Below are 72,089 nucleotides of genomic sequence, written 5' to 3' on the forward strand. Positions count from 1 at the left end.
AGTAGTAATAATTAAAAAAAGAAAACCCAAAAATATTTCCCGTTCTTCTTTTGCTTGTTGGGAGCTTTCCCGTGTAAATAGTTTTATTTCTTTTCTTTTCTTTGGGGGTCAGTAGGAGAAGACCATAATTAAATTGTTGAAGTGGCTCTTATATGCATTATTGTTGATTTAACCAAAGAGCCCATATTGCTTTGTCTTCTCCTGTTTATTGAATGCTCGCAGATTCCAGCTTAGTCTAATGCACGTGCACTCTTATTATTATTCACACCGTGCGGTCGTGCAAGTGAAAGGCAATCATGATGATATATGATGGACTGACTGAGATGAGAAAAGCTGGTATGAACTCGACCTCTTTTGTTTTTGTAAATATGATGAGCCCGTCGTTCTTGATTCAGCTTATTATGAATAAACATGTTTGCAATGACAATTAGAGATCATAATTGCTTGTGCCATGCTTGATTAGCTATGAGTTATAATGATTTACCTTGTATGCCAACATGCTATTGAGATGATTATGATGTGGTATGATGGGGTGGTATCCTCTTTTGAATGATTTAAGTGACTTGACTTGGCACATGTTCACGCATGTAGTTGAAACAAAATCAACATAGCCTTCACGATATTTATGTTCATGGTGGATTATATCCTACTCATGCTTGCATCCAATGTTTATTAATTTTAATGCATGTACATGGATGTTGTAGCTCTCTAGTTGGTCGCTTCCCAGTCTTTTGCTAGCCTTCACTTGTACTAAGCGGGAATACTGCTTGTGCATCCACTCCCTTAAACCCCAAAGTTATTCCAGATGAGTCCACCATACCTTCCTATATGCGGTATCTACCTGCCGTTCCAAGTAAATTTGTATGTGCCAAACTCTAAACCTTCAAATAAACATTCTGTTTTGTATGCTCGAATAGCTCATGTATCAACAAAGGCTGTCCTTATCTTCCATGTTAGGCGGGTTATTCTCAAGAGGAGTGGACTCCGCTCCTCACTCACGAGAAAATGGCTGGTCACCGGGATGCCCAGTCCCATACTTTATGCAAACTAAATCAAAATTAATTGCAAACAAAACTCCCCCTGGGACCTAATGTATATTGGAGGCACTCATTGTTTCGAGCAAGCCATGGATTGATGCTTGTTGGTGGGGGGGGGGGTATAAACTTTACCATTCTGTTTGGGAACCGCCTATAATGTGTTTAGCATGGAAGATATCACCATCTCTTAGTTGTTACGTTGACAATGAAAGTATACCGCTCAAAATACAATTTATCTCTATTTCAAAACCGAGCTCTGGCACCTCTACAAATCCCTGCTTCCCTCTGCGAAGGGCCTATCCATTTACTTTTATGTTGAGTCATCACCTTCTTATTAAAAAGCACTAACTGGAGAGCACAACCATCATTTGCATTCATCACTGTTAATTTATATTGGGTATGACTATGATTGGATCTCTTTTATCATGAATTACAATGTCTAGTCAGTCCTTGATCTTTAAAGGTGCTCTGCATTTATGTTTTGCGGTCTCAGAAAGGGCTAGCGAGATACCATCTTGTTATATCATATTATGATTGTTTTGAGAAAGTGTTGTCATTCGAGATTTATTATTATGACTTGCTAGTTGATTATGCTATTGATATGAGTAATTGTGAGACCTGAGAATTATTGCAAATATGGTTAGTTATGATTTATGCTGAAAACTTGAATGCTGGCTTGACATAGTTACAACAACAAGAGCAAACAGAGTTTGCAAAAGTTTTTCTTTCTTTATTTCAGTTTGTCAACTGAATTGCTTGAGGACAAGCAAGGGTTTAAGCTTGGGGGAGTTGATACGTCTCCGTCGTATCTACTTTTACAAACACTTTTGCCCTTGTTTTGGACTCTATATTGTATGATTTGAATGGAACTAACCCGGACTGACGCTGTTTTCGGCAGAATTACCATGATGTTGTTTTATGTGCAGAAAACAAATATTCTTGGAATGACCTGAAACTCCACGGGAGTTCTTAGAAAAAAAATCCTCGCCAAATATGAAGACCAGGGGGCCCACACCCTTTCCACGAGGGTGGGGGCGCGCCCCCTCCTAGGGCGCGCCCCCTACCTCGTGGGCCCCCTGTTGACCCTCCGACGCCAACTCCAACTCTATATATTTGCTTTCGAAGAGAAAAAAATCAGAGAGAATAAATCATCGCGTTTTACGATACAGAGCCACCGCCAAGCCCTAAAAACTCTCGGGAGGGCTGATCTGGAGTCCGTTCGGGGCTCCGAAGAGGGGGATTCGTCGCCGTCGTCATCATCAACCATCCTCCATCACCAATTTCATGATGCTCACCGCCGTGCGTGAGCAATTGCATCGTAGGCTTGCTGGACGGTGATGGGTTGGATGAGATTTATCATGTAATCGAGTTAGTTTTGTTAGGGTTTGATCCCTAGTATCCATTATGTTCTGAGATCAATGTTGCTATGACTTTGCTATGCTTAATGCTTGTCACTAGGGCCCGAGTGCCATGATTTCAGATCTGAACCTATTATGTTTTCATGAATATATGTGAGTTCTTGATCCTATCTTGCAAGTCTATAGTCACCTACTATGTGTTATGATCCGGCAACCCCGAAGTGACAATAATCGGGACCACTCCCGGTGATGACCATAGTTTGAAGAGTTCATGTATTCACTATGTGCTAATGCTTTGTTCCGGTTCTCTATTAAAAGGAGGCCTTAATATCCCTTAGTTTCCAATAGGACCCCGCTGCCACGGGAGGGTAGGACAAAACATGTCATGCAAGTTCTTTTTCATAAGCACGTATGACTATATACAAAATACATGCCTACATTACATTGACGAACTGGAGCTAGTTCTGTGTCACCCTATGTTATGACTGTTACATGATGAACCACATCCGGCATAATTATCCATCACTGATCTGGTGCCTACGAATTTTCCATATACTGGTTTACGCTTATTTACTTTCCCGCTGCTACTGTTACAATCACTACAAAATACCAAAAACATTACTTTTGCTGTCTTTACTTTTGTTGCTGCTACCACCACTATCATATTACTTTGCTACTAAACACTTTGCTGCAGATACTAAGTTTCCAGGTGTGGTTGAATTGACAACTCAGCTGCTAATACTTGAGAATATTCTTTGGCTCCCCTTGTGTCGAATCAATAAATTTGGGTTGAATACTCTACCCTCGAAAGCTGTTGCGATCCCCTATACTTGTGGGTTATCACCCATCACAATCCCTATCTCTCGCATTACATTATTTGCCATTTGCCTCTCGTTTTCCTCTCCCCCACTTCACCCTTGCCGTTTTATTCGCCCTCTCTCTCTATCCTCCCTCTCTATTTGCCTCTTTTGCCCGTTTGCTCGTGTGCTAGTTTGCTAGTTTGTCGTGATGGCTCAAGATACTACCAAATTGTGTGACTTCACCAATACCAATAATAATGATTTCCTTAGCACTCCGATTGCTCCTCTTGCTAATACTGAATCTTGTGAAATCAATACTGCTTTGTTGAATCTTGTTATGAAAGATCAATTCGCCGGCCTTCCTAGTGAAGATGCCGCTACTCATCTGAGTAGCTTCGTTGATTTATGTGATATGCAAAAAAAAAGATGTCGATAATGATGTCATTAAATTGAAGCTATTTCCTTTTTCGCTTAAAGATCGTGCTAAAGCTTGGTTTTCGTCTTTGCCTAAAAATAGTATTGATTCTTGGAACAAGTGCAAAGATGCTTTTATCTCTAAGTATTTCCCTCCCGCTAAGATCATCTCTCTTAGAAACGATATTATGAACTTTAAGAACTTGATCATGAACATGTTGCACAAGCTTGGGAGAGAATGAAATTAATGATACGTAATTGCCCTACTCATGGTTTGAATTTGTGGATGATTATACAAAAATTTTATGCCGGATTGAATTTTGCTTCTAGAAATCTTTTAGATTCGGCCGCGGTAGGCACTTTCATGGAAATCACTTTAGGAGATGCTACTAAACTCCTAGATAATATTATGGTTAATTATTCTCAATGGCATACTGAAAGATCTTCTAATAAAAAAGTGCATGCGATAGAAGAAATCAATGTTTTGAGTGGAAAGATGGATGAACTTATGAAATTATTTGCTACTAAGAGTGTTTCTTCTGATCCTAATGATATGCCTTTGTCTACTTTGATTGAGAATACCAATGAATCTATGGATATGAATTTTGTTGGTAGGAATAATTTTGGTAACAACGCTTATAGAGGGAATTTTAATCCTAGGCCATATCCTAGTAATCCTTCCAATAATCATGGGAATTCCTACAACAACTCTTATGGAAATTATAATAAGATGCCCTCTGAATTTGAGAATAGTGTTAAAGAGTTTATGAATTCACAAAAGAATTTTAATGCTTTGCTTGAAGAGAAATTGCTTAAAGTTGATGATTTGGCTAGGAACGTTGATAGAATTTCTCTTGAGGTTGATTCTTTAAAGCTTAGATCTATTCCTCCTAAGCATGATATCAATGAGTCTCTCAAAGCCATGAGAATTTCCATTGATGAGTGCAAGGAAAGAACCGCTAGGATGCGTGCTTCCAAAGATGCCTTTATTAAAGCGTGTTCTTCCAATTCCTATGAAAATCAAGATGAAGATCTAAAAGTTATTGATGTGTCCCCTATTAACTCTTTGTTTTGCAATATGAATCTTGATGAAACTAAATATGATCTTCCTTTACCTAGAAGGCGTTCTAAAAATCCGGAGTATTTAGATCTTTATGATGAAATTGATGAAAGTGGGATTGAAAGAAATAAAAATCTAGATGTTGCTAAACCCACTATATTGGACTTCAAGGAGTTTAATTATGAAAGTTGCTCTTTAATTGATTGTATTTCCTTGTTGCAATCCGTGCTAAATTCTCCACATGCTTGTAGCCAACATAAAGCCTTCACCGAACATATTGTTGATGCCTTGATGCAATCTTATGAAGAAAAACTTGAGTTGAAAGTTTCTATCCCTAGAAAACTCTATGATGAGTGGGAACCAACTATTAAAATTAAAATTAAAGATCATGAGTTTTATGCTTTGTGTGATTTGGGTGCTAGTGTCTCTACTATTCCCAAGACTTTGTGTGATTTGCTAGACTTCCGTAATTTTGATGATTGCTCTCTAAACTTGCATCTTGCGGATTCTACTATTAAGAAACCTATGGGAAGGATTAATGATGTTCTTATTGCTGCAAATAGGAATTATGTGCCCGTAGATTTCATTGTTCTTGATATAGATTGCAATCCTTCTTGCCCTATTATTCTTGGTAGACCTTTCCTTAGAACGGTTGTTGCGATTATTGATATGAAGGAAGGGAATATTAGATTTCAATTTCCATTAAAAAAGGGCATGTAACACTTTCCTAGAAAGAAAATAAAATTGCCATATGAAACTATCATGAGAGCCACTTATGGATTGCCTACCAAAGATGGCAATACCTAGATCTATCCTCGCTTTTATGCCTAGCTAGGGGCGTTAAACGATAGCGCTTGTTGGGAGGCAACCCAATTTTATTTTTATTCCTTGATTTTTGCCCATGTTTAGTAATAAATAAATTATCTATCCTCTGTTTTGGTTGTGTTTTTTGTGTTTAATTAGTGTTTGTTCCAAGTAGAACCGTTGGGAAGACTTGGGGAAAGTCATGTTGAACTTGCTGTAAAAAACAGAAACTTTAGCACTCACGAGATCTGCTGTCATTTTTATTTTAAGAGTGATATTTAGTTAATTCTTTTTTCATATGATTAATAGATAAATTCCTCACGTCCAGCAATTTATTTTATAATTTTTGGGGTTCCAGATTTTGCGCTAGCTACAGATTACTACAAACTGTTCTGTTTTTGACAGATTCTGTTTTTCGTGTGTTGTTTGCTTATTTTGATGAATCTATGGTTAGTAAAATAGTTTATAATCCATAGAGAAGTTGGAATACAGTAGGTTTAACACCAATATAAATAAATAATGAGTTCATTACAGTACCTTGAAGTGGTCTTTTGTTTTCTTTCGCTAACGGAGCTCACGAGTTTTCTACTTTAAGTTTTGTGTTGCGAAGTTTTCAAGTTTTAGGTGAATTCTTTTGATGGATTATGGAACAAGGAGTGGCAAGAGCCTAAGCTTGGGGATGCCCATGGCACCCCCAAGATAATCCAAGGACACCAAAAAGTCAAAGCTTGGGGATGCCCCGGAAGGCATCCCCTCTTTTGTCCACTTCCATCGGTAATTTATTTGGAGCTATATTTTTATTCACCAACATGATATGTGTTTTGCTTGGAGCGTCTTGTATTATTTTTGTCTTTTTGTTTTAGTATGCCACAATCATCCTTTTTGTACACACCTTTTGAGAGAGCCATACATGAATTAAAATTTGATAGAATACTCTATGTGCTTCACTTATATCTTTTGAGCTATATAGTTTTGCTCTATGTGCTTCACTTATATTTTCTTGAGATAAGTAATTTTGCTCTATGTGCTTCACTTAGATATTTTAGAGCACGGTGGTGGATTTGTTTTAAAGAAACTATTGATCTCTCATGTTTCACTTAAATTATTTTGAGAGTCTTAATAGCATGGTAATTTGCTTAATAATAACACGCTTGGTATTCAAGATTTGTGAAACTTTATTTTGAGTGTGTTGAATACTAAGAAAAGTTGTATGCTTGATAATTGTTTTGAGATATGGAGGTAGTAATATCAAAGTCATGCTAGTAGAGTAATTGTGAATTTGAGAAGTGCTTGAGTTAAAGTTTGCAAGTCCCGTAGCATGCACGTATGGTAAATGTTATGCAACAAATTTGAAACATGAGGTGTTATTTGATTGTCCTCCTTATGAGTGGCGGTCAGGGACGAGCGATGGTCTTTTCCTACCAATCTATCCCCCTAGGAGCATGCGCGTAATACTTTGGTTTTTGATGGCTTGTAGATTTTTGCAATAAGTATATGAGTTCTTTATGACTAATGTTGAGTCCATGGATTATACGCACTCTCACCCTTCCATCATTGCTAGCCTCTACGGTACCGTGCATTGCCCTTTCTCACATCGAGAGTTGGTGCAAACTTCGCCGGTGCATCCAAACCCCGTGATATGATACGCTCTTTCACACATAAACCTCCTTATATCTTCCTCAAAACAGCCACCATACCTACCTATTATGGCATTTCCATAGCCATTCCGAGATATATTGCCATGCAACTTTTCACCATCTAGTTTATCATGACACATCCATCATTGTCATATTGCTTAGCATGATCATGTAGTTGACATAGTATTTGTGGCAAAGCCACCGTTCATAATTTTTCATACTTGTCACTCTTGATTCATTGCATATCCCGGTACACCGCCGGAGGCACCCATATAGAGTCATACTTTGTTTTAGAATCGAGTTGTAATCATTGAGTTATAAATAAATAAAAGTGTGATGATCATCATTCAATAGAGCATTGTCCCAAAAAAGGCCAAAGAAAAAAGAAGGCCCAATAAATAAATAAATAAATAAATAAAAAGGGACAATGCTACTATTCCTTTTTCCACACTTGTGCTTCAAAGTAGCACCATGTTCTTCATATAGAGAGTCTCTTGAGTTATCACTTTCATATACTAGTGTGAATTTTCATTATAGAACTTGGATTGTATATTCCAACAATGGGCCTCCTCAAGTGCCCTAGGTCTTCGTGAGCAAGCAAGTTGGATGCACACCCACTTAGTTTCTTTTGTTGAGCTTTCATACATTTATAGCTCTAGTGCATCCGTTGCATGGCAATCCCTACTCCTTGCATTAACATCAATTGATGGGCATCTCCATAGCCCATTGATTAGCCTCGTTGATGTGAGACTTTCTCCTTTTTTGTCTTCTCCACATAACCCCCACCATTATATTCTATTCCACCCATAGTGCTATATCCATGGCTCACGCTCATGTATTGCGTGAAAGTTTATGAGTTTGAAATTATTAAGGTATGAAACAATTGCTTGGCTTGTCATCGGGGTTGTGCATGATGAGAGCATTCTTGTGTGACGAAAATGGAGTATGACTAAACTATATGATTTTGTAGGGATGAACTTTCTTTGGCCATGTTACTTTAAGAAAACATAATTGCTTTGTTGGTTTGCTTGAAGTATTATTATTCTTTATGTCAATATGAACTTTTGTCTTGAATCTTCCTAATCTGAATATTCATACCACAATTAGGAAGATTTGCATTGAAATTATGCCAAGTAGCACTCCGCATCAAAAATTCTCTTTTTATCATTTACCTACTCGAGGACGAGCAGGAATTAAGCTTGGGGATGCCTGATACGTCTCCAACGTATCTATAATTTTTGATTGCTCCATGCTATATTATCTACTGTTTTGGACTATATTGGGCTTTATTTTCCATTTTTATATTATTTTTGGGACTAACCTATTAACCGGAGGCCCAGCCCAGAATTGCTGTTTTTTTGCCTATTTCAGTGTTTCGGAGAAACAGAATATAAAACGGAGTCCAAACGGAATAAAACCTTCGGGAACGTGATTTTCTCACCGAACGTGATCCAGGAGACTTGGACCCTACTTCAAGGAGTCAAAGAGGTGGTCACGAGGGTGGGGGGCGCCCCCCTAGGGCGCGCCCCCTGCCTCGTGGGCCCCTCGGTGCTCCACCGACGTACTCCTTCCTCCTATATATACCTACGTACCCCCAAACGATCAGAACAGGAGCCAAAAACCTAATTCCACTGCCGCAACTTTCTGTATCCACGAGATCCCATCTTGGGGCCTGTTCCGGAGCTCCGCCGGAGAGGGCCGTCATCACGGAGGGCTTCTACATCATCATAGCCTCTGCGATAAAGTGTGAGTAGTTTACCTCAGACCTTCGGGTCCATAGTTAGTAGCTAGATGGCTTCTTCTCTCTTTTTGGATCTCAATACAAAGTTCCCTCCCTCTCTTGTGGAGATCTATTCGATGTAATCTTGTTTTTGCGGTGTGTTTGTTGAGACCGATGAATTGTGGGTTTATGATCAAGTCTATCTATGAATAATATTTGAATCTTCTCTGAATTCTTTTATGTATGATTGGTTATCTTTGCAAGTCTCTTTGAATTATCCGTTTGGTTTGGCCAACTAGATTGGTAGTTCTTGCCATGAGAGAAGTGCTTAGCTTTGAGTTCGATCTTGCGGTGTCCTTTCCCAGTGACAGAAGGGGCAGCAAGGCACGTATTGTATCGTTGCCATCGAGGATAACAAGATGGGGTTTATTTCATATTGCATGAATTTATCTCTCTACATCATGTCATCTTGCTTAAGGCGTTACTCTGTTTTTAACTTAATACTCTAGATGCATGCTGGATAGCGGTCGATGAGTGGAGTAATAGTAGTAGATGCACAATCGTTTCGGTCTACTTGTCACGGACGTGATGCCTATATACATGATCATGCCTAGATATTCTCATAACTATGCTCAATTATGTCAATTGCTCAACAGTAATTTGTTCACCCACCATAGAATACTTATGCTCTTGAGAGAAGCCACTAGTGAAACCTATGGCCCCCGGGTCTATTCTCATCATATCAATCTCCATCACTTTAATCTTGCTTTGCTTTTTTACTTTGCCTTTACTTTTTACTTTGCATCTTTATACCAAAAATACCAAAAATATTATATCTATCAGATCTCACTCTCGTAAGTGTCCGTGAAGGGATTGACAACCCCTAATCGCGTTGGTTGCGAGTAGCTATCGTTTTGTGCGGGTACGAGGGACTTGAGCGTGGCCTCCTACTGGATTGATACCTTGGTTCTCAAAAATTAAGGGAAATATTTACGCTACTTTGCTGCATCATCCCTTCCTCTTCGGAGAAAACCAACGCAAGCTCAAGAGGTAGCGGGGAGGCAAGGCCGGCGGCGGCGTCGAGGTCGAGGTCGTCGTCTATGGCGGGTGTGGGGCAGGAGCACGCGCGCGGGCGGGAGGGTTTTGGAGAAAATGGGGGAAATGGTGGTGGCTGCCACCGACCGACAGGCCCAGGGGAAGGAGTAGGCGCACGCGTCCGTCTCGTGTCCACGGCGACGTAAATCCGGCTAAAAAATGAACCGAAAATGGGTCGGCATGTGGATGCCAAACGGACGCGCGTCCGTTTGGGTGTTCGGCGCATTGGGCCGCCTTTTGTGTTCGCGGCGACCCAAATGAACGGTGATGGACGAAATGGGTCACCCCATTAAAGTTGCTCCAACAATCGTTTGAAAAGGGCGGTCTAGCAGAGTCGTCATCCTACGCCCGATCACCGTAGCTTTTATGGATGTTGTTTACGTCGCCTGGACAAACTCTCGTATGTGTATTATGAAAGTTGCGAATATGATGACTTTGTTAGAATTGCCCTAATAGATGGATATGGATCATCTAACAAAGTTCCTATCGAGCCGGAATTGCCTAGCCCCCGCCGCCAGCAAACTAGACAAACCTTGTCTATCGTTGGTTCTTTCTCAATTCAGGACGGCGGTGCAGGCGCTAGGATGATCCTGTGTCGGGAGGATGGCTCGGTGATAGTTGTTGCATACCGAGTCGTTTTTAACTATAATGAGGCACTCCAGGCGGAGATACATGCACTGATGCAGGGCATGGCCCTGGCTATTCAACACACTGGTAAACAAATGATGGTTCAATCAGATTTCTTAGAGGCACCCTCGATCCTCTCAAGCGATAATATGTCTTGACCTGCATATGTGCACTTGGTAGCTGAGATCAAGTCATTGATAAAGGATAGGGAGTTTGTTCCATAAAAGATAAATAGAGCACAAAATAAGGTAGCAGATTGTATGGCAAACTATAGGTGTATCCAGCATGTTCTTGGTATGGATGAGCAGATGTCGTTCATGTGGTGATGATATATGACCTCCGCCTTGCATCATGGCAACATCTTCTATTCCGTTTGGATCCGATTAGCTTGACACAAGGGCAGGATGTGTTTCGTTGGATCCTCACTACATCAGGATCCCTCACAATTGACTCTACGTGCCATGCATTCTCACATTTAGAGATTCCCGTGAATAATAATAAACTAATATGGAATTCAAAGATGCCACTAAAAATTAAGATTTTCATGTGGTATCTTCGAAAGGAGTTGTGTTAACAAAAGACAACCTTACTCGACGCAACTAGCAAGGAAGTAAGAAGTGTAGCTTTTGTACTCAAGACGAGACAATTAAACACCTCTTCTTTCAATGCAAATTTGCGCTTCTATATGGCCAATCATCCAAATAGCGTCCAATTTGTATCCGCCCACAAGTGTTGCCAATATATATGATCACTGGCTTGACGGAATACCAAATACTTTTTTATATGCTAATACGGGCGGGAGCATCAGCCTTATTATGGGCACTTTGGTTATGTAGAAATCATTGTATTTTTAATGGCAAAACATCTTCTCCTATGCAGGTCATTTACCGTTGTATGCATTGGCTTCGTATGTGGTCTACGCTACAGCAAACGGAGTATCAATCGTTGTTCAAGGCGGTGTGTATGCGGTTGAAGTAGGTGGTCACGGAGGTTTTTACCCAACATGGGTTGCAACATAATCTCCGGATCGGTCCACCTCCTTGGTCGATATTGGCATAGTTCCGGACTCATATGCTTTATTGTTGCCAACTTGTAGTTTTCATATATAAATACTTCGTTAGACTGTTCGTTTAAGCCTATGTGCATCTTAGCTATACTAGTAAGCTTGCACGTGCAATGCACGTTTTGATAGAAATTCATTAGAAAATAATATTTAAATATATGAAACTTACATTTTTAGTTTACATATAGCAATATCTTACATGAGCAATGGTTTACCATACATCTCACATACTCTATGAATTTAAATCTTGATGTAATATGTACTTAACAGATTTTCCTAAAGCATATTGAAATTAAATCCGCCATCGCAGTTCACCAATCAAGAATAATCTTAATGAACACCCGAAACATTCTTCCTTCTTAACCCAGAAAAATACCTATTACAATCCAGACACCTATATGGGGCCTATCAGATCATCGCAATGAAAAAAAATCGGATAGGTAAGTAAAAATTAATCATAATATATTTCTCAGAATATTACGACAGCTACAGTTCACCATCATATAGCTGCTGAGACCATCGCCGGTGTTGCCCGAAAAAACACCCTCATAGCTCAATGTTCTCCTTGATAACAATCTGCGGGCCTAATCCTCTTTTTCTGCATCTTTTAGCTCATATCGTTCCTTCTCTCCAGGCTACATGTTATTTCTAATCATAATCAGCAATTGTAAAACAAATAATGTAAGCTCACATACATGCTATAGCATACATATTTCAATTGCAGCTTCATACACAAGGAATATAGTAAGCGTGCACAAGCAATGCACGCCTCGACTGATGTTACAACCAGATATGCAAATTCTAAAGATATTATGATTACACTAAAAAATATGACAACCAACCTATAATTTAAATGATTTTCAAGCAACTCTACAATTTAGCATCATATGCATGGAGTGAAGACACCTGATTACCTTAGTATGTCTTAATACACTAACAAATTCTTGTACAACATAAGGGGTGCATGTTGTATGCAGCTTCATTCTCAGTGTAGTTGATTAGATGCACCAAAATTCTTATCTCACAACTATACTTTAGGAGAACCACAGGTCATTATCTTTAGAGTTTTCATGAGGTAGAATAAAAAAATGAAATATTAAATATTCACCCTGCAAATTGGTTGGTTCAATTCTTTCTCGTTCCATGAGTGCACAAACCAAAAAGCAAAATAACCAGATAGACATGCTACGTACATTGGAAACCAATTGAAATCATGCAGTGTTGATTGCATGCTTGTTTGTCTATGGAACATCCGCCTTGAAAGCAATTCAGTGACAATTGTTCTCTGCAAAATCAACAGTTTGCTCGCTCCTTATCTCAAGAGACAAAAATGAAATCAAATATATCTTGAGATAAGTAAATATAGAAATTTCATCTAAAAATATAATATAAAACCGATATCAGCCACATGAGAGTTCCATTTTGATTCCTACGACCTCATTTGAAATCTCAACAAATTAAAGTACATTATGCATATTCATCAATGACAAAATAATTCAAGTCCGTGTATGCTATAAAGGAACGAATCCGATCTATCTAAATAGCATGAATAGAGAATCACAAACTGCACACCCGCAAATATAGTATTTACAACAATAATTCCAAGGGAAAACAAGCTTTAATAAAAAAAAGGCTCCATCATATTTATCCTTCAAGTTCAAACAGAATCACTATATCAACACATGAACAAATAATCACTTCCTTTCAGATTTGCCATTCTGATTCATCACCACAGAACAAGCATATATTTCCAACATACGTGACCAAAACTACACTCATGAAATGAGGCAAAGTAGCATACGAATATTTTGCCAGGGTGTTTTTTGTGAAGGAGTATAAAGTCCTAATGTATAAGATTGTGCAAAACAAGCACCGGCGTGGTGGATATATGAATTCCTCTAAGGTTAGCTGATGGATGCAACTCCAAAAACCAAGCATGCTTTATTTTGAACAAAAGATACATGCCAACTTTATTATAGACAGACATCAAGACAAGTGAATGATATGCAGACATTCATTGGAAAATAACTGCCAGTATGACAAGGCTTTTTGTCACTGGAATTTAGTCTTTCAACTTTATAAAGATTGGCATATAATTGGCTGCTGCTAACAAATGGCCCAGTACAGCTGTATAAATAATAATGTCGTCATCAAGTGTAGGTCCTAGATTGTTTAAAATGGCAGTACTGTTCATGAAACAGGCAACCCGCGGTTCAGTAAATCACCTAATTTACATTAAATCGAAGATCGGATGTGATTGATCTCTCTATATCTTACGGCTGAGCTGATCATAATTACTGAAAACAACATGAAATAATTTTTTAGTCTGGATCGAACACCACCAAATGATCTTCAGCAACGATAGCTAGAATGGATTTTATCTCCAGTAATATTGGAACAATGACTGCAAACAGAGGAGATGGAGCGGGACTTGCATTACCAGAATAATGCCGGTGTTGAGCTGCTGCCCCAGTGAGACGATGCCAATGTCATTCAACACGTCGTGCTGGTGACGGTTGGGATGTTGACGGCAGCTGCCACATCCAGGCCGTTCGTGACGAGATGAGAGGACGTGTGCGGCATCACTGAACACGCAGATTGCTACCACAAAATAGTTCATCAATCTAAATTATCCTGTCTAGAGCTAGCTCTGAATGTCCAGTCAATTGCATCTAAGGCGAGCAGTCTTACACCAACCTGAATATCATGGAAGAGGCGTCCACTACTACATCTCAAACTGCCTTCCGTTGCAGTCTGTTCTCTTCTCCTGCGTGCATCCTTTCCACCATCTCATATCTGGCCTTCTTGTACCCACAGCCAGTCCCTGCCCACAACGCCTTACTTCTCCTCCTCTCCCTGCCAGCACAAGCACTGCAAGGATTTTAATAAAAAAATTGATTGGTTCAGCATAAAAACATTTTTTGTTAATTCATCATAGTCAGAATATCCTCACTACTTCAATCAACCACTGAAACGGTACCATAAACATCACAAATTTGCAAATAAAAATTGGAAGGAAGGATAAGTGGAATACCAGTTGTGTGGCAGTGGAATAATTGAAAGTTATGGACCAAGAATAATCCAAATCGACCTTCTATCGTTCGTCATGTTCATCTCTGAATCCATACACCATCTAGTTTTCCAGACCGGGATCCTGAATAGAAAGACCAAACACACTGAAGCAAATCAACTGAAGGCGCAAAAATAAGTATGAGTCGGCTACTCAGAGTCAGAATTCAGAAAGTAACTTGTCTAGGGAATTTCAACGAATCTATAGACATGCTGTTTGAATTAGCACCTAAATAATTCTCTCAATTAGAAAAAGACTCGCCACCAGGATTTGGGCGTCACACTGACCGGCGGCATCCAAAATTTGCAGAGAACAAGAAGTTCGCAAAATACTGTTTAATGGAAATCAACGTCCATGGAAGCCTGATTAACAAACAACTTCAAAGTATGAATTAGTTCTACTATTTGAAATCAACATACATGGTTTAGAAGGAGGGCTTGCCTCGCTGCCGGCCACAACAGATGTAGCCGCCGTCAATTGTCGAGCTAGATTGGGGCACCGGTTGTAGGTGCGGCTGACAGATAGGAAACAGGAGAAGAATGGAATGATGATGGAGGGAGGCACCTTGTTGCAGTACACCGCCTAATATAAAGCCTCTCATTGCCTTATTATTTGAATATGTGTTTGATTCGCGCAATTGTCTCTTTGCATGCTTGCGCTGCAATTTGTTTTTCTGGTTTTGTACAATCAGTGACTTTCTGCAGTATCAGTTTGTTTGCATGACACAGCTGCATGCTTGCTGCTACTTGGCCTCTCCTCTCCATGTCGTAAGATCAGTAAGCGGCAACATAAGAAAATCAGAAAATACCCTGATAAGTAGTTACAGATTGAACATGACAATTGTTAAGGATGATTACATGGGAAAGCATGTATATGAGTAAGAAGACATAGATATAGATGTAAGGGGGACATAAAATGCACCACGGGAGTAATTCAGAGCATAGAGTAATTTAGGATTGAATAAATGATGTGTACAACTATCTCTAGGCTTAGAAGGGAATTATTATAGATCATTGTTGTGCAAGCAAATGTTCAAGAGCTCATAATACAGAACAATATTAGAACTCAAAAGCTTGGAGAAATGAAATATTAGGACTCAAGCATTAAAATGAAAGAGGCCCAGCTGGCATAAAATTCACAAATCTATGGTTTGAAGGCTGCATATTATAGGGAGAGGAGTTTATACTTCACTAGATCATATAGTTACCTTGATTCACCTCACATGCAGCCTGCTTGGATACATGATACATAAAAGGTCTTCAGAATTAACATGAGAGATGGAAATGGTTAAGTTAGCAAATGGTAATAATAAGGGTAAAACAAGAATCAATGTCCAAAATCATTGTAGATGAACCGCAGCAGCAGTAATCGCTTAGCCAAGTCTGTACCTATCCTGTGAAGAGGACCAGCACTTTTTATCCTCTTTCTCTCCCTACAAGAAAAAATATCACCATGATGTAATCAGAATTTTCAATTTTGTGTCATTTAAAAAAAACTTATTTGGAGTTAAATTATAGCCATAAGCATCAGAAAAATGAAAATAACTAAATATTAGGAAGGCCATCACCCAGGGTGATCTTTGTGGATAACGAGGATAGTTTTGTGTCAGTCGCATCACGGGGAATTAACTCGAGTGAAGTCATGGAGGGGTGGAGCATAATCCATATCAGCCATCTACAAGATGTGGTCTACACATCTGTCTGCGCAAGAACAAACCGACCCATGGCAAGACGACTCAAGGGAAAGGAAACTTGCTGAGCATGCATGAAGCATCAACCCGATGAAGCAGATGTAGCTTGCTGAATTGTTTATGTAGCCATCGTATCAACGATACAAAATTGGCTACCCCAATCCCATAGGTTCAAACGTCCAGGAAGATTTCATAGGTTGTAACTACCCTGATCTGACAGGTTATAAATTCAGCAATATATCAGAGGTTGAAATAGTAGGCCATTCATCAGCAGGATTAAAAAAATCAAGTCTTATCAATCAGAGTTGGATTCAAATTTTATACTCGACATCTGTCTATTAGATAGAAGACCAAATAATTAAGCTACCAACAACCAAAGTCACAAGTTTGTTCACCCAGGGATATTGAATGACACAACCAAACAGAATCTGAAATCTTTGGAATTTCTTAACAAACCCCAGCAAATAAATCGTTAAAGAATGCATCCTACCGAGATATAAGAGGGAGAGGACTTTACCAGCAAATATGTCGCTGAGGTTCAGATTTGTTTTGTTGTGTGTCCTGAACCAGCGATGTAATGGGCTTGGCGAACATTAAGATGCAGGCACGAATCCTCCTCGAAGGCAGCGACGGTGGTAGAGGTGTCAACCGTACAGGCACGACGACTCCGCACATCTTCGAAGAGCGTGGTGGCAGCATCCTCCCTGGCACACGCGTGTCCGATCCTCCCTTAACACACACCTGGTGACGGCTGAACCAGAAGGAAGGGACGATCAGTGGCGATTTTTTCTCCTTCTTACGGAATGAATGGAGCAATCTGGAGTGGGTTCGTGGAGAAAGGGTTGGATGCCTGGATCTTGTATGGGCGGCGGGCGGCGAACGGCGCGACGGCGACCTGCGGCGGCTCCCGCGGGGCGCGACGGGCGGTGAATGGCGGCGGCGAACGGCGCGCCGGCGGGGCGGCGACCTGCGGCGGGCGGCTCCCGCGGCGGGGGCGGGCTCCCGCGGCTGGGGAGGCTCCCGGCGACCCGCGGCGGCTTCCCGTGGCTCCGGCGGCGCGAGGCGGCGGTGACGGGCGCGGCTTCCTGTGGCTCGGCGCGAGGCTGCTGCGAAGGGCGCGGCTGCGGGAGGCGAACGGCGCGGGAGGAGGAGGAGGTCGTGCGGGAGGAGAAGGAGGAGGTCGTGCGGACGGTTTTCTCTTTTTTTCACCGCGAGGCAGATTAGCCATCGATCGATCGTGGCTTAATTGGTAGTGTTACACAGAAGAATTAAGAGCTATTAGATTTTGACGATGGATGGATGTGATTGTTTGGATTTGTCTCTCTTCTTTTTATAATGGTAGTAGATATAGGGTCGGATGTCATTTATCATGTTTTGTATCTACTTGATGCTACATTCTAAGTTAATAAAAGCGTCATTTATCAGAAAAATATTGTGATGATATATTGCATCTCGATCATAACCTGTTATCATGAAATAAAATCCTCATTTGATGCGCCAAAAAAGAGAGAGTGACTTTTTAGTTTGGTCGCAGCCAAACTGTAATGGAGATGCACCGCCACGGTGTTTGGAGACGAGGCAGTGCGTCCGCCTGATCCTCAAACACTTTGGCCGTAGAGAAGTCAGCACAGGATCTGGCCGGCACTCCGATCGGGCACCTGTGATCAATTCGATCGTGCTGCTCCAATAGATTTTCAGCCTGCACATAAAAGCATCTCTAACAGATTCCGTAAAACACATTTGTAGTTTGCGAAAAAAAGGTTTTACAGGCCTGCGCGGACGGTCGCACAGGCAGACCCCGCAGAACGGATCCGTAAAAAAGGATATTCACGGAATATGCTTTTTTATAAGTCGGCTTTGTAGGTCTAATCTGGCGCCGCGCCCCCCGGCACGAAAAACCTAAATTTGCATCTCAATTTGATCCAACATAATGCATTTCTTTGCTTTTTCAACAACATTGGACACATAATCTCTCACCAAATCTTTACTAGAATAGTAAGACCAAATAAAACAAGAATCACAAATATGCATTTTAGAAGATTTTCAACTTTCATACTAGTTGGACCAATATTTTCTCCATGCGTTCATTGTTGATCTGTGGATTCTTAATTTTGCATTCTTCTTTCTTCATTTTTGGTTCAAAAGAAATAGACGTTACTTCACCTCTAATTGCACATGCAACCGCATCATTACCTTCGATTCTACTAAGGAGTGCATGAACGTCTATTAAGTTTCTTTCTATCAATAAATCAATGTATTCGCCTTCATAAAACCAAAATGAACATTCATCTTCCTACACACATGATGATGTTTGAAATGAGCTACCGCAATTGAATCAAAGAATGAGCTATCAAAATGAGCCGAATGAAAACAGCATGTACCCCGTCGTTTTCGCATTTGAAGAACACCCATCCAAGGTGCTTCGGCGTGCCCGAAGTTAGCCGCAACACTATCCGCGTGCAGTCGTCCCACTGTATGAGCGGCATCGGCGAGCCACAGAGCCGTTGCGCGAGCGCCGAGCCCGATGGACGGCCGGCCGAATCCATGCCTGCAAACCGTCGGCAGCAGCGGGGGGACGAACCTGCACATGCATGCGGCGATGCGGCCTTGTCGGGGCTGCGCGAGATGCTCCTCGACCATTCCATCGCTTGCGCAACCACCGGCGGCCGGAAAAGCCAAATCTGTCCGCCCGCGATGAAGGGCCGCAAATCCGCAATTTTTTGGCCCGCCGACGCAGGAGGAGGGGAGGGCAATCTCGTGCATGTGGCGGCCTTTCGGCATGCTCTCGCCGGAATCTTGGGCGGTGGCCCGGCGGCGGGACGAGGGGGAGAGGGGAGGTGGTTGGTGGGGAAAAGCGCGGGCTGAAATGTCCTCCCCATCAACCGCTCCCGCTATATGCAGTGCACCGACGGGCCGGGGGGGGGGGGGCAAACCCGTGTATTCGTGGGTTGGGGTCAAGTTTTTGCTGCACCATTGAAAAAAATTTGCGGGCCGGCCACGTTTGCAGAGTCTGTTCGGGCTGGATTTTCCGCACCGACCCGCATTTTAACGGTTATTTTATGGGTTGAGACTTTTTGCGGGGTCTGCTAGAGATGCTCTAACAGTTGGGCTATGACACCAACATATACGCACATCGACATAGAAGTAGGACATCATACTCTGTGGACTGTCCTACTGTTTCTGCGTTGAAACTACGACTCCATCGCCGAGTCGGCTTTGCATCCACAGCCCGTCATATATTTAAATTTTCAAAAAAAAACTTTGCAAGGGAGTCACTGATATTATATCAGAAAAGCTTTTTGCCGGCCGATCGCGCGCACCCGCCCGCTGGCTCTGTGGCCGTCTGATATATGTTTGATCAAACCGTCGAGAGCACTCCCGTACCCGCTGGAGGTGCATTTGTTTCCTGCAAGTCACCTTTCAGGACAACCATTCCTGCAACTGGATAAAAAAAAAAGGGGGGGGGGGGGGGGGGGGGGGGGAGGGGAGGGTCATCCCGCAGTGGCGTGGGCTCGTGTGCCTGAGAGTGGGAGCGGCTGGATTTGGGAGGGCGACGGCGCAAGGCGTTGGGCGACCGGGGCCTATCCAACGTGGTGGCATGGACGACTGGCTCAGGATCGGCGGAGGCCGGCGACGACTCAAGCAGGTACGGATAAGAGATTCCTTCCCTCACTTTCTGGCCGATGTGGCGATGGTGGTGCCTACTATTTCTCCTCTGCGTCTTCCGGCCGCTACGCCGGCGCCTACGCGGCATTTTTAGCGATGGCGCTCTCCCTTGCGGTGATGATTCGACGACGGCGTACGAGAGAGGAAATTTTGCTTCAGAGAAGTAGTACGAGAGGAGAAGTTGTGTTTTAGAGAGAAGGGTGAGCGGCAGAGTGTGTCGCAGGGTTTCTGAATTTTTTGCACATGGGTAGCAGAGGTCGCGCTGTTTTGATGTGCTGCACTCGATTGTTGTGCTGCAGGAATTTTGGAGTGGGATGTTCCCATAACATTTTTTTGCTAGAATAATTGGACTTATGTGCTGCAGGAATTACTGAAATTAGTCAGTATTTTCAGAATAATTGGAGCTGAATTTTTGCACTGGATCCCTGCAAATCATGCAGTCATTCATGTGTTGCAAAATTATCTTATTTCTGAATTTCTGTAGCTCATAGTTTTTGTAACTGATACTACCTTTGTAGGTCATAGCTTTTGTAGCCCATACTGCCTTTTTTAGTCTATATGCTACAGAATTTTTAAGAGCTACATGAATTTTGTACTGCATTTCTTGTAGCTTATAGCACAGGGAAAGCTTATGCTTCTGAAATTAGCTGGACTTTTGCTTGAAGTAGCTTCATGTTTTTTCTTCTGAATTTTTGGTTTTGTATTTTTTTCCTGTAGCTCATATGGACAGGGTAATGTTTCTGAAACTAGTCAGGCCTGCTTATGTTTTGTCTGAAATTAGTCAGGCTTGCTTGAATTAATTAATGTTTCTGAATCTTGCATATCTCTGCAATAGTTTCAATATTTTTCATTTTACTACATCACTAGATATGCATGCTCATCGCATCCTTTTTTTTTCATTTTTATTTGTTTTTGCAGCATATGCGCCTACCAAACTCGATGGTCGGCAAAGCGGCTACGCAAGATAGCCAATGCCATCAAAGGGAAGAAGAGGGGTGCAATAAGCAAGTCCACTTTCGGTGATTTGCTTCACATATCTCCTCTGGTTCCTCCTCCGGAAGCGCTTCTAGATTTCATAGTTATGAGGATTGACACTAAGAAGCGTCTGCTCAAGTATGTTTTTTTCTTCTGTTTTTTACCTCTTTCTTTGTGTGTGCGTAACATGCTTTTCTTATTTTTATCTTCGCAACATCTACTGATTTTATACGTTTTTGTGCCCCACAGGTTAAATGATCGCAAGAAGATCCCCTTCACAAGACACAAGGTTAAGAAGATATTCAATGTCCCATCTGGTAGCAAATCGCTAGAATTCGGCAAGAGGGGGAAAGCAAATTTCCGCGACGTTCATTTGGATGGTGAAAGGGCTACAATAGCCACCACAGTAGCTGTTATATTAAAAGCGGATGATGACGATGAGGAGACCATTAGTAGGTCATGGGACAGGAAACATGGTGCCTCTAGACTATCTCCACACCTTACGAGACATGAGTGTCGTCCATGAGTTCGACTGGGACGAGCATATTTTGTCTGATGTGATGAGAGAAGTTAAAAAAATATCAGAATAAAAGTAATGACGGTAAAGTGAAATTCCTGATTGGCGGTTGTTTACCAATGCTTCCGGTACAGCCCTTCATTCCCGTAACAACCCCATATTTTTTTCCGGGATAGCAAACCTTTACAGCGGCTTATGTGTCTTTTTTTGTAGGTTATTTACATGGACCACCTCGACATCCCAAGATGATGCATTGTTGATCATCCCATCGACTACTCGTTGCCATGAGCTTGTTTTCTTCAAGACATGGATTTCACTGTTGTTGTTGCAGTCGACATCCTAGACGATGGCTTCGGAAAGCGCCCTGTAAGTATTCTTTTTTCAAATCGGACACACTACCTTTTGTTCTCTTTTGCAACTTTGAATTCTTGTACCCTGTTTTTAATGTGTTTTGTTTTCTGAATGCAGTTCAGCTTCGGTACACCTTACGCAACATCAAAGTTTATGTCATATATGTAGATCAACTTGCCCAAAGATCAATCCAAGGCAATGTCCAGAGGAGCCGCCGAAAATAAATGACCAAGGTGGAGCTGTTGCGGCCGCAACACCCACTCTGGATGTGCCTGAGAGCTCCCACACACAAGCCAATCCACAAGGGGGAGCCAATGTGGGCTCTCGAGAACCATCTAAGGGTGGCATGGAGGGTACCGATGGCATAGCAGAGAATGTGCACGAGGCACCTCCGGATAAGATGGCGGATGGTGATGATGTGTACAGCTCTCTGGAGGAGTGGCTCCATGCATTGCCTACATTTGAGGAGTTAGAGGTGAGAGCCATATAACCAGCTCTTTTTTTTTTTCATATCGTATCATTTGTTTGACTGCCTTGTCAAAACTACTTACCTAACAACTAATGTTTCCTTTTCCCGTTCTCTCTTTTTGTTTCTATGCATTGCAGCTGCCCCCACATCTTCGTGTCATATACAACAAGCACAAAGAGCTGCATGCTGCATAACTCTAAATTGTTTCCGCAGCTGTCTAAGCAACCAGATGGCATTCATGGGACTACAACAACCGCTACAACCAGTGCCAGTGAAGTGTCTCCGCAGTAGCCCAAGCAACCCGATGGCGCAAAGAGTGGGGATGCAGCTGTGGAAGTTGGTCACAATATGATCTACGCTGGATGATCTTGGTTCATGTTCATATGGAGAAAAGCTTCAACACATATTGGTTCTTTCGCAATATGCGAACAGCCTGGGATCTGGCAAGGCCGACCAAGATCAAAACCCTCGAGGAAAGCTTGTTCCACATGCAGTTTAACTACTTGGGTGATTGAGCGAAGGTTACCCAAGGTGGCTCATGGCACTTTAGGGGGAACCCGATGATCATCGCTCTGTATGATGGATACACCAAACCATCGTCCATTGAGCTCTACACTTTTTGAAATTTGAGCAAGAATAATCGATCTCCCAATTGCGTATCATGGAAAGACCAAGGCAGGACCGGGGGCCGCGGCTCCCAGCGGCAGCGCTCCCTCTCCCCGTCGCCCTTCCCCTTTCCCCGCCCCCACGGTTCGCGCCCCGCGGCGATAGGGGCACCGCGCGGGTGCCCGCGACCTCCTCACCACCGACGACGCCGATGAGGGCTCCTTGCATTCGCGGTGACGACGGGCCTTTAACTCTAGAGGCGGTGGCGCCCCTCCGTCTGGTCAAAGATTCCGCCGCCGCGCCGCCGCCCTCCCTATCCCTCCCTCCGGTGATGGCGTCAATGGCCCTAGGAGGCGGTGATGGTCCTTGCGGCGGCAACGCAACCTTCCCCATGCGACCTCACCTCGCACGGATGGTGCCCCCAGCGGTGGTGTGGCTCGCCCTGGGCGCTCCTAGCCACACCTTCCACGACAGCTCCTTCCCTGACGACGGCGGCGAGCCCTTCTTCCTCCGAACAGCGGCGACGACGTCCACTCCCGGCCTGGCGGCAGCAAGTCCTTCCCCATCAGCTGTCCTTTGTCTAGAGATAGGGGTAAAAACACAAATATCAAAATAAAACAAGGGTAAAAACGTATGGGCAAAGTTGTCATTTCGTCCAAAAGTTAACACCGCTAGAGGGACTTCACAGAGCAGGGGTAAAGTCTGCTTTCGTTTTGAAATTGTAGGGGTAAAATCGCAAAGTTGAAAAAAAACGAGGGTAAAATCACCATTTCGCTTCAAAACAGGTGTAGAAACGCTTAAGACCCTTAATCTTAAGCATCCTCCTAACTTTTCAAATTAAAAATCACTTAAATACATTAATTATATTGGTGAGCTATTACCTCCGATGGATGGTCCATATTCATTTGCGAGTACCTTAAAATCTGAGAGAAAACATTACTTAGAAGACTGAAAAGGTCTCAGGTGACCAGACTGAGCCGCTGTAAACAGGAACTAAAGTCCTCCTCAGTCTGTCTCTGTCCTACATGGCTACATCCATCGGATGTCAGCTTGCACAGGAACTGAAATCCTATTCGGATTATCATCTTTTGAACAGGAACTGATGTCATCCTCGATCTCAACCTCGGAATCCATGTCCATGGAGTTCTCTTCTATGCCGGTGGCACTTTGAAGAGGAATTGAACCCCTCGGATTATCATCTGCTTTTGAACAGGTGTTAAGGTCACCCTTGAACTGTCCACCATCCTTGGGATTCTCTTCTACCTCCTCGGTCTCCAACTTCATCGGCTTCCCTCCCCATCTCTCTACAGTTTTCCAGCCGTAGATGTGGGCGTGGTACAACAATGCCCAGAGATGGGTGATGAGCTCGCCACCGTGCGAGAGATGCTGCATATGCACCTCCACGTCGCCATACGGCGCGGCGTAGAGCAACGCCTGGACCCAGAAAACTTCCAGCAGCTTCCAGGGATCCCCAATGTCCCCACAAAAAAGTTGCTTTGCAAGACGCACACCGTCCCAGAAGATGCTGCTAGGGCTGTCGAGATCGATATGGGGTTCGCTTTGCATTGCCTCAAGCTTGTCTTTGGCCCCTTGAAGAACTTTCCTTGCTTCCGACTCAACACCATCATACGTTTCTTTCCTTTTCTGAAGCGTGCCAGGTAGCAACTCTGGCGCTGACACCAGCAAGTGGGCGCAATACTTGGACAGAGCCAGGGCCACGCGCCGACTCTTTTCTTCTGCCCCTGTGTGCTCCTTCTGCTTCGCCTGCTCTGCTAGTTCGCAGTAGCATGTCGCAACATGCCACATCATAACAGAACGTGTGTACAAACAGCAATATGAGAGCTGTTCTGCACCTGCAGGATTGTCGAAATGCCAATGGGGAAGGTGCCATTCATCTACTCCATTAGCAACAAACAAGGACGACCAACTCTCCCCTATTGTATCATTATGAACCCGACCAAGGAACTCGGCAATGGAGCCCTTCACATCGGGGTGCAACCTAACAGCAGGCCCTGTGCTACTGTCGCTGCCCACCAGTTCCCAGACCACCTCTCCAACGTACTGCAATCCAACCATCCGAAGAAAGCGAGCACACTTCACATAAAGACGGCCACTCCGGCTGAATAACAGCTTGCCTTCTTTCCTGCTGCTCGCTTCAATTACTGAATGCTGGCCGAGCTTATCTTGCCACAGGTATTTGTCAAACCAATTAATCCTGGTGACTAGAAACCCTTTCAATCTCATCCACCATAGCGGCTGTCTGGTTCCTTTCTGCATGTTCCTGGCGTGCCCACAGGCAAATGCAACTCTCGCCCAATTTGATGTCCAGCACCGGATTAGTTGCAACAATTGCAGCAGAGCCAGGGACACCAATATGACAAGAGTAACGGTGAGATCTGCTGTCGTGATGGTGCCAGCACCAGGACCAAGAGAAGCACTATGGCGGCTAGTCATCGTCCCAGGGATGGCAGCCGCCACCCCAACAAAACATATTCCGATGAATGAAGCGAATGCCCAGAAACTAGCAGTCTTTGCTTGATAGTAGTGAAGGAATGCATTACCTGTGAAGAAGATATCGTATAGAAAAGCCAGCTCAACCTCAATCACCTTAAAGGCTCGATTGAAGTCTGAAGCAATCTGATATGAAATATCGTTCTTCCTTTCCGAAGTGTCACTCAATCCAATGAAATGCCGTTGCAACAAATGAGACAGAGCGAAGGCAGTGCACACATCATGACAGTCACCGACATTTATCCGTAGCTTAACCATGTCTTCGCAGGTCGAACTGATATTATTCCTCAAAACTCCATCACGCACTAATATTGAATAAAAGCTCTGCTTTGGGTCATCCATGTCTAGGGGGAAATCAACTACCAAGTCTGATACTATTGCATAGTCATAATCATCAAGATCTGATATAGCATTTGTTTCGGCATCAGATTTAAGGTGCCTTATCATTTTTCGCATTCTTCTTGGCAGCACAAGCGCCAACGACCTATGAAAGCCCTTGAAAAAGTTGACAGCAGACAGCACACCGATGGCTATGTTACCAACATCACTGGAGATGGTTGAGATACTCATCAGCAGGACATATCCACAATATAGGCAGAGCTGAAATATCATCTTTGAGAGTGGGCCCTTGTAGTCAAGGCCGTTGTAGGAAGTAACTGGGTCGACGCAGCCGAAGAGGGTGAGCAAGGACACGGCCCATACGGGATACATCTCGCTCTTCACCGAAGAGGATTGCATTAGACCAATACTGTATGTCCCAAGGGATATAGATAACACGTTTGCAGCCAAGAAGCCTTTTTGGATGATCCAGCGCTTAGACCAACGGCGGCAGGCTCCCAATGCAACAAGCAAGAAAGAGAAGGCAATAGCCGCCAGTGCCAAAGCCTCTACACGAAGTACCGTCCCCCTTGGGCTCTTCCACAGACCTCTCAGCTGATGCAGGAAGGATGCTGTTGATGTTGCATTCCGCGAGTAGTGCTGCTCCATAATTCCCATGCGGCGGTAATCCACCTTTAAACATGATGACCAGTTGTGAGCATGGATGCAAACTCAAACACAATTATACTTCACTAATAGTAGATGTAGGGATCGCCACTCTGCTGTTTGTTATGTTACTTTACATTGCAATGTTTGTCATATTATAATTATATTTCCCAGTGTGAAAGACATGTCCATTAATAGCAAATTTTGGATCTGCTAAATCAGGCTCTTGTTGAATAGGAATCAGGCGCCATAATCAGATTCCAAACTCATTTCTATTGCCAAATGCTGTCTAGAGCTGCAGATTGAAAATGAATCTCAAATCTTGATGTGAATGTTCAGTCAATCGAATCACTCCAAAATTTTAAAAAGGATGCATTGCTTATTTGAATGGATCGCTAAAACACAGACAAAAGTTCATGAGGTCCTGGAAGGTGGTCTACAAGCACTGTCTTAAAAGCAAAATTAACATGAAAGCTGAGCGTCATCCGTGATTTCTCTGGATACAAATCAGGTAATCCACTTAAATAGTCCATCGCAGATCAGCAGACCGAGAGATTCTGCGCCTACAACAGAAAATAAGTTTTAGTGATAGCAGCGTACCATGTTTCTGCTCCACAGTTGCTGGTCGAGCTGAGGCTGAGCCGAGCTTCCCTGTTGCAGCAGCTGCAAATTCAGAAGACTCGATTACAAAATGTGGGCGATTTGGCTTGGAAAGAAATACTCCTGGATACTGAGGAGGAGTTGGATGGACGCGCACTCAGGCGAGGATCACCTGCTTCGCCGGTCGCTGCACTGCAGCGGGATCGACGTGCAAGACTTGTCTTGGGGATCTCTCCAGCTGGAGCACCAGATGCGGGTGACGGCGGAGCTTCGGAAGCTACATCAACCAACGCCGAGCGCCGGTGATGGCGGCAAGGAGGAGAAGCAGTGAGGCCGCAGCAGGAGCAGGAGCACTCCCTCCCAGAGGCCAGCAGCTGTCTCCAATCAGAGGTGGGGAGCTAGCATTGGGAAGGACCGCGGGCAGCAGCTCCTTCCTCTAATGCGATGCGGCCGGGGATGGCCTGGACGGCCGCAGCATCGCCGTGGTTACCCGGGCGTCGCCTCGGGGGAGTTGAAGGTGAACAGCAAGGCAGGAAGGCGTCGTCCGGCGACTGAGGCCGACGAATGGTCACACACACACACACTCTCGAGTCTCAGATGCGACGGCGGAGAAGGAACTCAGCCGACACGGCGACACCACGGCGACTTTGCTCTTTTTTTTTTTGAGGATCCCACGGCGACTTTGCTCGGGCAGGGACGAACGTGAACCGTCCGATTGGATCGACCGGCCGGGCCGACCTCGCGCCGCTCAATGCGCTGGCGCCGTTGCGGGCCTCGCGCAATTTTCCGGCCCAGTTTGTGTGTGCTGCGCTAAAGCCTGTTATGGCCGCATGCGGCCTGTTCGTAGGAGTTTCTGATTAGTGATTTCGTCAAGAAAGGGAACTCTCGTCTCTGCTCACCCACGGTCCTTGTCTCCTGACACAGAAGCACTGAATAAGTAAGCTTGTTACAGTAATACTATAATTTATTTACTAGTGCGTTATTTTGAGTAATAAAAAATACTCCCTCCGTCCCATAATATAAGACGTTTTTTGACACTACACTAGAGTCAAAAAGTGTCTTACATTATGAGACGGAGGGAGTAGAAAGCAATCAACTTAGATTCAGTCACATGTCACTCTGACAGCACGAGTGTACTGCTAAGCTTGACAACAGATACACTATTGTGTTGCTGGCAAATGGACCCCTATGCACATGAGACTGGTTGTGGACCCGGCTTGTATTGGATGACAGCCCCACGGGAGGGAAGTTGGCAAAAACGACAAAAATTGGCATGAGGACGAAAAGAAATTATAAATATACTAAACCTGGCCAGGTTTAGTTTACTAGGTTTTTCTGAATTTTTCTTATCATAGAAAATCAGACCAATGGGTGGGCAACACGTGCTTTAGTGGGGGATGCAAACAGGTAGCCTTCTGGGTGCGCCTACCGATTGCTGGTGCAAACTTAAAAAAATGGGGATCCAGCCATCCATTGGTTGCATGCTCTCGCTTCCTCTCAGCCGACCCCGAGTTGGCTACGCCTTCCGTTCTTTATCTTTGTCTGATTCTGCATGGCTGTTGGCTTCTTCCTTCGAGCTGCTTCTTCCTGTTCGTCACGTCGGTTGTGTTTGAGTCGGCTGCCGCCCGCTTTTTCTGGAATCTCTACTTTGTCGGCTGCCGCTCTCGCACAAGCTTCTGGTCGTCTCTGCACCGTGTGCAGTGGCCGTTTTCGATTTGTGCTCTCTCGCTTGGCTGCCTGCTATAAATACGGGTTGTCCGCTGTGGTCGTTCTCCATTCTAGCTGCGCCCGTTCTCGCTCTTCCTCTTCCAACTGCTGCTGCCATTTCTTCACTCGGCGATGGTTCCCCCTGCTCCTGATCGGTCTGGACGGCGTCGTCGGGGTCGCCCTCCTGGGATTCGGGCGGCCGTTATTGCCCGTGTGCGCCGTGCCGGTATGCGTCTTCCTCCTGCGGATCCGGGCTGAATGGCGGCAGCGGCGGCCGGCAGCGCGGGCGTGATCGCAAGACAACGCAGGTCCACCATGGAGCCACGCTATACTGCTCCTCTGTCCAACCTAGCGTCGCTGCTCCCATGCAATGGAGGTGTCGAGCAGTGTCGCCTGCGGCGTCCATGTGATCGTGGCCGCGAGCAGCTGAGTATCACTGCTCACGGAGAGGACGCTGAGAATCACGTGTGGGAGGAAGATCGTACAGCAGAGGCCGTGCCTGAGCCCTGAGGCGACCCAGGAGAAGAGCGACACGCAGCTCCAAACTGGGCAACAGGGCTCGACCCGTCCTCAGTTTGGGGCCGTCGCACTCCTACTCCACGCGCGCCTCCTTCCCGCGATGCGTCCAAGCGGATTAACATCGGCCGCCGAGACCCGAGAGCTCGGAAGCGGCCCCTCGAGGTTCGACGCGTCGGCGTGTCGACCTCTTGCACGCTAGGACGCCGGCGCCCCGTCGAAGATGACGCGAGGAGGCGATCCTGAACCGCAGGACGGCGCTCGCGCGGCGGCTGTCGCGTGCTTGCGCCCGCTCCCGCTGCGTGGCGTGCGTTGCGGCTCGCGTGCTGCCCCTGCATCGTCTATGATGCGTAGGTGCTAGGTTTGGATGTGCGCAGTGTGCAGTGCGTTGGGTGTGTGTGCGTGCGCGTCGCGTGGTAGGCGCGTGTGCTGTCGGTGCTGGCTGGTGTGCCTTCTTTCGCCAGCCGCTCCAGAGTCATTGCCGCACCCCTGCCTGGTAGCTGCGGCGTCGCCATCAAGTTTGCTTGCCGTTGTAACCCCAACTACCTGATGCTGAAACCTGAAGTTCTCTGCAAGACTGCAAGAAGTTCAGTTTAGAAGCGTACATGGAAATGTCTGCAAGAAGTTCAGTTCGGAAACGTACATGGAAATGTTAAAAATTCAGAATGTTCAGAACAAAGCAAAACAGAGAAGCAAGAGAAGGAGTACAAGATTTGTGCTAGCGCTCAGTCATATGGTCCACAATCTTGCTTACTAAATAATGTTCAGATCATTGTAACTCTTGCATCAAAAAGGCCTTTACTATATTAACCATGTATAATTTTCATATATCAACAGTTAAGTTCTTAAAACTCTATGAAACAAACCCCTATACAACACAGAATTACAACTGTTAAGACTTTCAAGGTGATCTTACTACGCTACACCGAGCTTTCAAGGTGATCTTACTACGCTACACCTAGCTGATTTAGCGCTACTTTTTGCATGCCATTCTTTGATGATTATTCATTTGTTGGCCAATGGTATTCTGTGAAAATTTGTTGCTGCCGAGTTTCTGTTCTGGGGATTTTTCGAAAAAATTACCTTCCACTAGACTAAACTATGATTGACATTTCTTTCAAAAAAAAAAAACTATGATTGACATGTGTATTACTGCGGGATTTGGCTGGGGACACCTTTTGGGTAAAATCGCTACCTCTCGGAGTTTCTCGACCCTGCTTCATCCGATTCTTCTCGAACAACTGTGTTTTCGTAAATACTGGGTCCCGTGTGGTTTGTTCTCGGCACCGGCCGGGATGGTGGGTGGGCCGAGCGTGAGTGGTGTCCGGCAGCGGAATTGACGCGCTGCCGCGGCCGTGTCACACTTGTGTCCAGATTTGAAGCGCAGTCCCGGATGTGCGACGTCGTGGAGGCTCTTGAGCAGCTGCTGGCGCTCGACGACGACGTGCCCACTTTCAGATTACTTAATTTATTTAGTCATATTTAGCTCTCTTTGTTTGCTGCACATTCCCAATTGCTTTGCTCATTCACTTCTATAGTAGGATAGGTGAAGGCATGCCTTAAGAAGCAAAAGAGAGACTTAACGAAGTTGGCGCAGACGTGGCTTCCGCTTGAAAACCAGCTAGATGTTACTCATTGAATCGCAAATCCCATAAAATTTGCCTCTATCGTATGTGAATATTTTTTGTTTTGTATGATTTAAATTCAAATTGGCTTCCTCACTTACAAATGCAAATACAGTCTGGTGTTTTTTTAGGGATACAGCCTGGTGTTAGAAGCATGTGAGTTGTCTGTTTGAACCAAGTTGGACGTAGAAACAATGTGCGAGAAAAAAAATTAGAGCATCTCCAATAGCTATCTTATTTTTGTCCCTCGAAAAAAAGACCTCATATTTGTCGTGCGGTGTGGGGAGCATTTGCTTTTCGTTTTGTCACCCGTGCAAGCATGCGATGGTCATCTGTGATTTTCGTTGATGATTGGTTTCACCAACGTCAGGTCTATTTTCTCCTCTTCTTGTGATATTATTTGGATTCCTTGAAAATTTTGTGGAACTGCCATTTGTAATTCTGGATATGCATGTGCATGCAGCTAGCATTGTGCGGCATGATTTTTTTTTTGTCAAATTGCATTCGGGCGGAAGGAAATTGGTTGCTTCCTTTTCCGTCGCTGCTGAGTTGCATGCGGTGGTCGACTGTAGATTTCGGGCTGATGTGACTACGTGCATTAGGTTAATTGTGATGTGACTTTGCGCGTGGGAACCGGAGATTTTTTTCTCTTTCCTGCAAAGAAAAACGATTTTTTTCAAGATTTTTTTTTGACCAATGTAGGCGGTTTGCTTTTTTGGTTGCATCTAAGCAGCTGCTGGGCCTGGTAGAGAAGTGAGCTTTGTGACTTTTAGTAGGGTTGTCTGTTGTTGCAGGTGCTGGCGCACACTCTGCGGTAGGTTTTTTTTCTCAGCCGTTTTTCTTCCTTCCCTCTGTTTACATTTATGAGCATTAGTGGTATTGACACATATGCATTGTTCTTGACTTGAATCTCTCAACAAATTATCCAAGTGATCTAAAACTTTATCATGTTAGTAAAATATGTATTATTCGATTTTTTTTAAAATCAAATGTTTCTATAAACTTTGAAGTTCCTGTCAATTAAAAGTTTGAAAACATAAATCTCTCAAACCAATGGTCCAACCAAACTGAAACTTTCCCACATCAGTCATATATGTATTCTACAATTTATGAATTTCTTTTCAAATATTTCTAAAAAAATTGGAATTTCTATACAAGTTTCACCACAACACATTCAAAAGGACGCATGGGCATGGCTACTGAAAATTTGGACACTGTGATTACAATGATGAAGGTGAGAGATACAATTACTATGATGTAAGCCAGAAATAAATGTACCGTGTTTAGTCTTGTTAGAAAAGTGTCAACGTGTACTTCCTGTCATCTCTAAAATGCATCATACATGGTGACAATAAACGTGCCTTTTTCAGTTTGCTTCTATGCATTACCTCCCTTTCTTTGAACACAACATTATCCACATATTCTGTTACTTTGAAATTCATTGCATACAACGAAAACATCACCTATAAACATCACGTATCAATGGACGCAGAATTGCACAACTACTATGCCCTTGAAGTCACAAAGGAAAGATTATTTATGGCAAAAGAGAAAGCACAAATCAAACAATGGCAGTTCAGCATGGCCCGTCAGCAGGTTAGCTACAATTGAAAACGAGTTCACAAGGCAAACAATAATTCTAGCAAAAGTATGCAACAACTTCTTTGATGTATTACCACTCCACATGTATCCTCAGCGCCCACACAGTGAGGATCCTATTATCACATACACATGCGCGCACCCTCCTGTCGGACATGTCCAAGCATTTGCAAAATCACTGTACCACTTTCTCACAGGCACCAATCCTGCAGGAGGATATACTACTATACCAGGATGATCTAATGCATCAGCAACTGCTTCTCGCTTATTTATGTAGTGTGTTTGTGTTTCTATAAACAGTTTTTCTAGCTCATTTATGTAGTGTGTTTGTGTTTCTATAAACAGTTCTCTGCCTACAGTGAACTGTATGTATTTTGAATAACTATAGTGTGCCACTTTTAATTTGTATCTTTGTATACCTACATTTACAAAATACCAATAGCTTCATATGTTCGGTTTCTTCAATACCTCTCTATATTATTCTGAGATTAAATATGCATGCACCAATCCAAAATTTGAATCAATAGATTGCACATTTGCGAGTGATCACCGAGCGCAGCGTGCCGCCGCGCGGGTTAGGCTAGTCACAAACTAAACTGTTTGAATTTTTTTTACTCAACTGGCCCTTTTGTGCAACGCCCGACAGTCAGGCGCTGCACTTCACTGTGCAGCGCCTATCTACCAGGCGCTGCACACTTGGTCAGCGTGGCACAGCTGGGCCCCGTACCGAGCAGTGCTGCGCCTTGGTTCTAGGCGCTGCACTGTGACTTTGAAACCGCCGCGCGCTGGACGTCCCCCCACCCCACCTCATTCATTCTAGTTTACAGAACAGAGCGCGGAGGCGGCTTCCTCCTCTCCCTCTCTCAATCCTCTATCCCGCCACCACCTTCCTTGAGTTGTCTGAGGCATCGCTTATGTGTCCTCTGGTGATGGTGATGTGTTGGAAAAAGGAAGGAGCTCTTTAGCGGCTGTTGTAATTTTGCTAGTAGGCCTTTGGCCCAAAGCCCAACTAAAATTCTGAAATTCTCTTGGTCCATTCATGCACACATGTGAGTAGGCTAAAGTTTAGTCCCACCCTGGAAGTTGAGAGAGAGTTGCACCTCTTTATAAGGTGAGCTCTTCTACCACTTGTATGAGCATGAGAAGAGAAGACCTACACGCGCGCTCCTCCTCCTCGCTCGCCTCGCCATGCCACACCACGCCACGCCACGCCTCTATGTGACCGGAGATCCCGTGAAGTAGAAGTGGGAGACAAGCTGTTGGTCAGCTGGGAGGAGAGTATCCCTATATTACCTATCCTACTCCATGAAGATGCAATACTCTCTTGATCTGCATGGCAGGTTGATACTTATCTTAATGTGTTCCAAGTGGCTTATTCGGGTAAGCAGAGATGTTGTCCTGCAGAACATCTTCTGAGGAACACACCTATATGAATTTGACTGTTAACGTCGCAGTCTGTGAGAATTGGGTGTTCTCTAATAAATTCATGAAAAGGCCCTGGAGTACGACGTATACGCTCCACCCGCGGGGAAGCTTTGCGGAAGCCCAGTATCGGTCAAGAATTTGTGTGAAACTAGTCTCGCAGAAAACTTGTAGTTCAAGGCATAGTCCACTATTCAAGTTGTGATCTAGTGTAGCATAAATCTCTAAGTGGAAGTTCAACTTCACAGTCTCCACTAAGCACCGGTATATAAACAATGTTTTGGAACTAAATGATGAGATGTGCCAATGAGACTTTGTGGGGGATTATTGGAATTTTGCTAGTAGGCCTTTGGCCCAAAGCCCAACTAAAATTCTGAAATTCTCTTGGCCATTCATGCACACATGTGAGTGGAGTGAGTGAGGCTAAAGTTTAGTCCCACCCCGGAAGTTGAGAGAGAGTTGCACCTCTTTATAAGGTGAGCTCTTCTACCACTTGTATGAGCATGAGAAGAGGAGACCTACACGCGCGCTCCTCCTCCTCGCTCACCTCGCCACGCCACGCCACGCCACGCCACGACATGCCGCGGGTTGCGGGATTGAGCCGAGCCAAGGACAGAGCTATGCACGTTGTCTATATTTTTGCTGCTCGGAAAAAATTGACGCGTTAATTACTGAACCGTTCCTGATTCTTTTGGATCGTGATGACTTAGACGTGGGGTTTACTCCCACGACCTACCCGACCCGCACTATATAGTCAGGCAGACGTCTAACCTAGCCGCCGCCGCTTCGTATGGTTTCTCACCACCATTCCAGATCATTGCGCCGCCAAGCAAGTCTTCTCCATCCCTCCTTTCGGCGTGCACCGGGAGAAGGGACAGCAAGCCTCCGGAACCCCGCCTCTCGTGATCCTGCACGGGAGAGGGGCGATCAGGTTTTTGGGGAGCGCACTCGCGCGACTGCTGGCAGCGACGACTTTGCGAACGACGACTTCTTCCCCGACCTCGGCAACCTCATCCTCGACGACATGGGCGACAATGTCAACGCCGGCGGTGCTGCACTCGCTGCATCGTATGTTATTCTATCCTTCTTATTCGAGATCATGGTAGAATTCATGTTTCTAGTATGTGCCCTAGATGTGATCTGTTCATCTACTATGCTAGTTCGCATGATTAGTTTAATCTCTGCTATTGCTGTCATGATCTACTTCCTATTTATTCGGATTAAATCTCGTAGTAACTTGCTCATATTTCCAAAAATCCAAAAACCTGATTATAGGCAATTAACTCCGAGTGGTTTTGCTGCGCATCTGAAGCTGCCTGCCTTTAAGGGGGCGCAATATAAGAGGTGGCGCACGAGAGTAGTCTATTGGTTTCAGACCATGGGCTGCTATGACGCCACCAAGGGCAAGCCTGAGGGCGATCTTAATCTAGCACAACTGGAAGCTTTCGAGAAGATCGATACCCTCTTTAAAGGCGCTCTTCTGAGTGTTCTTGATGACTCCATTGTGGATTCGTATATGTCGTTTGACAACAGCAAGGACATGTGGGCTGCGCTCGAGGCCAAGTTTGGTGCCTCGGACGCCGGCAGCGAGTTGTACGTCATGGAGCAATTCTATGACTACAAGATGACTGATGAGCGCCCTGTTGTACAACAGGCTCATGAGATACAGTCGCTCGCAAAAGAACTTGAGTACTTCAAGTGTGTGTTGCCGGACAAATTTGTTGTCGGAGGCATCATTGCCAAGCTTCCACCTTCGTGGAACAATTTTGCTACTTCCCTGAAACACAAGAGATAGGAGTTTTCCGTTGCGGATCTCATTGGTACTCTTGATGTTGAAGAGAAGGCGAGAGCAAAGGACACATGTGCTCGAGTTGCCGAGGGAGGTTCTAGTGCCCACATGGTACAGAAGAAGAACTCCCAGCCCAACAAGTTCAAAAACAATAAGAACAAAACTCAGGGCAAAGGCAAGTTTGATACAAAGAACAAGCCATCACATTCTACCAACTTCAAGAAGAATTCTCATAAGAAGGGGAAGGGACTTTGTCATGTCTGCGGTGATCCTAATCACTAGGCTCCAAAGTGTCCTAACCTCTTTGAGGAGCGCGAACATGAGAAGAGCGGCAAGTCCGCTAATGTTGTCATCGGTGATATTGATATGAAGGAATCAGGGTACGGTATTTTTCCTACCATCCTTTCAGTATTTCAATCCCCTGATTGGTTAATTGAAACCGGTGCCAATGTACATGTTTGTGCTGACACCTCCATGTTTTCTTCTTACCAGGCAACAGGGACTTCACCCGTGCTGATGGGGAACGGGTCACATGCCATCGTTCCAGGTGTTGGTACGGTCGATCTGAAGTTTACTTCGGGGAAGACTGTGCGTCTGAAGAACGTTCATCATGTGCTGTCCATAAATAAAAATATCGTTAGCGGTTCCCGTTTATGTTGAGATGGTTTTAAGTTGGTTTTCGAATCCAATAAAGTTGTAATTTCTAAGTATGGACAATTTGTTGGAAAAGGCTATAAGAGCGGAGGCTTGTTCCGCTTGTCTTTGTTAGATATTTGCACTAAAGTTATTAATAATGTTTGCCACAACAATGAGTCTGATATTTGGCATTCACGACTTTGTCACATTAACTTTGGTTGCATGACGCGGCTAGCCAATATGAATTTAATTCCAAAAATCTCTACTGTCAAAGGCTCTAAGTGCCAAGTATGTGTGCAAGCTAAGCACCTCGCAAGTCCCATAAGACTGCAGAGGCAAGAGACTTGGCGCCACTAGAGCTTATACATTCTGATCTTTGTGAGATGAATGGCGTGTTGACAAAAGGTGGAAAGAGATACTTCATGACGTTGATTGATGACTCCACTAGATATTGTTATGTGTATCTTTTGAAATCAAAAGATGAGGCTTTGACTTTCTTCAAAAACTATAAAGCTGAGGCAGAGAACCAACTTGATCGGAAAATTAAACGGCTTAGGTCCGATCGTGGTGGAGAGTATTTTTCCAATGAATTTGATCTGTTTTGTGCGAAACATGGTATAATCCATGAGAGGACGCCTCCCTACTCACCCCAGTCAAATGGGGTAGCCGAAAGAAAGAACCGAACTCTAACTGATATGGTTAACACCATGTTAGACACTTCGGGTCTATCCAAGGAATGGTGGGGGGAGGCGCTAATGACTGCGTGTCATGTCCTAAACCGAGTTCCCACAAAGCATAAGACCATGACTCCATTTGAGGAATGGGAAAGGAAAAGGTTGAAACTCTCTTACCTATGTACTTGGGGTTGTTTGGTGAAAGTCAATATACCAATTCCCAAGAAGCGCAAGCTTGGACCAAAAACCGTGGATTGTGTTCTTCTGGGCTATGCTTTTCATAGCATCGGCTATAGATTTTTGATAATAAAATCTGAGGTATCCGACATGCATGTTGGTACGATTATGGAGTCGAATGATGCAACTTTGTTTGAGGACATATTTCCTATCAAGGATATGTCGAGTTCATCAAATCAGGAGATACCTACTCCATCTAGTGAGGAATTCACTGTAATTCCTGAACCCACCATTGCGATGGAACACGTTGAGAATCCTGTTGAGGGTGACAATGGAACTCCCGTGAGGAGTAAGAGACAGAGGACTGCAAAGTCCTTTTGTGATGATTTCATTGTGTACCTCGTGGATGACACACCTAGGACGATTTCAGAAGCCTATGCATCTCCTGATGCTGACTACTGGAAGGAAGTTGTACGTAGCAAGATGGATTCCATCTTAGCTAACGGTACCTGGGAGATCACTGACCGTCCTTATGGGTGCAAACCTGTAGGATGTAAGTGGGTGTTCAAGAAGAAGCTTAGACCTGATGGTACGATTGAAAAGTACAAGGCACGGCTTCTGGCCATGGGTTATACCCAGAAAGAAGGTGAAGACTTCTTTGATACTTACTCACCCGTGGCTACACTGACCACAATTCGGGTGCTACTATCACTGGATGCCTCACATGGTCTTCTCGTTCATCAAATGGATGTTAAGACAACTTTCCTCAATGGAGAGTTGAAGGAGGAAATTTACATGGATCAGCCAGATGGTTTTGTAGTACCTGGTCAGGAAGGAAAGGTGTGCAAGTTATTAAAGTCTTTATATGGCCTTAAACAAGCTCCTAAATAGTGGCACAAGAAGTTCGAAAGAACATTAATTGCTGCCGGCTTTGTAGTAAACGAGGGTGACAAGTGTGTGTACTATCACTATGGTGGGGGCGAAGGAGTTATTCTTTGTCTGTATGTCAACGACATACTGATCTTTGGAACCAAACTTGATTTAATCAAGGAGGTTAAGGATTTCTTATCTTGCTGTTTTGAGATGAAGGATCTAGGAGTAGCTGATGTTATCTTAAACATCAAGCTGTTGAGAGATGAGAATGGTGGGATCACACTGCTTCAGTCTCACTATGTGGAAAAGGTCTTGAGTTGTTTTGGGTATAGCGATTGCACGCCTTCTCCAACTCCATATGATGCTAGTGTGTTGCTTCGGAAGAACCGACGGATTGCTAGAGATCAACTGAGGTATTCTCAGATTATTGGCTCGTTTATGTATTTGGCGAGTGCCACGAGGCCTGACATCCCTTTTGCTGTGAGCAAGATGAGTCAGTTTGTGTCAAAACCAGGAGATGATCATTGGCATGCGCTTGAGAGAGTTATGCGCTATTTGAAAGGCACCGCGAGCTATGGGATTCACTACACCGGGTATCCAAGGGTATTGGAGGGTTATAGTGACTCAAACTGGATATCTGATGCTGATGAGATTAAGGCCACAAGTGGTTATGTTTTTACACTTGGTGGTGGCGCTGTTTCCTGGAAGTCTTGCAAGCAGACCATCTTAACAAGGTCAACTATGGAAGCAGAACTCAGAGCATTAGACATAGCCACTGTTGAAGCAGAGTGGCTTCATGAACTCTTGATGGACTTACCTATGGTTGAAAAACCAATACCCCCTATCCTGATGAACTGTGATAATCAAACTGTGATCGTCAAGATAAACAGTTCTAAGGACAATATGAAGTCCTCAAGGCATGTGAAGAGGAGACTGAAATCTGTCAAAAAATTGACGAACTCCGGAGTTATTACGTTGGATTATATCCAAACGTTGAAAAATTTGGCCGATCCCTTCACAAAGGGTGTATCACGTAATGTGATAGATAATGCATCGATGGAGATGGGTCTGAGACCCACCGCATGAGTTGTCCATAGTGGTAACCCACTCTATGTGATCGGAGATCCCGTGAAGTAGAAGTGGGAGACAAGCTGTTGGTCAGCTGGGAGGAGAGTATCCCTATATTACCTATCCCACTCCATGAAGATGCAATACTCTCCTGATCTGCATGGCAGGTTGATACTTATCTTAATGTGTTCCAAGTGGCTTATTTGGGTAAGCAGAGATGTTGTCCTGCAGAACATCTTCTTAGGAACACACCTATATGAATTTGACTATTAATGTCGCAGTCTATGAGAATTGGGTGTTCTCTAATAAATTCATGAAAAGGCCCTGGAGTATGACGTATACGCTCCACCTGCGGGGAAGCTTTGCGGCAGCCCAGTATCGGTCAAGAATTTGTGTGAAACTAGTCTCGCAGAAAACTTGTAGTTTAAGGCATAGTCCACTATTCAAGTTGTGATCTAGTGTAGCATAAATCTCTAAGTGGAAGTTCAACTTCACAGTCTCCAGTAAGCACCGGTATATAAACAATGTTTTGGAACTAAATGATGAGATGTGCCAATGAGACTTTGTGGGGGATTGTTGGAATTTTTCTAGTAGGCCATTGGCCCAAAGGCCAACTAAAATTCTGAAATTCTCTTGGCCCATTCATGCACACATGTGAGTGGAGTGAGTGAAGCTAAAGTTTAGTCCCACCCCAAAAGTTGAGAGAGAGTTGCACCTCTTTATAAGGTGAGCTCTTCTACCACTTGTATGAGCATGAGAAGAGGAGACCTACACGCGCGCTCCTCCTCCTCGCTCGCCTTGCCACGCCACGCCACGCCTCGTCATGACGCGCCGCGGGTTGCGGGATTGAGCCGAGGACAGAGCTATGCACGTTGTCTATATTTTTGCTCCTTGGGAAAAATTAATGAGTCATTAATTAATAATTAATGGACATGTTAATTACTGAACCGTTCCCAATTCTTTTGGATCGTGATGACTCGGACGTGGGGTTTACTCCCACGACCTACCCGACCCGCACTATATAGTCAGGCAGACGTCTACCCTAGCCGCCGCCGCTTCGTATGGTTTCTCACCACCGTTCCAGATCATTGCGCCGCCAAGCAAGTCTTCTCCATCGCTCCTTTCGGCGTGCACCGGGAGAAGGGACAGCAGGCCTCCGGAACCCCGCCTCTCGTGATCCTGTATGGGAGAGGGGCGATCAGGTTTTTGGGGAGCGCACTCGCGCGACTGCTGGCAGCGACGACTTCGCGAACGACGACTTCTTCCCCGACCTTGGTAACCTCATCCTCAATGACATGGGCGACAACGTCAATGCCGGCGGTGCTGCACCCGCTGCACCGTATGTTATTCTATCGTTCTTGTTCGAGATCGTGGTAGAATTCATGTTTCTAGTATGTGCCCTAGATGTGATCTGTTCATCTACTATGCTAGTTCGCATGATTAGTTTAATCTCTGCTATTGCTGTCATGATCTACTTCCTATTTATTCGGATTAAATCTCGTAGTAACTTGCTCATATTTCCAACAATCCAAAAACCTGATTATAGGCAATTTACTCCGAGTGGTTTTGCTGCGCATCTGAAGCCGCCTGCCTTTAAGGGGGCGCAATATAAGAGGTGGCGCATGAGAGCAGTCTACTGGTTTCAGACCATGGGCTGCTATGACGCCACCAAGGGCAAGCCTGAGGGTGATCTTAATCCTGCACAGCTGGAAGCTTTTGAGAAAATCGATACCCTCTTTAAAGGCGCTCTTCTGAGTGTTCTTGATGACTCCATTGTGGATTCGTATATTTCATTTGACAACGGCAAGGACATGTGGGCTGCGCTCGAGGCCAAGTTTGGTGCCTCGGACGCCGGCAGCGAGTTGTACGTCATGGAGCGATTCTATGACTACAAGATGACTGATGAGCGCCCTGTTGTACAACAGGCTCATGAGATACAGTCGCTCGCAAAAGAACTTGAGTACTTCAAGTGTGTGTTGCCGGAAAAATTTGTTGCCGGAGGCATCATTGCCAAGCTTCCACCTTCGTGGAACAATTTTGCTACTTCCCTGAAACACAAGAGACAGGAGTTTTCCGTTGTGGATCTCATTGGTACTCTTGATGTTGAAGAGAAGGCGAGAGCAAAGGACACACGTGCTCGAGTTGCCGAGGGAGGTTCTAGTGCCCACAAGGTACATAAGAAGAACTCCCAGCCCAACAAGTTCAAAAACAATAAGAACAAAACTCAGGGCAAAGGCAAGTTTGATACAAAGAACAAGCCATCACATTCTACCAACTTCAAGAAGAATTCTCATAAGAAGGGGAAGGGACTTTGCCATGTCTGCAGTGATCCTAATCACTGGGCTCCAAAGTGTCCTAACCGCTCTAAGGAGCGCGAACATGATAAGAGCGGCAAGTCCGCTGATGTTGTCATCGGTGATATTGATATGAAGGAATCAGGGTACGGTATTTTTCCTACCATCCTTTTAGTATTTCAATCCCCTGATTGGTTAATTGACACCGGTGCCAATGTACATGTTTGTGCTGACGCCTCCATGTTTTCTTCTTACCAGGCAACAGGAACTTCACCCGTGCTAATGGGGAACGGGTCACATGCCATCGTTCCAGGTGTTGGTACGGTCGATTTGAAGTTTACTTCGGGGAAGACTGTGCGTCTGAAGAACGTTTATCATGTGCCGTCCATAAATAAAAATCTCGTTAGCGGTTCCCGTTTATGTCGAGATGGTTTTAAGTTGGTTTTCGAATCCAATAAAGTTGTAATTTCTAATTATGGACAATTTGTTGGAAAAGGCTATGAGAGAGGAGGCTTGTTCCGCCTGTCTTTGTCAGATATTTGCACTAAAGTTATTAATAATGTTTGCCACAACAATGAGTCTGATATTTGGCATTCACGACTTTGTCACATTAACTTTGGTTGCATGACGCGGCTAGCCAATATGAATTTAATTCCGAAAATCTCTACTGTCAAAGGCTCTAAGTGCCAAGTATGTGTGCAAGCTAAGCAACCTCGCAAGTCCCATAAGACTGCAGAGGCAAGAGACTTGGCACCACTAGAGCTTATACATTCTGATCTTTGTGAGATGAATGGCGTGTTGACAAAAGGTGGAAAGAGATACTTCATGACGTTGATTGATGACTCCACTAGATATTGTTATGTGTATCTTCTGAAATCAAAAGATGAGGCTTTGACTTTCTTCAAAAACTATAAAGCTGAGGCAGAGAACCAACTTGATCGGAAAATTAAACGGCTTAGGTCCGGTCGTGGTGGAGAGTATTTTTCCAATGAATTTGATCTGTTTTGTGCAAAACATGGTATAATCCATGAGAGGACGCCTCCCTACTCACCCCAGTCAAATGGGGTAGCCGAAAGAAAGAACCGAACTCTAAATGATATGGTTAACACCATGTTAGACACTTCGGGTCTATCCAAGTAATGGTGGGGGGAGGCGCTAATGACTGCGTGTCATGTCCTAAACCGAGTTCCCACAAAGCATAAGACCATGACTCCATTTGAGGAATGGGAAAGGAAAATCTTGAAACTCTCTTACCTACGTACTTGGGGTTGTTTGGCGAAAGTCAATATACCAATTCCCAAGAAGCGCAAGCTTGGACCAAAAACCGTGGATTGTGTTCTTCTGGGCTATGCTTTTCATAGCATCAGCTATAGATTTTTGATAATAAAATCTGAGGTATCCGACATGCATGTTGGTACGATTATGGATTCGAATGATGCAACTTTGTTTGAGGACATATTTCCTATGAAGGATATGTCGAGTTCATCAAATCAGGAGATACCTACTCCATCTAGTGAGGAATTCACTGTAATTCCTGAACCCACCATTGCGATGGAACACGTTGAGAATCCTATTGAGGGTGACAATGGAACTCCCGTGAGGAGTAAGAGACAGAGGACTGCAAAGTCCTTTTGTGATGATTTCATTGTGTACCTCGTGGATGAGACACCTAGGACGATTTCAGAAGCCTATGCATCTCCTGATGCTGACTACTGGAAGGAAGTTGTACGTAGCGAGATGGATTCCATCTTAGCTAACGGTACCTGGGAGATCACTAACCGTCCTTATGGGTGCAAACCTGTAGGATGTAAGTGGGTGTTCAAGAAGAAGCTTAGACCTGATGGTACGATTGAAAAGTACAAGGCACGGCTTCTGGCCATGGGTTATACCCAGAAAGAAGGTGAAGACTTCTTTGATACTTACTCACCCGTGGCTACACTGACCACAATTCGGGTGCTACTATCACTGGATGCCTCACATGGTCTTCTCGTTCATCAAATGGATGTTAAGACAACTTTCCTCAATGGAGAGTTGAAGGAGGAAATTTACATGGATCAGCCAGATGGTTTTGTAGTACCTGGTCAGGAAGGAAAGGTGTGCAAGTTATTAAAGTCTTTATATGGCCTTAAACAAGCTCCTAAATAGTGGCACAAGAAGTTCGAAAGAACATTAATTGCTGCCGGCTTTGTAGTAAACGAGGGTGACAAGTGTGTGTACTATCACTATGGTGGGGGCGAAGGAGTTATTCTTTGTCTGTATGTCAACGACATACTGATCTTTGGAACCAAACTTGATTTAATCAAGGAGGTTAAGGATTTCTTATCTTGCTGTTTTGAGATGAAGGATCTAGGAGTAGCTGATGTTATCTTAAACATCAAGCTGTTGAGAGATGAGAATGGTGGGATCACACTGCTTCAGTCTCACTATGTGGAAAAGGTCTTGAGTTGTTTTGGGTATAGCGATTGCACGCCTTCTCCAACTCCATATGATGCTAGTGTGTTGCTTCGGAAGAACCGACGGATTGCTAGAGATCAACTGAGGTATTCTCAGATTATTGGCTCGCTTATGTATTTGGCGAGTGCCACGAGGCCTGACATCTCTTTTGCTGTGAGCAAGCTGAGTCGGTTTGTGTCAAAACCGGGAGATGATCATTGGCATGCGCTTGAGAGAGTTATGTGCTATTTGAAAGGCACCGCGAGCTATGTGATTCACTACACCGGGTATCCAAGGGTACTGGAGGGTTATAGTGACTCAAACTGGATATCTGATGCTGATGAGATTAAGGCCACAAGTGGTTATGTTTTTACACTTGGTGGTGGCACTGTTTCCTGGAAGTCTTGCAAGCAGACCATCTTAACGAGGTCAACTATGGAAGCAGAACTCACAGCATTAGACACAGCCACTGTTGAAGCAGAGTGGCTTCGTGAACTCTTGATGGACTTACCTATGGTTGAAAAACCAATAACCCCTATCCCGATGAACTGTGATAATCAAACTGTGATCGTCAAGATAAACAGTTCTAAGGACAATATGAAGTCCTCAAGGCATGTGAAGAGGAGACTGAAATCTGTCAGAAAATTGAGGAACTCCGGAGTTATTACGTTGGATTATATCCAAACGTCGAAAAATTTGGCAGATCCCTTCACAAAGGGTCTATCACGTAATGTGATAGATAATGCATCGATGGAGATGGGTCTGAGACCCACCACATGAGTTGTCCATAGTGGTAACCCACTCTATGTGATCGGAGATCCCGTGAAGTAGAAGTGGGGGACAAGCTGTTGGTCAGCTGGAGGAGAGTATCCCTATATTACCTATCCCACTCCATGAAGATGCAATACTCTCCTGATCTGCATGGCAGGTTGATACTTATCTTAATGTGTTCCAAGTGGCTTATTCGGGTAAGCAGAGATGTTGTCCTGCAAAACATCTTCTGAGGAACACACCTATATGAATTTGACTATTAACGTCGTAGTCTGTGAGAATTGGGTGTTCTCTAATAAATTCATGAAAAGGCCCTGGAGTATGACATATACGCTCCACCCGCAGGGAAGCTTTGCGGCAGCCCAGTATCGGTCAAGAATTTGTGTGAAACTAGTCTCGCAGAAAACTTGTAGTTCAAGGCATAGTCCACTATTCAAGTTGTGATCTAGTGTAGCATAAATCTCTAAGTGGAAGTTCAACTTCATAGTCTCCAGTAAGCACCGGTATATAAACAATGTTTTGGAACTAAATGATGAGATGTGCCAATGAGACTTTGTGGGGGATTGTTGGAATTTTGCTAGTAGGCCTTTGGCCCAAATCCCAACTAAAATTCTGAAATTCTCTTGGCCCATTCATGCACACATGTGAGTGGAGTGAGTGAGGCTAAAGTTTAGTCCCACCCCGGAAGTTGAGAGAGAGTTGCACCTCTTTATAAGGTGAGCTCTTCTACCACTTGTATGAGCATGAGAAGAGGAGACCTACATGCGCTCGCCTCGCTTCGCCACGCCACGCCACGCCTCGTCACGACGCGCCGCGGGTTGCGGGATTGAGCCGAGCCGAGGACAGAGCTATGCACGTTGTCTATATTTTTGCTGCTCAGGAAAAATTAATGAGTCATTAATTAATAATTAATGGACACGTTAATTACTGAACCATTCCCGATTCTTTTGGATCGTGATGACTCGGACGTGGGGTTTACTCCCACGACCTACCCGACCCGCACTATATAGTCAGGTAGACGTCTACCCTAGCCGCCGCCGCTTCGTATGGTTTCTCACCACCGTTTCAGGTCATTGCACCGCCAACCAAGTCTTCTCCATCCCTCCTTTCGGCGTGCACCGGGAGAAGGGACAGCAGGCCTCCGGAACCCCGCCTATTGTGATCCTGTACGGGAGAGGGGCGATCAGGTTTTTGGGGAGCGCACTCGCGCGACTGCTGGCAGCGACGACTTCTTCCCCGACCTCGGCAACCTCATCCTCGACGACATGGGCGACAACGTCAACGCCGGCGGTGCTGCACCCGCTGCACCATATGTTATTCTATCCTTTTTGTTCGAGATCGTGGTAGAATTCATGTTTCTAGTATGTCCCCTATATGTGATCTGTTCATCTATAAGCTAGCTCGCATGATTAGTTTAATCTCTGCTATTGCTGTCATGATCTACTTCCTATTTTTTCGGATTAAATCTCGTAGTAACTTGCTCATATTTCCAACAACGACGGCTGTGGTGAGGGTTTCCCCGTGTCATAGGAGGCGGCACGGGGACATGAGTGTTCAGTTCGCATGAGGTGTCATGATTATAATTTTCTCGACAGTGAAGTTCAGTCTACATGTGCACCCCATTCATTTTCCCCGTGTCGCGGGAGACGACACGGGGACACGGGTGTTCGGTTCATAGGAGGTGTCGCAATTATACTTTTCTAGACAGTGAAGCTCAGCGACTACAGGTGCACCTGAAAGTGCAACTATCCCTGGGTGGTTTTGGTAATTCCTAACAACATATAGCTCATTGAGCTAACATTATTCCAAGATTAATATTTCAGGAAAAGCTCAATGAATGGCATGGCATGGATGAGGAAAGTGGATCCCTCAAAATTCTAAGGACAAAAAGTTTGGCTCAAGCTTGAAGCTCAAGACTCTACATTTTATATTTTAGTGATCCAAGATCACATTGAGTCTATAGGAAAAGCCAATACTATCAAGGAGGGATGAGGTGTTGCTTAATGGCTTGCTTGCTCAAAATGCTTAGTGATATGCTCCAAAACCCTCAACTACCTTCCCACACCCACATATGACCTAAACCAAAGTCAAACTCGGCCCCACCAATTCTTTCTATCCGGCGCCACCGAGTTTCAAATGTCATAGCCACTGCCACAAACCCTAGGCAAATCGGTCTCATCGATAGGGATCTCGATCTCATCGAGATGGGATTGTAATCTCTCTGTTTCCCTTCGTAACATTTCGGTCTTACCGAGATGAGCGATCGGTCCCATCGAGATTGCAATGTAAACGCTCTGTTTCCCTTTTGTAACATTTCGGTCTCACCGAGATGAGCGAATCGGTCCCACCGAGTTTACCTGACCAACTCTCTGGTTAGCTTATTACCAAAATCGGTCCCACCGAGTTTGTGTAATCGGTCACACCGAGATTACATTATGCCCTAACCCTAACCATATCGGTCCTACCGAGTTGCATCTCAGTCCCACCGAAAATCCTAACGGTCACTAGGTTTGCTGAATCGGTCCGACCGAGTTTAATCATTCGGTCCCACCGAGTTTGGCAAATTGTGTGTAACGGTTAGATTTTGTGTGGAGGCTATATATACCCCTCCACCCACTCTTCATTCGTGGAGAGAGCCATCAGAACATACCTACACTTCCAATACACATTTTCTGAGAGAGAACCACCTACACTTGTGTTGAGGTCAAGATATTCCATTCCAACCATATGAATCTTGATCTCTAGCCTTCCCCAAGTTGCTTTCCACTCAAATCTTCTTTCCACCAAATCCAAATCCTGTGAGAGAGAGTTGAGTGTTGGGGAGACTATCATTTGAAGCACAAGAGCAAGGAGTTCATCATCAACACACCATTTGTTACTTCTTGGAGAGTGGTGTCTCCTAGATTGGCTAGGTGTCACTTGGGAGCCTCCGACAAGATTGTGGAGTTGAACCAAGGAGTTTGTAAGGGCAAGGAGATCACCTACTTCATGAAGATCTACCGCTAGTGAGACAAGTCCTTCGTGGGCGACGGCCGTGATGGAATAGACAAGGTTGCTTCTTTGTGGACCCTTCGTGGGTGGAGCCCTCCGTGGACTCGCGCAACCGTTACCCTCCGTGGGTTGAAGTCTCCATCAACGTGGATGTACGATAGCACCACCTATCGGAACCATGACAAAAACATCCGTGTCTCCAATTGCGTTTGAATCCTCCAAACCCTTCCCTTTACATTCTTGCAAGTTGCATGCTTTACTTTCCGCTGCTCATATACTCTTTTGCATGCTTTCTTGAATTGTGTGGAGATTGCTTGACTTGTCCTAAGATAGCTAAAATCTGCCAAGAACTAAAATTGGGAAAAGGCTAGATTTTTATTTGGTCAAGTAGTCTAATCACCCCCCCTCTAGACATACTTTCAATCCTACAAGTGGTATCAGAGCTTTGGTCTCCATTTGCTTTGATTTCCATAGCTTTTGGTGGTCATAGCCTTGGTTTCACAACCTAGGAGAGTATGGCATCTAGCGAGGGAAATTATCACCATAGAGGTCCTTACTTTGATGGCACTAATTTTGCTAGTTGGAAGCATAAGATGAAAATGCATATTCTTGGACATAACCCCGCCGTTTGGGCTATTGTGTGTATTGGCTTGCAAGGTGAATTCTTTGACGGGAAAGAACCGAACCGTGAAGCCACCGCGGAAGAGTTGAAAATGCTGCAATACAACGCTCAAGCTTGTGATATCCTCTTCAACGGATTGTGCCCCGAAGAATTCAACAAAATCAGCCGTCTTGAGAATGCAAATGAAATTTGGGATACTTTGATTGATATGCACGAAGGTACCGACTCCGTCAAACAATCCAAATTGGATGAGCTTCGAAGTCAACTTGACAAGTTCAAAAATGAAGGATGGTGAAGGTGTCGCTGAAATGTACTCTAGGCTTGCTCTTATCACAAATGAGATTGCCGGCTTAGGGAGTGAAGAGATGACCGATAGATTCATCATGAAGAAGATCCTAAGAGCCTTGGATGGAAAATATGGTACCGTGTGCACATTGATCCAAATGATGCCAAATTACAAAGATCTCAAGCCAACGGAAGTCATCGGAAGAATTGTTGCTCATGAGATGTCACTCAAGGATAAAGAGGAACTTCACAACAAATCAAGTGGTGCTTACAAAGCCTCATGTGAAGCCCCCACATCATCGAGTGAGAAACAAACCTTCAATGAAGAATTGAGATTAATGGTGAAGAATTTCAACAAATTCTATAAGAGTAGAAGCAAAGAGAGAAGCTCCAAGTCAAGGTCCTACAATGACAAAAGATCTTCTAGTCGAGAGCGAAACTGCTACAATTGTGGAAGGCTCGGACACCATTCAAATGAGTGTACGCCCCCCTACAAGAGAAGAGAAGATTCTCCCAAGAGAAGAAGTAGAAGAGAAGAATCACCATCTAGAGAAAGAAGGAGTAGAGATGATCGTTATGAATGAAGACCCTCATGGAGAAGCAAGGATTCAGAAAGAAAGGACAGGTCATCAAGGAGCTACATAGAACGAAGACATCAAGCTCATGTTGGTGAATGGGTATCCGGCTCCGACTCCGACAACCACTCCGAGAGAAGCTATCACTCCGACTCCGAATATACTCAAGATGAAGGTGTTGCCGGTCTAGCACTTGTGACAACCAACTCCTACGACATATTTGACTCACCAAATGAAGGAGTTGGAACATGCTTCATGGCTAAAGGCCCAAAGGTATCACACCCCGAGTATGTTGATTTCAATAGTGATGAAGATGACTTGTTAGGTGATGATGATTTACTTGTTCACAACTCTAGTGATGAATACTATGATGAAACGTCAATTAATCATGCTAATCAAGATAAAACGAATGACAATGATAAGGAGAAGATTGAGTCTCTAACTAAAGAACTAAACACTCTTAAGTTAGCTCATGAAACTATCTTAGGAGATCATCGAGAACTTTTAATGACTCATGAGAAATTACGCTTTGAAAAGCTCAACCTTGAGCAAGAGCATGAGTTCTTAAAAGCAATCAATGATAATCTTCGCAAGAAAAGTTCTTCTTACATTGCCAAGCGTTTACTCTTATCCACTTACATGCCTCAAGTCAAGTCTAGTAACAAGAACAAGAAAGATTCTTCCTCTAGTAGTAACAATAATCATGCTAAATCCAATATTGTTGCTTCTAGTAGTTCTCTTGATTCCACTAATGATTCTCTTAGCCAAGTTACACTTGAGCAAGAAAATAGCTTATTGAAGGGAATTATAGAGAAAGGTGTTTACAAGAGCCTTGCCGGAAGTAAGCAATTCGAGGAAATTGTACGCAAGCAAGGAAGGCACCGGAAGAATCAAGGTGTTGGTTTTGAACGAAAGTTCAATGCCAATGGAGTTGAGTGGGAAGAAGATCAATACCCCAAGACGAAGTTTGTTCCTCAACAAGAGAAGTATGATCCTACTTCTCTCAAAGGGACACAAGCTCAAGATGATCTTCCACCACAAGACCATAAGCAAAAAGGCAAGGACAAGCTTCAAGAGGAAATTGATGCATTTGAAGAAGCTCCTAAGGCCTTGGTCGAGTGGGTTCCCAAGACTACTTCAAGTTCCACTTCATCAAGTACAACTACAACACCGAGGATTCCCATCAAGATGGTGTGGATCCCGAAGAAGAAGAACTAGAGAGTTCTTTGAGGGTGACTCCGCCAACATACTTCACTCTTATCATCTTGGCAAGAACAAGTGCGATCAACTTCCACATCTTGCACTAGTTCAAGGAGTCACAAACCCTCTTGTTGGTAAGACAAGGGACAAGGTAACCTAAAAGCTTTCATAGACATCATCTTGTGTGTGCATCACTTTATGTCTATGGATATCCTTGTTTGTTCCTTGTGGGACTAACCCATGTAGGTATTGAAAGTGCAACTCACTCCAATGGATAGCTCCAAATGATCTACATCAACATTGAGCATCCACATCTTCAACATCTACATGAAGTCATCATCGACAAAACCCAAGGTTAGTTCATCCCTCTTAGGGGGGATCTCACATCTAGGGGGAGCTTTACTCTAAGAATTGAGCTAAAGAAACTCTAATGGTGTGAACACAACAAATGCTTTATGTAAAAGTGGTAACCCCACTTGTGCTTAAACGATGAGTATGACCTATGATCAAATGTTCTCATTTGACTCCTAAGTCAATATACTCATATATAGATGACCTAGTCATCGCCAATTGTTTGATAGATGCTAGAATGGGTTGTGCGTGCTTTGCCACATATTTCAATTGCCATTTTATTGTGTGAGCATGTTGATTGCATATTTCACTCATTCGAGGACATCCACTTGTTGTTTTGATTGATTGTTTTTCTTTTCTTTTGCCAAGTGGATGGACAAGAATGCCTAAGAACCCTCTCTAGCTATCTATGCTTTTCTCGTCTCAAACTCTATTCATGCTACATCACAAAATTTGATCAAGTCAGATTCGAACCACTCTATGTGAGGAGCACTCGGAGTCCCCGATTCGTCATAGACTTAAACTTCCAAAACTTCTTTGTGCGTTTCGGTCTGACCGATTCATCCATTTCGGTCATACCGAGATCACTAAGTCGATCTAGGTTTTCAATCTCAGTGCAACCGATTTGAACCTTTCGGTCACACCGAGTTTCAGTAACTGCTTACAGTTATGAATCTCGGTGCCACCGAGTTGTTCCACTCGGTCACACCGACAGGGTCGGGCTATATATACTCACGGGCAAAATTTTGGAAATTTCTTCGAAACCCCTTTGCCCGCGCATAGCTCGCTCTGCCTCCTGGGTCTCCGGATCGTCCTCCTCGTCGCCAGTTGCCTCCTGCCGCTGGTCTCTGCCGCCGTCAACGGAATTCTTCCCCGCCGTTGCCGCCGTAGCGAGTTCATCGCCGAACTAGGGTATGGACTCGACCACAGTGCTATCCCCGTCCGATTCCTAGCACATTGTGTTCATTATGATTCTTACCACGATTGAAATGATCTTATCCAGTCAAAACACTTCGTAGATTAGAGTTGAATTGAAAATTTAGGGTTAGGTTTCCGCCGAAACCATCTCGGACCCACCGAGTTGTGGAACTCGGTACCACCGATTCGGCTTAGGCCATTGCACATGTAATTTTCGGTCTGACCGAGAATTGCAAATCGGTGTGACCGAGTTCAGGACTTTGTGAAACCCTAGCAGTCTCGGTGCCACCGAACTATGACTCGGTCTGACCGAGTTCACTAGTTTAGGTTCCAATAGCTGCTTCGGTATCACCGAGTTTACAAATCGGTTGATCCGAAATGCTTTCTGTGGAAAACTTAAACTAAGTTTTTGACTCATTCTCTTGCAAAAACCTCTGCATTTTGTGATGCTCATCCACTCTATCTCATCTATATCTATTCACAGGGTCTACTGTCAGTGTTTGCAATATGTCTGATCAGAGTGATAGACAGAACAGGTCAGAGGAGCAGGTTCACCTGAGTGAGGGCACTAGTCCCTCTAGCAGTTCAGATGATGGTAGCAGGAGCACTCCCAGCAACTTGCCCAAAGCTGCCACCAGAACAAGGAAGAAGAAAACTTCAGAATCTGAGGATGAAGACTATGTGGCAGTTGAGGATGAGGCCACTTCCAAGAAGAAAGTGGTTAAGAAGGAATATAGCACTGCTGCTGCCACCAAGCCAGGCATGAAGCAAAAGGTTCCTGCAAAGAGAATTCCAATGTCTAAGGCCAGAGCATCTACTCAAGTCCCTTTGGGATCTGAACCCAAAGAGGCTGCTGCAGAAGGGAAGAAGAGGAAGGAGAGGATCAAAAAGACCACTGCTAGAGTGCTTGGGAGATCCTCAATCATGAGAGATTCTGAAGAGGAAGAGGAAGAAGAGGTTGCTGCACCAGCACCCAAGGCACAAAAGCTGATGGGTGATGCTATAAAGTCAGGGGCTGCAACATCAAAGCCCAAAGAAGCACCCAAAGCAGCCTCCAAGCCCAAGAGTGCACCTAAGAGGAATACCAGGAGTATACCAGCTGCTGAGAAGAACAAGGCCCCAGTGCTTGAAGTTGCTGCTGATGAAGATGATGAAGGACAAGTCCTGAGAAAGCTCAAACCCAAGATTCCATACCACAATGATGCTCATCCTGTGGCTGAGAACATGAAGATCAGGAGAGACTCAGGACTAAGGAAATGGAGAGAGACAGACCCATATGCTACAAGAAGAAGGACTGCTGTTGATTACAGGTTCCACACAAAGGAACAACAGGACTTCTATGAGACAGAGTTGTTGGACAAGAAGCCTATAGTGTGTGAAATGAGGTGGGTCGACTGGAAGTATATCAAGGAAAATGAGGAACACTATCCTGGTGTGTTTGACAGCTTCAGTGCTTGTGGAGTTGTAGACTTTGCTGGGCAGAAGCTCACAAAGTGGAATGAGGAGCTCATAATGCAATTCTACTCCACAGCACACTTCTATCCAGATGGCAGGATAGTATGGATGTCTGAAGGTACAAGGTACCACTCAACTATTGAGGAATGGGCAAATCTGATCAATGCTCCTAAGGAAGAAGAAGATGACTTGGATGTCTATGCCAAGAAGAAGATGGATCACAACTCCATGGCAAACATGTACAAGGAGATTCCTGAAGATGATCTTGAGACTCACCAGTTTGGGTCAGTAAAACACTTGCTGTCAGGGCTGCCTACAATCAATTGGATCCTTAGGCACACTCTCTTGCCCAAGTCTGGTGATCATAGAATGATCATAGGCCATGCAATTAACTTGCTACATATATTTTATGTGCCACAGAAGTTCAAGGTCATGAGCCTTATAGTTGAGACTATCAAGAGGACTACAGCTGACCAGAAAAGAAGTTGTGGATATGCCCCATAGATCCAGGAGTTGATAAACTCAAAGATGGGCACATGCACATACTTGTTGGATAAGGAACACTTGCCTATCTATCCTGACTTTGAGGACAATCAAGTTGTGATGAATGAGAATGAACCATCATCAGTACAAGCTCAAGAGAAGAAGGAGAAAGCAAAGAAAGAGAAGGCTGCCAAGATGCCAACTCAAGAGGAGGCATCTGAGTACTTTTTGAAAAGCAAGCAAGATCAGCTTGGCTACCTGATTGCATCCACTCTGAGGATTGAGAAGGGACTGACCACCCTAACTCAAAACCAGGAGAGCTTGGAAAGAATCGTGGAGCAAAAATTCTATGACTTGGATGTGAAGGTAACTGAGATTCAGTCTGTTGTGGAGCAACTTCAAGATGATATGCAGGAGAGGAAGGGCAAGACAACCACTGATGCATTTGCCAGAGTGCCTAGAGCTCAGAGGTCTGCTGCAGTGCCTGTTCCAGACACTAGAGTCACTTCATCTGCACCAGCTACAGCTCCAGCGCAACCAGCTCCAGCACCAACTCCTTCAGCTCCATCCACATCAACTGAAGCCTTCGTCCTTGGCATTCTCCGGACACCACCACCTGAAGACCAAGCCAGAGAGACGTTTTAGTGCTATGCATTTTCTATGAACGTTTTGGTAACTTGTTGCCAAAGGGGGAGAAAAATGTATAGATCATAGGCTTCGAGAGAGAGAGAGTTTGCTTTTGTTCTCTCTTGTCTTCTTGGTTGAACTTTGGTTGCTTTTGATTGCTTGAGATACTATGCTATTATCTGTGAGACATTGATGATCATGTGGTTGATCATAAGCTACAGTTATGCTTGTTGGATGATATTATCTTACTTATCCTTATATGATCATTCACTTTGCTTGGTGATGAGTGCATCTATTTAATTCTTATCATTTTGAGCGCTCCACCAAGATGTATGTGACATGGAAGAGTAACCCATGATCCTAACTCATTGTGCATTTGCAGTCCAAAGCAAATCTTAAGATATGCACAAATTTAGGGGGAGCTCTTGCTTTTCACATACTTCTCAAAGCAACAATATCTTTCACTCTTATTATCATTTGTCGAAGCTTTGATCTATATGTTGTCATCAATTACCAAAAAGGGGGAGATTGAAAGTGCAACTATCCCTGGGTGTTTTGGTAATTCCTAACAACATATAGCTCATTGAGCTAACATTATTCTAAGATTAATATTTCAGGAAAAGCTCAATGAATGGCATGGCATGGATGAGGAAAGTGGATCCCTCAAAATTCTAAGGACAAAAAGTTTGGCTCAAGATTGAAGCTCAAGACTCCACATTTTATATTTTAGTGATCCAAGATCACATTGAGTCTATAGGAAAAGCCAATACTATCAAGGAGGGATGAGGTGTTGCTTAATGGCTTGCTTGCTCAAAATGCTTAGTGATATGCTCCAAAACCCTCAACTACCTTCCCACACCCACATATGACCTAAACCAAAAGTCAAACTCGGCCCCACCGATTCTTTCTATCCGGCGCCACCGAGTTTCAAATGTCATAGCCTCTGCCACAAACCCTAGGCAAATCGGTCTCACCGATAGGGATCTCGGTCTCACCGAGATGGGATTGTAATATCTCTGTTTCCCTTTGTAACGTTTCGGTCTTACCGAGATGAGCGATCGGTCCCACCGAGATTGCAATGTAAACTCTCTGTTTCCCTTTTGTAACATTTCGGTCTCACCGAGATGAGCGAATCGGTCCCATCGAATTTACCTGACCAACTCTTTGGTTAGCTTATTACCAAAATCGGTCCCACCGAGTTTGTGTAATCGGTCACACCGAGATTACGTTATGCCCTAACCCTAACCATATCGGTCCTACCGAGTTGCATCTCAGTCCCACCGAAAATCCTAATGGTCACTAGGTTTGCTGAATCGGTCTGACCGAGTTTAACCATTCGGTCCCACCGAGTTTGGCAATTTGTGTGTAATGGTTAGATTTTGTGTGGAGGCTATATATACCCCTCCACCCACTCTTCATTCGTGGAGAGAGCCATCAGAACATACCTACACTTCCAATACACATTTTCTGAGAGAGAACCACCTACACTTGTGTTGAGGTCAAGATATTCCATTCCAACCATATGAATCTTGATCTCTAGCCTTCCCCAAGTTGCTTTCCACTCAAATCTTCTTTCCACCAAATCCAAATCCTGTGAGAGAGAGTTGAGTGTTGGGGAGACTATCATTTGAAGCACAAGAGCAAGGAGTTCATCATCAACACACCATTTGTTACTTCTTGGAGAGTGGTGTCTCCTAGATTGGCTAGGTGTCACTTGGGAGCCTCCGACAAGATTGTGGAGTTGAACCAAGGAGTTTGTAAGGGCAAGGAGATCGCCTACTTCGTGAAGATCTACCGCTAGTGAGGCAAGTCCTTCGTGGGCGACGGCCGTGATGGAATAGACAAGGTTGCTTCTTCGTGGACCCTTCATGGGTGGAGCCCTCCGTGGACTCGCGCAACCGTTACCCTCCGTGGGTTGAAGTCTCCATCAATGTGGATGTACGATAGCACCACCTATCGGAACCACGACAAAAACATCCGTGTCTCCAATTGCGTTTGAATCCTCCAAACCCTTCCCTTTACATTCTTGCAAGTTGCATGCTTTACTTTCCGCCGCTCATATATTCTTTTGCATGCTTGCTTGAATTGTGTGGAGATTGCTTGACTTGTGCTAAGATAGCTAAAATCTGCCAAGAACTAAAATTGGGAAAAGGCTAGATTTTTATTTGGTCAAGTAGTCTAATCACCCCCTCTAGGACTTTCGATCCTACAACACCCCATTCACTTCCGTGGTGTCATAGGAGACGACACGGGGACACGGGTGTTTGTTTCGCAGAAAGTGTCACAATTATACTTTTCTACACAGTGAAGTTCTGTGACTACAGGTGCACCCATTCACTTTCTTCTTGTCTATTCGGATGGAATTTTGAAACAACTGAGGTATCTTGAGAATGGTCTTGGTGATCTCGCCCAAAATACTTTTTTTGAAATAAAAGGAAGTCCCGCGCGCCACATAAAACTATTTTCTCATGTCTTCCTTCTTGTGACATTTCAGATGAGAAAAAAGACATACTAATAATCTATCTGTTCTACTTCTCGTGCATTCTAAGACAAGATAATGCAGAGTTGCAGATAAGTATTTTCTTCAGTTAAAAACCAAGGTTATCAATATAGTAGGAGAATCACATAGAACCTCATTAGCAGCACCTACACACACAAAAACAAATACTTGCACCCAATGTGATCAAGATGTTGTCAGTCCCCTTGTTGGTCATTTGCAAGGATCAAATCTCGTAGTGGTAGATATATGAAATAAAATACTAAACAAAAATAAAAGAAATAAAAATACAACGATGTATTTTTGGATTTTTATATATGATAAAAGTAGACCGGGGGCCATAGTTATCACTAGAGAGTTCTCTCTCGAACACATAGCATACGGTGGGTAAACAAATTACTGTTGGGCAAAAGATAGAAAAGTGCATAGTTATGAAGATATTCGAGGCAATGATCATGTATATGGCATCACGTTCGAGACAAATATACCGAATCCTGCCTGCATCTACTACTATTACTCAATCCATCGACCGCTATCTACCATGCATGTAGGCTATTAAGTTAATAAAAATAAAGTAACGCCTTAAGCAAGATGACATGATGTAAACAAAGTAAATCCAAGAAATATGAATAAACCTCATCGTTTTATCCTTAATGGAAACAATGCAAATAAGTGTCATTTCCCTTTCGGTCACTAGGATGGAGCACTGCAAGATCGAACCCATTACAAAGTACCTCTCTCATTACAAAATAAATCAATCAAGTTGGCCAAAGTAAAAACATATAGAGAGAAATACAAAAGTATAATAATCATGCATAAATAAGTTCGGAGAAGACTCAAATATTTCTCATGAATATTCAGATCATGAACCCACAATTCATCGGATCCCAACAAACACACCACAAAAGAGAATTACATCAGATAGAACTCCAAGAAGATCAAGGAGAACATGATGAAGATCAACAAGAGAGAAGAATCCATATAGCTACTAGCTATGAACCCGTAGGTCTGTGGTAGACTACCCACGCATCATCGGAAGGGCAGTAAGGTTGATGTAGAAGCCCTCCGTGATCGACTTCTCACCCGACAGAGTACCAAAAAAGGACTGCAGATGGGATCACGAAAGAAGAGAGACCTGCGGCGGCGAAGAAAGTGTTTCGGGTGGCTCTCTAGTATATTGGGAATATTTAAGAATTTATAGAGGTGAAATTTGGTTAAGAGGTGCCACGAGGGGCTCACAAGCCTGGGGGAGCCCCCCTGGGGCGCGCTTAGCGAGCTTGTCGCTCCCTCATTGTAACACCCCGGTGTAATGATGCTACAGTAATCCCAGAGATCAAGTTAATCATTTTGCTATAACAATGCTTAGCCACTTTAATCAATATCACATTTCAAATTCCAGTTTAATTCAATCTCAAATTGTGTGTGAATTTCAAAAAAAATACTCAAACATGAAAACTAAAATGTTCATCATGTGTAAAATATTCTCCTGGTAATATTGGTGGTGAACCAACATTTTTGCAAAATGCCTATGTGGCCTAAAATAGCTAAAACAGAAAAGCTTAAAAAGAAAAAGAAAAGGAGAAAAGGGAGAGGAAGGAGAAAGGCCTCCTCCTCCATTAATTCCCCTGGGCCTCGGCCCACCCCTCCACCCGAGCCAGCCCACCTAACCCCCCACGGCCCAACTCCCTGCACCGGTTGCCTCCCCCTCCTTCCGGTTCCTCGGATTCGGCCGCTACAGGGCGCTCCCACCCACGGTCGGCGCTGCATCACCTTGTCAACGACGCGGGAGAGGACAAGGCCGCCCCGATGCCTCGGCCTCCACCCATCTCTCCCACTTGCTCCCTCTCTCTGCCTCTCCCTCTCCCCACCAGCTCCCCTCTCCTCTCGCTCGCTCGCTCCTCTCCCCCTCTGCCCGAGCGCGCCCGCCGCCGTGCCTCGCCCATCCTCGCGGTCACCGAGCCCCGTTTGCCTTGCCGTCGTGCCCATCATCTCCGCTGTCGTCGTCTACCCCATCCACGTCCATGAGCGCTAGCCGGGAGCCACTGCAGCGAGCCCGGCAACCTCTTCTTCCCCTACGGCTGTCTTCGCCTTCGTCGCCTCGATCTTCCCCGAGCCCACCTGAGCACACCTACAGGGCCAACGTGAGCACGCGCCTCTTTCGCCTCTCTTCCCCGCGCGTTTCCGGCGCCGTAGCTCCTCCTCCCCGTCGTGCCCGAATGCGGCTCCGCGTGAGCTCATCGCCGGCGTAGCCACGACGACCATAGGGACCCGTCTGTGCCACCATCACGCTCACCGCACAGCGTAGGCCTCGTCTAGCCGCTTGGGTTGCCCGCAAACGCACCCCAGCCCCGTTCCCGACGACGACCGAAGTCTGGCGTACGCCTCGCCGCTCGCCCTCGACGTTCCCGACCACCGCAGCCTCTGCCACCACCCCAGATCGCCTCGCCGTCGTCTTCTCGTTCGAACGAGCCCGACCGCGCTAAAAACGGTGTCCCATAGCACCATCCTCGTCATCGCCCGAGCGCGACCGCCGCCCTCGTTGCTCGTCGGCGCCGCTCCGGCCAACTCCGGCGACGCCACTGCCTGCAGTCGACGCGTCGTCGTGCGTGTGTTCGAACGGTGCCAACCGCACGCGAAACGGCCGCCCCTAGCACGTTTCCGACGAGGCCTGGGTGCCCCCGCCGTGTTCTGACATCGCCGGCGGTGAAACGCCGACCGCCGCCTACATGGTTGGCCTGGGGCCACCCCAGTGCCACTGCTAGTGACCCAGTCAACTACTGACCAGGCAGCCAGTGCCACTGACATGCTGGCCCCACCGCCTATTTTAATTAATTAAAATGTTTTAATTATCTAAAACCTAATTAGTTACTAATTAGAGATTGACATGTGGGGCCCAGTAGCTATTTAACCTTAGTTTAGTTTAATATAAACTCTGTTAATTACAGTGGCTGATATGTGGGCACCACCTGTCTGGTTTGACTGGTCAGCCGACCTGTTGACCTGCTGATGTCAGCATTGCATCATGCTGATGTCATATTTCCCTTTCTGTTAATTTAAATAATTCCAGGATATTGTTTAAATCTTTAGAAATTCGTAGAAATTAAACCGTAGCTCGGATGAAAATGTTTTCTATATGAAAGTTGCTCAGAAAAATCCAACGAATCCAAATGCGCGGTCCATTCACCTGTCACATGCCCCTAGCATGCTGAACATGGAACCATCCCCTCTCTTTCATCTGTCCGGAATCCGCCTAACGCCGGGAATTCATCCTCGGATGTTTATCCCCTCCGTCTGCAACGTGTAGTACTACGTTAGGGCAACCCTAGCTCTGCCCGTCATCATGTTATGCCTTGTGATGCATTGTTTGCTCTATATTTACTGTTTCTTCCCCCTCTTCTCTCCGGTAGACCCCGAGACCGATGATGCCGCTGTGATCGGCTACGTCACCGACGACCGCTCCTTCTTGTCTGAGCAACCAGGCAAGCAAACTCCCCTTGAGCATTCCGATATCGCCTATTTCTTTCCCTCTCATGCTTGCATTAGAACTGCTACTGCTTTCTGTATGATCCTACTCTGATGCATAGCCTGTTGTTGTTGCCTGCTTATCCTAAACTGTTTAGTATAGGTTGATTAGTGATCCATCAGTGACCCCCACCTTGTCCCAGTTGCCCCGCTTTATGTCCGATGACTCGATCAAAGTGATCGACGTCCAGGCCCCGACACCGCAGATCACCCCCCTAGTTGTACGACTCTGCAGAGTTACCATCGAGTGCCGAGGGTGGAACCTCATACATCACTCCTGATGAGACCTCTGTAGTGTAGCTAATCGGTCGTGGTCATCGAGGGTGAATTCCTCCTTAACCACTTACGATACGTCTCTGTTGTGCAACCCCTCAAGTGTGAACCTCGAGGGTGGATCCTCTTACGTTCACCTTGATGATTACATCGAGTGGAATTTACCGGGGGTGATTCCTCGGGTTTTCCCCTTGATGTTTGCACACATGGATACTTGGACTTTACAGTTGTTACTTGGATAGGCGGGTCGACCCTGAGGGGTACCCGTGAGTGATGTGGAGTCGGGTTGACCTGGAAGGTGCCCGTGAGATACTTACGAGGCGTGGCCGGGCATTATTAGCCCTTTCCGCAAGTACTCGAGACGGGGCAACGGGGTCACATCGATCGTGAGTCTATGCTCGTTACCGCGCGCTCCTAATCCACTACGATTTGGATATTTGATCCGAGGGGCCTCTGGCCTAATAGCACTAACCATCACGTGGGCATAGTATGGGCGTTCTGCGTCGTATACATCAGCCGAAGCTTAATAGACGTCGGCGACTGAGCGGCGCGCGCCGGGTTGGACTGCGTAAGCTCCTGCCTTGTTGAAGGAGGTAGCTAGGTCTGCTCACCGGTCGCGTACGCAACGTGCAGGAGTTCCCAGGGAGATGGCCCATGACCCCTGGGGGCATAGGTTTAGTCCAGCGTGCTGACCTCTCTATTAAGCCTAGGTTGGGTTGTGGCGTATTGTTTGGCCGAGGCCGGGCATGACCCAGGAAAGTGTGTCCGGCCGGAGTTAATCGAGCATGGTGGGTAAGTTGGTGCACCCCTGTAGGGAAGAAAACATCTATCGATAGCCTGTCCTACGGTAACGGAAACTTGGAGTTGTATCCTGATCGATACAACTAGAACTGGATACTTGAGATGAGACATGGAGATGAGACTTGGATATGAGACGATAACTGGATAGTATGGCTCTGGGATTGCTTTCTCGCAGGGAGTCGAGAAAGGATCTCTGGCCGAGGTTGATAACACTACTACTTTACATTATGTTGATCTGTACTCTTCTATATGCTGCAAGTTGCTTGAAGACGCTAGTCTTCGATAGGCTAGGCTTTCCCCTTCTCTTCTGGCATTCTGCAGTTTAGTCCATAGATACAACCCATTTCCTTTGATACAGATGCATACTTAGTTTAGATCTGATGTAAGTCTTGCGAGTACTTTGGATGAGTACTCACGGTTGCTTTGCTACTTCTTTTTCCCCCATACCCGATTGTTGCGACCAAATGACGGATCCCAGGAGCCAGACGACGCCACTGATGACTACTACTACGTGAAGACCGCAGACGACTAGGAGTAGTTAGGAGGCTCCCAGGCAGGAGGCCTTGCCTTTTCGATCGTTGTTGCTTTTGTGCTAGCCTTCTTAAGGCAAACTTGTCTAAATTATGTCTGTGCTCAGATATTGTTGCTTCCGCTGACTCTTGTGTATTCGAGCTTATGTATTCGATCCCTCGAGGCCCCTGGCTTGTAATATAAAGCTTGTATTATTTTAATTTGTGTCTAGAGTTGTGTTGTGATATCTTCCCATGAGTCCTTGATCTTGATCGTACACATTTGCGTGTATGATTAGTGTACGGTCAAATCGGGGGCGTCACAAGTTGGTATCAGAGCCGACTGCCTGTAGGTAGCCCCCTTTCCAACTCCTTGGCCGAAGTTGAGTCTAGTCACTGAAAAGCTTTTACTAACATTGGCTGTGTGTCTTATGGGCCCACATCGCCATATGGGTGGTATTAGGATCTTTTAGTCCTCGATCTTTACTCTGGGACTCTGATCTCTCTTCTATTTGGGTTAAAATGGTTTTACTAACTCTAACATTAGGATCCCATGACCACATTCACCCCAAAGCTGGATAAGCCATAGTTTTTCTTTAAAATAGTATTCTGGATAGTACACACACTGTCGTGATAACAACGAAGTGGTATCCATCGTACCTCTTTCATTATGCATGTTTCATCATGAATGATCCTTGTTTTTACAAATGCTCAATGCTGGACTACCCCCTGTTACATGTTAGCACGATGGTTAGACCCGCTGGTCGTGGCCGTGGTGCCAACGATCCACCACCGCCCGAATTCTTTGCTAGAATGATGCAACAATTTGAGCTGAACCGCCAGTTCATGGAAGGAATGATGGCTCAGTTTCCTCGTCCGAACATGAATCAACAGCCAACCCCAGTAACTCTGCAAGACTTCATGCGTCTCAACCCAACTATTTACCGCAGCTCAACTCAACCCCTTGATGCTGATGACTGGCTCTGCGACATCACATATGAAATGGAGTCTGCTAGTGTGGCCCCTGCTAGCTATGTCACCTTTGCATCTTTCTTTCCGAAGGGTCCCACTGCTCAATGGTGGGAGAGCCACATGCGTACCCTGCCTGTTGGAACGGTCATCACCTGGTCGGATTTCCAAGCTGCTTTCCGTGCCCGCTTCATTCCTCAAGGAATCATGGACAGGAAGTGTTGGAAATATGCCCTAGAGGCAATAATAAATTAGTTATTATTATATTATATTTCATTGTTCATGATAATCGTTTATTATCCATGCTAGAATTGTATTGATAGGAGATGATCACGGGATGATGTGTTACAGAACGAGTAAAGAGACTTGCCGGTAACGAGATTGAACAAGGTATCGGGGTACCGACGATCGAATCTCGGGCAAGTATCGTACCGATGGACAAAGGGAATTGTATATGGGATTGATTGAATCCTTGACATCGTGGTTCATCCGATGAGATCATCGTGGAGCATGTGGGAGCCAACATGGGTATCCAGATCCCGCTGTTGGTTATTGACCGGAGAGTTGTCTCGGCCATGTCTGCATGACTCCCAAGCCCGTAGGGTCTACACACTTAAGGTTCGATGATGCTAGGGTTATAGGGAATAGATGTACGTGGTTACCGAATGTTGTTCGGAGTCCCGGATGAGACCCCGGACGTCACGAGGAGTTCCGGAATGGTCCGGAGGTAAAGATTTATATATGGGAAGTCATCATACGGTCACCAGAATAATTCGGGGGTTGCCGGTATTGTACCGGGACCACCGGAGGGGTTCCGGGGGTCCACCGGGAGGGTCCACCTGCCTCGGAGGGCCCTATGGGCTGTATGTGGAGAGGGACCAGCCCCTTAGTGGGCTGGGCACCTCCCCTCGAGGGCCCATGCGCCTAGGGTTTGGGGGAACCCTAAAGGGGGAGCGCCCCCCTTGCCTTGGGGGGCAAGGCAACCCCCCTTGGCCGCCGCCCCCTCCTCAGATTGGATCTGAGGGGGCCGGCCCCCCTCTCCCTTGCCCCTATATATATGTGGGGGTTGGGAGGGCAGCCGCACCCAAGTTCTGGCGCAGCCCTCCCCCTCTCCCAAGTCCTCCTCTTCTCCTACGGTGCTTGGCGAAGCCCTGCAGGATTACCACACTCCTCCTTCACCACCATGCCGTCGTGCTGCTGCTGGATGGAGTCTTCCCCAACCTCTCCTTCTCCCCTTGCTGGATCAAGGCGTAGGAGACGTCACCGGGCTGTACGTGTGTTGAACACGGAGGTGCCGTCCGTTCGGCACTAGGATCATCGGTGATTTGGATCACGACGAGTACGACTCCATCAACCCCGTTCACTTGAATGCTTCCGCTTAGCGATCTACAAGGGTATGTAGATGCACTCCCCTTCCCCTTGTTGCTAGATTACTCCATAGATTGATCTTGGTGATGCGTAGAAAATTTTAAATTTCCGCTACGTTCCCCAACAGTGGTATCAGAGCTAGGTCTATGCGTAGTTTCTATGCACGAGTAGAACACAAAACAGTTGTGGGCATTGATCTTGTCAATTTACTTGCCGTTACTAGTCTTATCTTGATTCGGCGGCATCGTGGGATGAAGCGGCTCGGACCGACCTTACACGTACTCTTACGCGAGACTGGTTCCACCGACTGACATGCACTAGTTGCATAAGATGGCTAGCGGGTGTCTGTCTCTCCCACTTTAGTCGGATCGGATTCGATGAAAAGGGTCCTTATGAAGGGTAAATAGAAATTGGCATATCACGTTGTGGTTTTGGCGTAGGTAAGAAATGTTCTTGCTAGAAACCTATAGCAGCCATGTAAAAACTTGCAACAACAATTAGAGGACGTCTAACTTGTTTTTGCAGCATATGCCTTGTGATGTGATATGGCCAAAAGGATGTGATGAATGATATATGTGATGTATGAGATTGATCATGTTCTTGTAATAGGAATCACGACTTGCATGTTGATGAGTATGACAACCGGCAGGAGCCATAGGAGTTGTCTTAATTTATTTATGACCTGCGTGTCAACATAAACGTCATGTAATTACTTTACTTTATTGCTAAAGCGTTAGCCATAGTAGTAGAAGTAATAGATGACGAGACAACTACAAGAAGACACGATGATCGAGATCATGATGATGGAGATCATGGTGTCATGCCGGTGACAACGATGATCATGGAGCCCCGAAGATGGAGATCAAAAGGAGCAAAATGATACTGGCCATATCATGTCACTATTTGATTGCATGTGATTTTTATCATGTTTTACATCTTATTTGCTTAGAACGACGGTAGCTTAAATAAGATGATCCCTCACTAAAATTTCAAGAAAGTGTTCCCCCTAACTATGCACCGTTGCGAAGGTTCGTCGTTTCGAAGCACCACATGATGATCGGGTGTGATAGATTCTAACGTTCGAATACAACGGGTGTAAGCCAGATTTACACACGCAATACACTTAGGTTGACTTGACGAGCCTAGCATGTACAGACATGGCCTCGGAACACGGAAGACCGAAAGGTCGAACATGAGTCGTATAGAAGATACGATCAACATGAGATGTTCACCGTTGATGACTAGTCCGTCCCACGTGATGATCGGACACGGCCTAGTCGATTCGGATCATGTTTCACTTAGATGACTAGAGGGATGTCTATCTGAGTGGGAGTTCATTAAATAATTTGATTAGATTAACTCAATTATCATGAACATAGTCTAAATTGTCTTTGCAAATATGTTGTAGATAAATAGCTCACGTTGTAGCTCCCTGTTTCAATACGTTCCTAGAGAAAGATTAAGTTGAAAGATATTGTAAGCAATGATGCGGACTAGGTCCGTAATCCGAGGAGTGTCCTCACTGCTACACAGAAGGCTTATGTCTTTGATGCACCACTCGATGTGCAAACCCCTACAACGTCGTCTGTGGATGTTGTGAACACCTGACAGACACATCTTGATGACTACTTGATAGTTTAGTGCACCATACTTTACGGCTTAGAATCAGGATTCCAATGACGTTTTGAACGCCATAAGACATATGAGATGTTCTAAGAGCTGAAATTGGGATTTCAGGCTCATGCCCGTGTTGAGAGGTGTGAGACCTCTGACAAGTTCTTTAGCCAACAAGATGGAGGAGAATAGCTTAGCTAGTGAGCATGTGCTCAGAATGTCTGGGTGCTACAATCACTTAAATCAAGTGGGAGTTAAACTTCCAGATAAGATAGTGATTGATAGAGTTCTCTAGCCACTATCACTAAGCTACTAGATCTTCGTGATGAACTATGGCATGCAAGGGATGGAGTTGATCCCGAAGCTGTTCGCGGTGCTTAAGACCGTAAAAGGTAGAAATCAAGAAGGAGCATCAAGTGTTGATGGTTTAACAAGACCACTGGTTTCAAGAAGGGCAAGGGCTAGAAGGGAAACTTCATGGATGGCAAACCAGTTGCCGCTCCAGTAAAGGAACCCAAGGTTGAACCCAAACCCGAGACTAAGTGCTTCTATTGTAAGGGGGACGGTCACTGGTAGCGGAATTACCCCAAATGCATGGTAGATAAGAAGGCTGACAACTTCAACAAAGTATATACGTGTTATTAATGTGTACCTCGCTAGTACTCCTGGTAGCACCTGGGTATTGGATACCGGTTCAGTTGCTATTACTGGTGACTTGAAGCAAAAGCTACAGACTAAACGGAGACTGGCTAAGGGCGAGGTGACGATGTGTTTTGGAAGTGTTTCCAAAGTTGATGAGATCACCATCGCACGCTCCATCTGCCTTCGGGATTAGTATCGAACCTAGATAAATGTTATCAGGTGTCTACATTGAGCATGAATATGATTAGATCATGTTCATTACAATACGGTCATTCATTTAAGTTAGAGAATAATGGTTATTCTATTTACATGAATGATACCTTTCATGGTCATGCACCCTATGTGAATGGTTCATTGAATCTCGGTCGTGGTAATACACATGTTCACGCCAAAAGATGTAGAGTTAATAATGATAGTACCACTTTCTCGTGGCACTGCCGCTTAAGTCATATTGGCGTAAGATGCATGAAGAAACTCCATGTCGATGGATGTTTGGAGTCACTTGATTTTGAATCGCTTGACACATGCGAGCCATGCCTCATGGGCAGGATGACTAAGACCCCGTTTTCAGGTACAATGAAACGGGCAAGTGACTTGTTGGAGATCATGCATGCTGATGCGTGTGATCCAATGAGAATTGAAGCATGCAGTGGATATCGCTATTTTCTCATCTTCACTGACGATTTGAGTAGATATAGGTATATCTACTTAATGAAGCACAAGTCTGAAACGTTTGAAAAGTTCAAGCGATTTCAGAGTGAAGTTAAGAATCATCATAACAATAAGATCATGTTCCTACGATCTGATCAAAAGGGGATTTTCTGAGTTATGAGTTTGGCAATCACTTAAGACATTGTGGAATTGTTTCACAGTTGAAGCCACCTGGAACACCACAAGGTAATGGTGTATCCGAACGTCGTAATCGAACACTATAAGATATGGTGCGATCTATGATGTCTCTTACCAATCTACCGTTTTCATTTTGAGGTTATGCGTTAGAGACAGCTGCATTCACTTTAAGTCCGTTGAGACGACGTCGTATGAACATTGGTTTGGCAAGAAACCAAAGTTGTCGTTTCTTAATGTTTGGGGCTGCGATGCTTAAGGCTTCAGCCGGAGAAGCTCGAACCCAAAGCGGACAAACACATCTTCATAAGATACCCAAAGGTGACAGTAGGGTATACCTTCTATCTCAGATCCGAGGGCAAATTGTTTGTCACTAAGAATGGGTCCTTTCTCGAGAAGGAGTTTCTCTCGAAAGAATTGAGTGGGAGGAAGATAGAACTTGATGAGGTTGTCGAACCTTTACTTCAACCAGAGAGTGATGCAACACAGAAAGATGTTTTCTGTGGCGCCTACGTCTGTTGAATAGGAAGTTAATGATAGTGATCATGAAGCTTCGGATCAAGTTGCTATCGAACCTCATAGGTCGACAAGGATATGTACTACTCCTGAGTGGTACGGTAATCCTGTCTTAGATATCATGTTGTTAGACAACAATGAACCTTCGAGCTATGGAGAAGCGATGGTGGGCCTGTATTCCGACAAATGGTTAGAAGCCATGAAATCCGAGATAGGATCCATGTATCAGAACAAAGTATGGACTTTGGTGGACTTGGCCGATGATCGGCAAGACATTGAGAATAAATGGATCTTTAAGAAGAAGACGGACATGGACGGTAATGTTACCGTCTATGAAGCTCGAGTTGTGGGAAAGAGTCTTTTCACAAGTTCAAGGAGTTGACTACGATGAGAATTTCTCACCCGTAGCGATGCTTAAGTCCGTCGGAATCATGATAGCATTAGCTGTATTTTTCGATTATGAAATCTTACAGATGGATGTCAAAACAAGTTTTCTTACCAGTTTTCGTAAGAAAAGTTGTATGTGATACAATAAAAGGTTTTGTCGATCCTAAGGATGCTAAAAGGTATGCTGGCTCCAGCAATCCTTCTATGGACTAGAGCAAGCATCTCGGAATCAGAATATATGTTTTGATGGAGTGATCAAAGCTTTTAGGTTTATACAATGTTTGCTAGAAACTTGTATTTACAAGAAAGTGAGTGGGAGCACTACAACATTTCTGATAAGTATATGTGGATAACATATTGTTGATCTGAAATAATGTAGAATTTCTGGAAAGCATAAACGGTTGTTTGAAGAGTGTTTTTCAAAGGAAGACCTGGATAAAGCTGCTTACATATTGGGCATCAAGATCTATAAAGATGTATCAAGACGCCTGATGGTACTTTCAAAGAACGCACACCTTGACATGTTTTTGAAGGAGTTCAAAATAGATCAGTCAAAGAAGGGGTTCTTACCTGAGTTGTAAGGTGTGAAGTTGAGTAAGACTCAAGGCTTGACCACGGCATAAGAAAGAGAAAGGACGAAGGTCGTCCCCTATGCTTTTGTCATAGGCTCTATATGGTATGCCATGCTGAAGTACCGCACCTGATGTGTGCCTTGCCACATGTCTGGCAGGAGGGTACAAAGGTGATCTAGGAGTAGATCACCAGATAGCGGTCAAAATTATCCTTAGAGGAATAAGGAAGTGTTTCTCGGTTATGGAGGTGATAAGGAGTTCGACGTAAAGAGTTACGTCGATGCAAGCTTAACACCTATCCGGATAGCTCTAAGTAGAGATATCGGATACATAATGGAGCAACAATTTGGAATAGCTCCAAGTGGAATGTGGCAGCAGCATCTACGATATAAAGTTTTGCGAAATACATAGGGATCTGAATATGGCAAGACCCGTTGACTACAACCTCTCTCACAAATATAACATGATCAAACCCAGAACTCTTTGAGTGTTTATCACATAGTGATGTGAACTAGATCATTGAGTCTAGTAGACTCTTGGATGTTGGTCACATGGCGATGTGACCTGTGAGTGTTAATCACATGGCGATGTGAACTAGATTATTGACTCTAGTGCAAGTGGGAGACTATTGGAAATATGCCCTAGAGGCAATAATAAATTAGTTATTATTATATTATATTTCATTGTTCATGATAATTGTTTATTATCCATGCTAGAATTGTATTGATAGGAAACTCAGATACATATGTGGATACATAGACAACACCATGTCCCTAGTAAGCCTCTAGTTGACTAGCTCATTGATCAATAGATGGTTACGGTTTCCTGACCATGGACATTGGATGTCGTTGATAACGGGATCACATCATTAGGAGAATGATGTGATGGACAAGACCCAATCCTAAGCCTAGCACAAAGATCGTGTAGTTCGTATGCTAAAGCTTTTCTAATGTCAAGTATCATTTCCTTAGACCATGAGATCGTGCAACTCCCGGATACCGTAGGAATGCTTTAGGTGTACCGAACGTCACAACGTAAGTGGGTGGCTATAAAGGTTCACTACAGGTATCTCCGAAAGTGTCTGTTGGGTTGGCACGAATCGAGACTGGGATTTGTCACTCCGTGTAAACGGAGAGGTATCTCTGGGCCCACTCGGTAGGACATCATCATAATGTGCACAATGTGATCAAGGAGTTGATCACGGGATGATGTGTTACGGAACGAGTAAAGAGACTTGCCGGTAACGAGATTGAACAAGGTATCGGGGTACCGACGATCGAATCTCGGGCAAGTATCGTACCGATGGACAAAGGGAATTGTATACGGGATTGATTGAATCCTTGACATCGTGGTTCATCCGATGAGATCATCGTGGAGCATGTGGGAGCCAACATGGGTATCCAGATCCCGCTGTTGGTTATTGACCGGAGAGTTGTCTCGGCCATGTCTGCATGACTCCCGAGCCCGTAGGGTCTACACACTTAAGGTTCGATGACGCTAGGGTTATAGGGAATAGATGTACGTGGTTACCGAATGTTGTTCAGAGTCCCGGATGAGATCCCGGACGTCACGAGGAGTTCCGGAGGTAAAGATTTATATATGGGAAGTCATCATACGGTCACCAGAATAATTCGGGGGTTACCGGTATTGTACCGGGACCACCGGAGGGGTTCCGGGGGTCCATCGGGAGGGTCCACCTGCCCCGGAGGGCCCTATGGGCTGTATGTGGAGAGGGACCAGCCCCTTAGTGGGCTGGGCACCTCCCCCCCCCCGAGGGCCCATGCGCCTAGGGTTTGGGGGAACCCTAAAGGGGGAGCGCCCCCCTTGCCTTGGGGGGCAAGGCAACCCCCCTTGGCCGCCGCCCCCTCCTCAGATTGGATCTGAGGGGGCCGGCCCCCCTCTCCCTTGCCCCTATATATATGTGGGGGTTGGGAGGGCAGCCGCACCCAAGTTCTGGCGCAGCCCTCCCCCTCTCCCAAGTCCTCCTCTTCTCCTACGGTGCTTGGCGAAGCCCTGCAGGATTACCACGCTCCTCCTTCACCACCATGCCGTCGTGCTGCTGCTGGATGGAGTCTTCCCCAACCTCTCCTTCTCCCCTTGCTGGATCAAGGCGTAGGAGACGTCACCGGGCTGTATGTGTGTTGAATGCGGAGGTGCCGTCCGTTCGGCACTAGGATCATCGGTGATTTGATCACGACGAGTATGGCTCCATCAATCCCGTTCACTTGAACGCTTCCTCTTAGCGATCTACAAGGGTATGTAGATGCACCCCTTCCCCTCGTTGCTATATTACTCCATAGATTGATCTTGGTGATGCGTAGAAAATTTTAAATTTCTACTACGTTCCCCAACAGGAAGAAGCGAGATTTCCGCAACCTCACCCAAGGCAACAATACTATAGATGCTTATCAGCGGGAATTTCTGGACTTGTCTCGTTATGCTGAAGAAGACATCGCAACTGATGCTCGTAGGCAAGAAAAGTTCCGTGATGCACTTCACCCTGATATTAAGCTGGCACTGCTCGCTCATGACTTTGCCGACTTCGCCACCTTGGTGAACAAGGCTATTCAGGTTGAGACTGGTCTTCAGGAACACCAGGGATCACTTAGGCGCAGCCGTGACGCTGGCTCGTCTTCGGGCCCGTCAACGCAGAAGCATCGGATATGGATTCCCCACAGGATGTATCGTCCAGCTGCACCTGCACCAAGATAGTCCTATGCCGCACCTCGTCTGCCTCCTCCACCGCAGAGGCAGCCCCTTCGGGTTGTACCACCCCAAGCTTCTACTCCCAATCCCAATGATGGTCTGTGCTTCAAGTGTGGCCTTCCGGGCCATCGTTCCAGGAACTTCCCTCAGAATCAGAATCAGCTAGCTCTGCCTTCTAATGCTCGTGGTATCAATCAACCCCGCAACCACAATGTCAGACCATATGGTCGTGGTCAGGCTAATCATGTTGATCTGATTGAAGCTCAAGACCAACCTGCCACTTTGATGGGTACTCTTCTCGTTAATTCAGTACCGGCATCTGTTTTATTTGATTCAGGGGCATCACATTCATTCATGTCAGAAAATTTTGCATATGCACACGACATTTAATGCGAGCCCATGAACACTCCGATAGTGGTACGCACCCCTGTGGGTCAGTGTCGAACTACCATGATTGGTCGCGACGTCCCCGTTGAAATTGAAGGGTTGGAATTTCATGTTTCCCCCATTATTCTGGAGTCTTCCAATATTGACCTCATTTTGGGAATGGAATGGTTGAAAGCGCATACTGCTTCTATCGTTTGCGCCACCAAGGTTGTTCACCTCCTACATCCTTCCGATGAGATAGTAAGCGACCATGCGCAGATTGTTCAAAACACTGAAGCACGACTTTATGCTTTGAATGCATTGAATGCAGCACCTCTTGAGGGAATTGAAAAGAT

The 72,089-nt window shown here is 45.0% G+C and overlaps 3 protein-coding genes across 5 annotated transcripts; 1 reads left to right on the forward strand and 2 right to left on the reverse strand.

The window, feature by feature from the left end:
- Positions 1-11,925: 11,925 nt before the first annotated feature.
- LOC125528931 (uncharacterized) lies at positions 11,926-19,156 on the reverse strand. Its single transcript, XM_087533692.1, has 9 exons — positions 18,757-19,156; positions 17,226-17,616; positions 16,893-17,126; positions 14,914-16,117; positions 14,650-14,769; positions 14,313-14,486; positions 14,056-14,216; positions 12,809-12,900; positions 11,926-12,250 (listed from the first exon to the last, which is right to left on the reverse strand). Exons 1-4 carry the CDS (start codon positions 19,154-19,156, stop codon positions 16,012-16,014), a joined length of 1,131 nt encoding a protein of 376 aa, XP_087389818.1. The 3' UTR covers positions 11,926-12,250; positions 12,809-12,900; positions 14,056-14,216; positions 14,313-14,486; positions 14,650-14,769; positions 14,914-16,011.
- A 706-nt stretch (positions 19,157-19,862) lies between these two features.
- LOC125520453 (uncharacterized) lies at positions 19,863-23,012 on the forward strand. Of its 2 annotated transcripts, none has more exons than XM_087534963.1 (6): positions 19,863-20,021; positions 20,960-21,154; positions 21,266-21,661; positions 21,747-21,899; positions 22,002-22,359; positions 22,491-23,012. In XM_087534963.1, exons 4-6 carry the CDS (start codon positions 21,880-21,882, stop codon positions 22,545-22,547), a joined length of 435 nt encoding a protein of 144 aa, XP_087391089.1. In that variant the 5' UTR covers positions 19,863-20,021; positions 20,960-21,154; positions 21,266-21,661; positions 21,747-21,879; the 3' UTR covers positions 22,548-23,012. The 2 variants fall into 2 exon arrangements, 1 of the variants encoding a protein (XP_087391089.1); XR_007288683.2 differs by lacking the exon at positions 19,863-20,021 and adding an exon at positions 20,045-20,241.
- On the reverse strand, positions 22,810-27,824 carry LOC125520452 (uncharacterized). 2 transcript variants are annotated; one of them, XR_015610508.1, is made up of 4 exons: positions 27,227-27,824; positions 27,055-27,117; positions 23,841-26,481; positions 22,810-23,539 (listed from the first exon to the last, which is right to left on the reverse strand). XR_015610508.1 is itself a non-coding variant. In XM_048685380.2 (3 exons), the coding sequence occupies exons 2-3, from the start codon at positions 27,055-27,057 to the stop codon at positions 23,989-23,991; spliced, it is 2,496 nt and encodes an 831-aa protein (XP_048541337.2). In that variant the 5' UTR covers positions 27,058-27,117; positions 27,227-27,824; the 3' UTR covers positions 23,813-23,988. The 2 variants fall into 2 exon arrangements, 1 of the variants encoding a protein (XP_048541337.2); XM_048685380.2 differs by lacking the exon at positions 22,810-23,539 and having other exon boundaries at positions 23,813-26,481.
- Positions 27,825-72,089: the final 44,265 nt, after the last annotated feature.

The sequence above is a fragment of the Triticum urartu genome, chromosome 7A (genome assembly GCF_056163025.1).
Source record: "Triticum urartu cultivar PI428250 chromosome 7A, HENAU_Tu73, whole genome shotgun sequence".
Classification (NCBI taxonomy): domain Eukaryota; kingdom Viridiplantae; phylum Streptophyta; class Magnoliopsida; order Poales; family Poaceae; genus Triticum; species Triticum urartu.

What these genes read in the sequence shown, in the direction of transcription:
- LOC125528931 (XM_087533692.1), bottom strand. Translation starts at nt 19,156, where the DNA reads ATGCCGAAAGGCCGCCACATGCACGAGATTGCCCTCCCCTCCTCCTGC. An exon ending in TCAAATGCGAAAACGACGGG is followed by an intron (nt 17,617 to 18,756) that starts GTACATGCTGTT and finishes CTACCAATTAAG; the next exon opens with CCACGATCGATCGATGGCTA. An exon ending in GCCGCCCATACAAGATCCAG is followed by an intron (nt 17,127 to 17,225) that starts GCATCCAACCCT and finishes CTTCTGGTTCAG; the next exon opens with CCGTCACCAGGTGTGTGTTA.
- LOC125520453 (XM_087534963.1), top strand. Translation starts at nt 21,880, where the DNA reads ATGGCTTCGGAAAGCGCCCT. An exon ending in ATGGCTTCGGAAAGCGCCCT is followed by an intron (nt 21,900 to 22,001) that starts GTAAGTATTCTT and finishes TTCTGAATGCAG; the next exon opens with TTCAGCTTCGGTACACCTTA. An exon ending in CTACATTTGAGGAGTTAGAG is followed by an intron (nt 22,360 to 22,490) that starts GTGAGAGCCATA and finishes TATGCATTGCAG; the next exon opens with CTGCCCCCACATCTTCGTGT.